Source organism: Strongylocentrotus purpuratus, unplaced genomic scaffold (assembly GCF_000002235.5).
Source record: "Strongylocentrotus purpuratus isolate Spur 01 unplaced genomic scaffold, Spur_5.0 spur5_scaffold_15, whole genome shotgun sequence".
Lineage (NCBI taxonomy): Eukaryota > Metazoa > Echinodermata > Echinoidea > Camarodonta > Strongylocentrotidae > Strongylocentrotus > Strongylocentrotus purpuratus.
In genome coordinates, this window is record NW_022145600.1 from 21,595,099 (window position 1) to 21,667,187 (window position 72,089).

The following is a 72,089-nucleotide window of genomic DNA, read 5'->3' on the forward strand; positions in this document are numbered from 1 at the left end:
CACTTATTATACCAACTGAGAATATGAGTATTCACAGAGATTTGTCGATCAAGATGTTGATTTACTTCTTTTCATGTGTATAACGAAACTTTAGAAAAAAAAAGTGGCACGAACTTGTGGTTGTGTTGTTCATGTGCATATATAAAATTTACTTTCGTATGATTAATGATCAATATCTGTTTAACCAGACAAATACTTTCACAATCGCTAACACATTAAAATAGTTGTTTAGTCATGTTTAGAGGACTGTATGTAAATAATCTGTATTTGATTGTGTGAATTCTATATCCATTACATTGTTAGAAGTCAAATGATTTAAAACACGCCTTTTGGGGGTCAAACTATTGCCATTATTTAATGGAACGTTTTAAAAGAAAAATGCACTTCAACATTTATAAGTGTAGCAATGAAGGGAAATTAACGCCAAAAAGGTTTGACTCGACTTATTAATTATTTGGTTTCTGAATCATCTTTTGAGCAAAGGCCTACTTTTCATCAATTTCAACATAACGGTATTAATCTGATGAGGTTTAAACAAACACGTCACGCACACCCACACAACCACTCATCCCATATACAAAAAAAAAGAAGAAAATACTGAAGGTTGAATGTTGATGTTCTCAATTTAATTTAATTCAATTCATTTTATTCATTTCCATTTTCAAAAAAATCAATACAAAGGTATATACAATTATAAGCATTTGCAATATATAAGAAAATGAAAATAGGGAACTAAAAAATTAGGCCAAATGGCCTTGTGGAGGCATCATTCCCCGAACAATAGTTAAGAGGATTACATATACAAAAAAACCTAAAAAAAGAAACATACATGACCAAACATGACAGGGACATCGTTCATGGCAGGTAATACAAATGGAAAAAAATCATAGGTTCGAAAACAGTTATAATTATGTAATGATGTATAATATGAATATATGGGTACTAGAATTAAAGATATTTCGATATAAGATGTTGCTTTAATTTTCTTTTAAATAATGTTAAAGACTTGCAGGAGGGTATTTCGGGAGGAATAGAGTTCTAAATAACAGGAAAATTGTTTCTTACAGATTTCAAATATATATTTGTCTTAACTGGCCAAAAATTAAAAGAGTCTCGCCCACGAGTATTATAATTATGAACATCATTATTTAAAGTGAACATTTTAGACATATTTTGAAAATAAAAGAATCCAAACAGGGCAATTGAGTAAAAAATATAAGTCAAATATATTCAGTTTTTTTTTTCTTCAATTTCATAATTAATGGGGCAGAGTGAGTACGATAGTGACAGCCTAAGCATATCAATTTGGCAAAAAGAATTTCCGTTTCGGTTTAATAAAATTTGGAGTGGACTATTAGGCTATTATTATTTTTATTATTTTTCATTATTATAAATCTTCACGCCTTTACTGTTGGGGCACAATAAATAGGTTTTAATTTTCAAGATAAAATCTGAACTATGGGTAAACCTAAATAATAAATGCTGAAAATAGGGCCTATGTTTTATCTGAACTGAATCAGATTCCGTAGGACCTGGTCTTTGCTATACAAGGATACATCGTTGTTCTAAGATATCGGCTTCGTACTTAGTATTTCCCCGGTCGTAAAACTTAGACGCAATAAGAATTGTACGTTTGATAATGTTTTAAATGACTAATCTTTTGGCTAACAGGCTTATTTATCTCATGTGATCGGGAAGGCACAGCGACTTGATATAAGACCGGTATTGGCGCGACTTCAATCACTTCATAAGATTTGTGTGTTCACCAGAATTAATTTTGTGTTCAATATCTTGTAGTAGATTTTCGTACTTTTGCAGTGTTGTGCTACAATATGATATATTTTGTTGTAAATTCAATTCCGTTTTGATGGCTCATCAGATCTGTGCACATAATTCAGTTGAAAGGCCCATCACTGTCAGGGATGAACACACAATCAAAGCCCATAATTGAGTTTTTTTCATTCTAGATATATCCTGCTTTTTTAATTATAAATAATGCGTGAGATTGAAATTGGCATTTTTCGATACTTTTGTAATCAGGGGCTACAGGAGTGATAAAATATCCCCAAAAGGGGCGGAGCAATTTAAATACGTTTAGACTTAATGGTGACGCTGCAGCTTATATGCAAATGATGCAATCCGTGCATGCTACCTAGTCATCTATAATACTTCATTTGTCTGATTTTTTTAAAAAACGTCCATAGGCTAACATGTTAGGCTGCTGACGCTGACCATGCTCTGACAACAGGGGGCGTCGTGAAATGAGACTAAACGGAGCCATATGTGGGTAAAAAAAAAAATTAATTTTTTTTAATCATCATGTTTTTATAATTTGTTATGTAATACGGTTAAAATCATGATACAATACATTCCCTGAAAGGAAAGAAACAGGGCTTACAAATAGTCTATGCTTTTAACAAAAAATTAGGAAAAAAGTAATGTTGCAAATGCATAAGATTGAAATTGTAATAATTTCAAGTAGCAGATGAGGTTCTTTAAGCTGAATACCTGACCTTTAATTTTATAATCTGTGAACATGGTGAATTACATGTTTTGTTGTTTTCAGAAAACAAATAAATTGAACATAATTTCTATTATCATATATACAATATTTTATTCATATCTTTATATTTTTTTTATATGCCTACGGTTGGATGAACTTAATCATACATGGGGAAAACTCTGGAAACTGAACGTGAGAGAACAGAGAGAGAGAGAGAGAGAAAGCAAAAGAGAAAAGGAAAGATATAAGAAAGAACTATTTGATGTTGAGACAATTTGATATCATGAAAATGAGAAATTAATAACGATGTGAGATAGTAAGAGAAATAGAGAGAAAGTAAGATGGAGATAGGGAGAAAGAGTGAAAACAGATGCCAATAGCATGTTCAAATATGTAGTATTAAAAACAGTTGGGGCATGTGGGGAGTGGGGTGGGGAGGAAGGAATTACCACCATCATATTCCCTGTCCCGTTTCATGTGAATTGCCCCCTAGCTATTTCCAAATGACAGGGTTTGAAAGAGCTGATAAAACTGCACTTGTTGTGGTTCTCAAAAGAGAGAGGGGAGAGGGTGTCTACCTTCAATCTAAAATTAGCTGAACACCCCCCCCCCCCCCGACACACACACACACACACAAACTCTAACACACGCGCGCGCACACGCACAAACACACACATACCAACCACCCTCCACACTTCCGCACACATACCACACAATGTCCTCAAAATACCCAACATTGGACTATATACTCCCATAAAAGCACACACTCGCCTCACCCTCACACGCTTTATACATAGGCCTAGTAAAAAATCATAATGTTAATAATAATTTGTTTACTAGGGAAGCCTCGACGGTATCATTCCTCTTCCTCCCGAGGACCCTGCGCTTATTATTACCGGAGAAATGGTCAAGTACCAATTTACACCTTGGTGGAGAGTGGCAAATATGGATGAAAGTCTTGCCAAACGACGTTAGTGCCGGGCTGGGATTCGAACCCTCAAACCTTGAATTAAGAGTCAAGTGAATGAACCACTATACCCTGACCCCTTCTCATACCAACATTGAACAGCGTTCTAGGTCAAATTAATATTCTTCCAATTGTGTTCCAGTAAGCTTACAATGACATAATAATATGCTCTTTTTCTGTAACAAAAAAAAAAATCGATCTCAATATTGAGTTAAATCCAAATTCACAGCATTTGATACAAATAACGTAATTTTCAAACCCCGCGAAAAGCTTTTAGTTAACAAATGTTTTAAATAGACACGGGATAAAATTAATACAATTAGCACTTTAATGTGAAAGCCATTTTACAGTTACCGCTCATAAAAAGTGCATGTTGTTCTTATCAAAGGTCATTTTTTTTCCTATTAGTATTATGTAGAATGATCGCCGATTGCCGCTTTCGAATGTAGGATTAGACCGAGGTTGAAACTACGCATTATCACACGTTCGTTAAATGGATATTTAATTACAAACGGATTTATTAAAGAATCATGTGAAATACAACAAACATTTTCAAAAGTGATAGAATATTGGGAAATCCCAAGCACGCCTCTCTCTCTCTCTCTCTCCCTCTAGGTCAATGTGACACATTGTATAGACGATACAAATAAATTTAATCTTACAGACTCTAAATCAAAGGTACTGCATTACATCTTTATGCGGTAAAAGCTTCATTGTTCAGTAATATTCTAAAAGGCACGTTGGATTTGCTGTCATTTAGCAAATAGATCGCAGACGCTCTTTTTTATTAAGCATTTATCTTTCTTACTGGTAATCCAAACCGGTCAATGTCATGTAGTCTCGTAGTCTTTTTAAAGAGAAGTTGAATAACAATCTTTGAGCTTTTCATTCTTTTTAATTTAGTGTGGAAGAGTATAATAGAAAGATTATCCCCTGAAAAGTATGGCACTTAAAATGCCTTCAAAATTCGAAATACATGTATGACAATTAGCAGGAGACGTGATGGGCTCAGTGGTAGAACAGTGACCTCGTAACCGGGAGGTCCCGGGTTCGAAACCAAATCGATGCGCTAGTGCCCTTTGGTAAGGCATTAATCCTCATTACCAAGTTCTTCGGAGAGGACTTAAAACCGTCAGTCCCCTAGTTGTCTTACCTACAAGCATACACATGCTTTCTCAGCAGTCAGGTAAAACAAACAAACCAACTAAAGCTAAAGGTTGTGTACCACGACCACATGCCTGCCTCATGCTTGTGCTGTCCCATATAGACATTTATGTAAAAAGTGCATGTGACTTTGAATAAAACTGGGCCAAGTTCATATCATTTTGACGATTCCAAAACCTCACAGCTTAGCATAATAATTATACCAATACTTATATTAATGATCGGCCTTTTGAGGTTTTCCCATCATGTCCAAATGGTTTCTTTCACAATGCAATTACATGACTTGATCTTTTGAAGAAAAAAAGACAATTTGACATTTAAATGAACAAAAGAAAAAATAAATATGCTTTGAAAACGCAGAAAAAAGAAGACTGGAACAAAGGCTAATATTACGTCACGCAGAAAATAATTTTAATCCTATTGCTTTAATTGAATTTCATTGTGACAAATATTTTTTGTTAATAAAAAGGTTTCACGTTCATGAAAATGTTCATTATTCGCGTTCGACACGAAACAACATACTCCTCTGACAGGACAATCACGTTTTTATCTGTTCTAGGTGTAAGTCGGGTCTCCCATCACTTACACAGACTAACAGCTCCTTCATTTTTGACGTCAAACTTCGAATAATCTTTAACTTTTCGTCACAGTCAAGATTATAAACTCAGGAAGAGCAATGAATTGTTCCAGAGTTGTTTTCATCTTCGCGTCGGTTATCTTGATCTTTCTTTTTATTGGTGTTTCGAGCTCGACTGAGATGGAAGGTAAGTGACATTGTATTAAAAGATGAAGATGTCGTGGCCGAGTGGATACGTCACCGGGCTGTGGATCACATGGTTCGGGGCTCGAGTCCCGTCACGACACCAATATCATTTGGCAAGACAGTAATCTACATTTAGCACACTAGGCCCAGGTGAGGTAAATGGGTGCCTGGCAGGAATGAATTTCTTGAAATGTAGCCATGCTAAATAAAGCCAGGATTATAACATTACTGCGGAATGCCAGGAATGTCAAGTTCGAGAGACATTGGAGCTACCAAAGAGCCTAGAATTGTCATTAATTGTCATTATTTTGATTAGTATTATTATAATAATTATTATTACTATCAATATTAAAGAATTATGCCCTAAACTACCCTAAATCTCCTTTGACCTTTGGTAAAAAGTCATCATTTTCATTAAAGCGGTCATCGTGAAATGTCTTTGAGGCTGTTCACACCGGCAGAGATAGCGCACGCTAGACCGCGCTATCTCTGTGGTTTGGAAGGTACAACGTCGTTTCGGTCCGCCCAACAGCGAGCCACGGCGAGCCAAAACGGCGTGCCACTGGAGCACCTCTTGGGGGTGGTCCACGAGAGATAGCGCGGTCTAGCGCGCTAGGGGGTGCTACGATAGACCGCGCTATCTCATTGCAGTATGAACAGCCTCTTTGACATTTAAATCATATTGCTCCGATTGTCTCATTTTCGCTCGCTCGATCACTGCAGCACAAACATAGCTCGTTCGACGTTACTACCAAACTAGCCAATCAGCTGTCAATGACGTCATATTGAATGCGGCGGCAAATATATTTTGTGAAATTATCGAGATATTGGCTATTTCTAATTGCAAACTAGTTTTATTTTTGGATGGAAAAGCAGCCATTGTTATCTTGACATTCATTGAATTAATCAGAATAGGGTAAGTTACTTCTCAGATGATTCAAGAGGTCCATTTTGTAGATAATTTTTTAATTTCTTAGAATGTTCCACTGTGTTGCAGGGTACTGGGTGTATGCCATTGGGTGTGATGTGTTCGCGCGCTATAAGTACATGCCACCGCCCCGTCGGGTGTATTCTCGTACTTATGTAGGTGCAAAGCTAGAATGGCTACCACGCCCACTTCCCTCTCTATGCCTTTCTGAACATTCCTTTCCTTCTCAATACAATAACTTTCACCTGCCTAAGTTATTCAAACCATACCGCCTCGCCACTTCCATTACGTAATCATTAAAAGGATCCGCATATACAACATTTTCCTGCTATACGTTGTACTGCAGGAAAATACACTGAATCTCCCTGGTATACCTCACAGTCCAAACGATACATATGTGCCTTTAACGAAGCAGGCGACAATCGGCGTAGCAAACGACACTTGATAGTAATTTTGTATGTGAGATTGCTTTGCTAAATATAAATTACTTTGTTAATAAATATCAACTAAAATTTCTTTTACATTTCTTTAAACCATCATTGATATTTAATAATTCATGAGTAAAAGAAACATACCAAACTATATAATTATATGAAATACTTGGTAGCAATTAGGGGAGTTTGACGTGATGACCGATTGCACCCCTCTGTTAATAACCGAATAGTCCATGGTGTGTCATGAATATTCATGTTTTTGCTTACCTCGGCTAAATGTTTGCTTTTACTAAATTGAAAAATTACGGTAGGGGGGGTGGATGAAATGGACATAATGAAATAGGCAGAAGTGATCTATGATAATTCATGCTTTTTATGTTTCGTGTGCTCGACCTATAATCTTCAAATCGCTTGGCAAATTGAGTCCAAAGCTAGACTTGTTTCACATGTGTATTATAGGCAATGACGAGCTTGCAACCTATTTTGAAAAATTACGGTGGGTGAACTTTCAAAAGTCAACGAGACATGAGGGCTCCAATGAAAGAGCTAGTGATAACGTACGTCGGGGTGGATGTGCTTTTCGTTTAAACAAAAAATGAATTTTTAACGATTTTTAAAAAAAAAGTCCATAGGCTAACATGTTAGGCTGCTGCCTCTGACCATGCTCTGACGATAGGGGGCGTTGTGAAATGAGACTAAACGGAGCAATATGTAACTTGAAAGTTAGGCCGGATCACTTCCTTAGTGGCTGGATCCATGTCAAAATACCGTGAGAGGTACTCTAGTCTTTGAATTAATGATAATATAATAACGATATAAATATTGAATACAACGCAAGGCGCTCAAGTCGCTCCAACATTATTTTTGAAACGTGCTTTCCACTATTTTCTTTCTGTTTTGAGGATTGATTCCACTCTACTCGAAGCGAAGTGAGCCTTATATGATTCCCCCCCCCCCCCATAAAAATGGACTTCCACTCTTGTATATTTCGAGAGTAGCTGCTATCTTAATCAATATCTTAAAATTGTTCTATCTCTCTTATATTCGTTTAGAATCTGATTCATCTTCGTCTTCTGGTGATTGTGACAATCCCACTTTAACATCCATGTTTAAAGGACACAATAGACAGGTAAATAACGAATCCTCCATCCATCTATACGTAACCATAAAACATATCAATGGAAAGCATTTGCCAAACGTGAAAAATGGTGAACGTGACAACCCTACTTCACATTCATGTTTAGTGGGAAAAAGATAATTAATTACCAATTGTATACTTAACATGTTTTCTTATGATATTAGCCATTCCCTCCATTTTTTAAGAGGTCGGGGGTCCGCCTGGAACATGGGAGCGGCTTTTACACCTTCTCACTGTAAAATTACCTGACAAGTCAATAAAAAAAAACCTATGTTTTGGGGATTAATAAAGCTTAAAGAACTCCAGAAAACTTCTTTTTCTTTAATTGCGGTGGTGTGGGAGTGTTTAATCTCCAGAACCCCATAGGTTGTTTTCACGGGTTTTAAGATTTACACCAAATGTAGGATAATATGGTGTTATACTGATTAGCTCTTTTAGGATTACAACAAGTGTAGTGTGGTTTTGCAAAACCACTGCTCAGATGTCTGGTACGGGTAATAATGACCTATATGTATGCAGACCAAGAAGACATGACTATTTTATTTTTTTTATAAATTTGTCATATTTCACGTCCCCATGGCAATACACAGAGTAGGCAAAAAATTAGTAACTATAATTTTTTTTTCCTCAATTTTCTTTATATATTAAAAAAAAAAGTGATACAGTAACTTTCTGGTCGGTCAATAAACAACAGTAAAGTGGCTCCAACATAGTAACACTGTTCGTTCCTAAATCTCTCTCATGCACAAATATGTTGATGCTTTTAGACTACTGTTCCTGTATCTTTTTAGCTAAAAGGTTTTCAGAATGATATACGTGATTTTATTTCATTTCTTTTGTAGAAAAGAAGTGCGCCACTCCGAGGTAAGTAAGATCTAGGGTTGTTTTTTTAAACAAAATATCGATATAAGACATTTCTAAAATCCTGTGAAATAGGGGTTGAACATATTATAACTACTAAAGTGCTTTAAAGCCACCTCGATTTCTTTGCTGTCCAATATAATAGTGGAATCACACGATTTAGGCCTGTAATATAAATTAAAAAAAGCTAAGGCCAAATATAATTCAAACCGGATTTTCGTCCCCTTTTCCTTCCTTTTTACAAAACTCGCCTCAGTCAGTTTGTTATTTTATATTTTCGTTTTGAAATGAAAATATGTACACAAAATGGGAACAATTACATAACAAAAATCGTTAAAATAACGACGTTTTTACATGGTCTTGAGCCCATATCAATTTCTTTCATAGCAAAAGCGCTCCTCACAATTTCTGTAAATTTGGCAGTTTAACACTACGCGTACCGCCTTGACCGGACTGTGCGGTATCTGTGCAGTTCTGTGTGTAGAGAGGTTGGGTCGTATTCATTATTTATTGGGGGTGCATAAATTGCTCTAATTATACGTACGCGTGTAATGCGCAAGTTTATTGTGACGGCACTAAACCCTTCCCACTCATTGTTCCCCTATTTTCATAATGGTACTGACCCAATGAAATGGCCGATGCTGCTTCATATTTAATTTTTTAGATTTCTCAATCTCAGATATAGTCTATACATTTTTTTTTGTACAGTAAATGATCCCAAATCTCAATGGTATATGAAGTGATAATGTCATGAAGAGCATCACATATTTACATACTTTACTAAAATTAGCTTAATTTCATTGCTAGAATCAAACTCTTCGAAGAAAAGATCTAAAAACAAAGACAAAGTCAAGAACACCAATTCGCTCTTTCTCCGTCCACATCTACAGTAGATTAGATATACATACTACGTTGTGTTGCTGCGCTGGTCGGGATTAGTCTGAACTTTTTAAGAAGTTAGTACTACTCCATTTATCTTATTTTCCAATACTTTCAGGCAAAACAAATGATAGGTCCAAAAAAAATTCAAGTAAGGGCATGGTTTTACATGGAATGTAAAGGAAATTTTTCCTTCTTCTCATATCTCGATTGAGGATATTATACTCAATTTCGATTTTTAATGGTAAAGAAAAGTGTAAAAAGATGTCGAGAATTTTACAATATGTCTTGTAATATAAAATGCGCGCGGGTCGGTTGATCTCCCAAAAGGAGCGCGAAGGAATTGCTATGGTTGAAAAGTGCAAATCTTAATGACATATGACCGAGAAATAATTTTTAGAAAAAGTCATAGAAGCAATTTGTGTGCAGGAAAAATATCAAAAATTTAAATATCTAAATTTAAACCTTCCTCGTCAATTCAAGACTTCTGGACGAGAAACTAAGAATCAATTATACTTTGCCTAAGGCCATGCAGCGCATAACACGATCCGACTGCGATCCGATTCCCGAAGAAATGGTACTTGTAATAGATATGGGAATCTAAACCAGCATCATCTTCCTGATTTATGTACTTATATGATGATAAGAATACTAACAACCTGAATTTTAGTTCATTTAAACCTTCTTCAATATAATAGCCGAATCAGCTTCAAATCGTTGATAATCGCACTACGAGTCTGATGGCATTACGTTTCTGTGCGGATTAACTTTTTCTTCCTTCAACGGAGATTGAAATCCCTCGAAATTTAAAATACTTCAGTTTTTGTAATAAATATATTTCCGGTTTCCGATTTATTCGCCACATTATGCCAACACGTGATATATATATATATATATATATATATATATATATATATATATATATATATTACTTTACCGCGTAAAACTTAGGCTCACTCCATCAGTTGGCTATTTTGGGGGGAAACATCAGAATTTGAAACTCAACATTTGTGAAAAGTTTACACTTCTTCATTTTTTTCTACGGGATGGGGTGACCAACAAACAGTTTCAAATAAGCTTGTCTTTTTCTATATTAACCTAAATGATTTAAACAATGTAATATAATCGTAATCTTTTATTGTCACTCATTTTCTTAAATTTCACTTCTTTTCTTACAGAAAAAAAAATCAATAATAATGTTTTGTATTAATCTTAATGAAAACGAATTAATCTGAAAGAAAATATATGTATGTTTAATATACAATGTACAATTATATACATTATATACAATTGAAGATGGAAATGTATTCATAATTACGCTTTGTATCACATTGTGCATACAGTTACAAATTGTCAAGGAGGTGGATCTCCATCGATCACGATCGAGTGTGACCCAGGTTCAACGATCAGAATCACCAAAGGAATTTGTGTGTTGGTTCCTTCTTGCGATGATTATGACCCCTCCCTGGAGAGCCAGTGTGATAACAGTGACAGGACAGCAAAGTGGGCTCCGTATTGCGCGACGGTCGATCCATGTAAAATCATTAGCTCATGCCAGTCGGGATCAACGTGCCCGGGGGAGTACAACTACATCTACGCTGATTATGAATGTAAGCAGTAGTAGTTCTAGAAATGCCAGAATTCAGCCCCCATCTTTATAACCCCCCTCCCCCTCGAAAAAAAAATACTCCACCTCAATTTAAAATTTAAAAAAATATTAATCTAAGAGAGGCAATTGCAGTATAAATGCACAAATCCCCAAGCCCCAGCGCCCCTCCCAAAACAAAAGTTGTAGTTTATAGGTAATTGCATGAAAGCGAAAGGATGAACATTATATGTCTCGAGGAGCTTGTATATAAAATACATCGAATAAATCAAGTAATGACATCGTTTTCAAGGGAAAAAAATCATAAACGTTATTCCCACTGCAAAAAGTAATTGCATAACAATCACCTGAAACTGGGAAACAAAAATCAAAATATATTCACGTTGTTCTTATTGGGGGAGTGGCAGAGAAGTGAGGGTTTATGTTATATATTCATAGTTGTGTATTGGCACTATTCTCTAACTTCTATACATGTTCAATCGTGAGAAGAGTTGCAATTAATACGGCATCTTTTCCACTTCATACAAAGCGCTTTAAGATGCTATCCAAGAGTCAGTGTTCCGAAGCAGTGACAGTGTGAGTTCAATGAATTCATAAGGTTTTAAAACAGATAGGTCTTCAAACTCTGTTTAAATTTGTCTACTCTTTTAGCAGGTTGGTGATGATTTTTATTTGAGGAGGGAGCTGTTCCTGAGTGTGCGACCAGGGGTGGTATTCTGAACATTGTTGTAAGTTTTGTGTTATCTTTTGTTGTATCTTCCAGAGATAACACAGCGCTAATATTGTTGTAAGTTGGTATTCTGAACATTGTTTTATCCCTGTGTTATCTCTTGAAGGACCGCCTCTATCTTATCTTTGACCATTGATGACACGCCCATTTGTATGGACCCTACCAATCAAAATCTATTTTATATAAGCATGATAAGTAGATCAACCAATAGGAATACTTTATGCCATATCTGAAGATGCGCCTAGCGCATACTAATCTTGGGCGTAATTAGTTATTTGAGCACTTATTACGCGCGTCATCATTATGCGCTGTTGAATGTGGATCATGAAGACAAATCACGCTTTCACTATAATGGTTAAGATGAGAGCATTAAAATAGTCCTATCCTAGCATGTAATATCTTAGAAAGTTCTCATCTGTGATGTTTCCGGTCAACACACAATCTTCTTCTAACTCGTCTATTGGCACGAAGTTGGTTCTGGGCAAAAAATATTGCCGCCATTATATCACCACGAAAGATACAACAACCCCCTACCTGTTGTAAATATTGTTGTAAATACCATGCAAGATAAGATAAGATAAAAGATACAACAACTTTCAGAATACCAATTATCTCGACATATTATCTCCCGTGCGCATATGCAAATGAGAATTAAATGCCACTTTATTAATAATACGCACAATTACAAGCGCACCAAAGTATGAGCGCAGGCGCGGCCAATAAGATGAGAGAAAAGATACAACAAAAGATAACACAAAAGTTACAACAATGTTCCGAATACCAACTTTATCTTATCTTCAAAGATACAACAATATTAGAGATAACACAGGGTTCAGAATACCGCCCCAGGAGAGGAAAAAGCTGAATCGCCAGCTTATCTGTCGATGAGGGGTTCAAAAAAGATCACTGACGATCTTTTTTCCTCTATAAATCAAATTGTTAAAATCATCGATCATATTTTTCAAGCTATTCTTATTCCATACACAGGTGTTACAGATGAAACAACCGTGCCGACAAGGTCAACAAGTGTAAGTTGTCAGTAACGGGGTCAGACATACAATGATACAAATATTAGCTTGGAAGAATATAATATGGTGTAATTTAAAGAATTGGCTATTGTTTTTTCTTGATAATTTTTGCATGACATTATAAATTAACTTATCGTTCATCCTGCGATTTATTCATTCAATTTACTCACCCTCTTAAACACTTATTCATTCATTCATTCATTCGTCTAATTTCATTTTATTTATTTAGTCAACGTACTTTTGACATTGGCGTTTCTTTTACCCGCTTGCAAATACAAGTGTCAGACATGGTTTATGAGTTAGAACAGACATAGTAGGTTTCATAACATTTAGTTGAATGATTAAACGATACACTTAATATTGATCTTTGCTTGATTACTGGGTTGTTTCTTATTCTGCTATTAAGTTATGTATGTAATTCTAAATTACCCCTTTTTAATGAAATTGACGTATCACAATGAAATAATTAAAATTATTTCATGAAATATTGTATTATTATTAATTTTAAATATATATATATATATATTATTATTAATATTATATATTATTACCCGTATCAGACATCTGAGCTGGTCATTTACAAAACCGTATTGCCCTAGTTTTCACTAGCAGTGGGAACGGAGGGGTATATTCTTTTTATTTTCCTTGGTCTCCCTGCGCGTATTGACTTTGCGTGTAGAGACGAGTGAAAATATACCTTGGTATTTTCCACGGTCTCGCATTTTCATTGCGCATTTATTAATATTATGCGTACGAGAACCTGCGCACTTTGCGCACACTCTATTGTGACGTAATAATCACACCAAATACACACTGTTTGTAGTGTATCGAAAATTTTGTCAAGCACTGGATGCACAGTGTTGGTTTGACAAAGTTTGTTCAGTTCTTGAGATTGTCATGGTGGATGTCTGTATTTGCTCTAGATGTCTGATTTGGATAACAATAAAAATATTGACTGGCTTTACTTTCGGGGGATATCAGAAATATTGACCGCGCTAAGACCATATTGCCCTCGTCTTTCGACTCGGGGCAATATGATCTGAGCTTGGTCAATATTTCTGATATACCCCTCAAGGCCAGTCAATATTATATAATTATTACCCGTATCAGACATCTGAGCTGGTCATTTACAAAACCATATTGCCCTAGTTTTCACTAGCAGTGGGAACGAAGGGGTATATTCTTTGTATTTTCCTTGGTCTCCCTGCGCGTATCGACTTTGCGTGTAGAGAAGAGTGAAAATATACCTTGGTATTTTCCACGGTCTCGCATTTTCATTGCGCATCTATTAATATTATGCGTACGAGAACCTGTGCACTTTGCGCGCACTCTATTGTGACGTAATAATCACACCAAATGCTCACTGTTTGCAGTGTAACGAAAATTGTGTCAAGCCGCGGGATGCACAGTGCTGGTTTGACAAAGTTTGTTCAGTTCTTGAGATTGTCATGGTGGATTTCTGTATTTGCTCTAGATGTCTGATTTGGATAACAATACAAATATTGACTGGCTTTACTTTCGGGGGATATCAGAAATATTGACCGCGCTAAGACCATATTGCCCTCGTCTTTCGACTCGGGGCAATATGATCTGAGCTTGGTCAATATTTCTGATATACCCCTCAAGGCCAGTCAATATTATATAATTATCACTATTATGATTATACTGACGGGGAAAATAATATATTTCTGTTTGATAACAGGGCACTTCTGAAACGCCAAACGAAGAGCGGACTCCAACACCCGGTATGTATACACAAAATTATGCGGATGTATCATTGTATAGCGGTTCATTCACTGGACTCTCAATCCGAATGTTTAGGGTTCATATCTCAGTCCGGCTCCAATGTCCTTTGGCAAGACATAAATCCACATTCGCCATTTCCAACCCAGTTGTAAATGGGTACCAAGCAATTGGTAGGGTAATAATAACTGCAGGACCATCTGGCAAAATAGCACTGAATCTGATGAGGCTTCTGTTGGTAAACCAAATCATGATTATTATCATTATCATTCATTAGCATTTATTACTTAAAATAAGACTAATCCGGATAAAACACCATTGGCTTTGATAGTAATAAGTTATCAATTAGAAACATTAAAAGCTAAATAAATGTAACTATTATCATTTTATTAGTAGTAGTATTATTATTATTATTATCATTGTTGTTGTTGTTGTTATTGTTATTTTGTGGGGATTGCCAGGCCTCACGCTCGCGGCACTGGCAATCCAGAGTAGGAAATATACAATAACCATACAAGTATTTGTGGCAGTGGGCCAGTAAGCCGGGGTAGCGTTTCTACTTCAAAAATTTTCGTCATTTTGTATTGTATCCTCGCTAAATATTGAGTTAAGATTTTGATATAATTTTTTTGTAATAATTGAATGTTTTCTCATTATCGAAATGGGGCAAATACGTGGGCGGGGTTGGGGCCGTAAATTATACCTTTAGGGGCGCAGCATCCAAACCTCCCCGCATCCCCCTAAAAAAGAGCCTGTCGTTGTGTAGATATTGACGGTATCCGTTGCCTCGTAAGTCATAATGTAATTAGAAATAAATATGAAACTATCCAACAGGCTACATGAAATTTCAACTTAGCCTTTAATAAATCGGTCAGGTATAGGGATATGCTATATGTATTTCCATGTCAAGTGTAGGTCTACGTAACCTTGTAGTGGGTTGGAAGGGGTTATCCTTTACCTAGCATCGCATCTTTTAATGCTCGTCTTTTTACTGCTATTCTTATTCCAAACATAGGTGTCAGAGGTGAAACAACCGTGCCGACAAGGTCAACAAGTGTGAGTTGTCCATAACGGGGTCATATGACATACTTGATACACACATTTGCTGGGAAGAATATAATTCGGTGTTATTTAAATAATTTACTAACTTATTTGTTTTATAGATAATTGTTTTCATGACAAGTTGAACTGATTTAACGTTCAAATAACAATTCATTCATTTTATTTTAGTCATTCGCTTAATCACTTATTCATTCATGCATTCATTTATTCCATTTTATATATTTGTGCAATGTAGGCTACTTTTGACATAGATTTTCTTTTTATCACTTACAAATAAAAGTATCAAACATCGATTAAAGGTGAGAACAGAAATAGGTTTCATAACAGCAAGTTGAATGTTAAAACGATACGCTTAAAATCGATCATGACTTTAAATGGTAACTGGGTTGTTTCATATTTTCCTACTAAGTTACGTATGTAATTCTATATAACCCCGTTTTTTATGAAATAAAGTAATCACAACAAAATAATAAACGTTATTTCATGAAATAATATGTTATGATTATACTGACGGAAAAGAATGGTACATTTCTGTTTGATAACAGGGCACTCCTGAAACGCCTACAGAATATCGGACTTCTACGCCAGGTAAATATTCACAAAATTATGTAGAGGTGTCATGGTAAAGTGGTTCATTCACTTGACTCTCACTCCTTATGTTTAGGGTTCGAATTCCAGACCGGGACCAATGTTCTTTGGCAAGACATGAACCCGAATTTGCCACTTCCAACCCAGCTGTGAATTGATTGATTGATTGATTGATTTTATTCGTCAAGTATAGTACAATGAATGCATACATAAAGCAAAATGAAACGAGAAGATACATTGACAGGATAACCCATGAAAGCCGGAAAAGGCTTATTTCCAACGGGGTCCTATAAAGTACGTGTACAATACGGCATGAGAATAAAATATCACAACTAATAACTACTACGAATATTACGAATAAATGATATAACATAAACAACAACAAAAATTTCTAGAACTTATAGCAAACAATGATCTACGATATATTATGCAAGATTAAACTTAAAAACATGCGCCACACATAATGAACTGTGATTTAAGATAACTGATATTACTGTTCTTGAAGGGATTCATGCTTTAGGTATTGTTTTAATACACTTTTAAAGTGTGAAAAATTCTTAACTATTTTGACATGTTTTGGGAGAGAATTCCAAAATTGGATACCATTAAAATAAAAAGAGTTTCCAATTTGTCCTTTTCGCTTGGGTAAAACAAAATTAAAATGACTATTTCTTGTATCGTATCCATGGATATTTGAGACACGAGTAAAATTATTAGTAATATAATGATCTCCATCTGAGTAGTATATTTTATGGACATGGTGTAACACGAGTTGTTTAGACCTTTGACCTACATAGAGTATACCTGCTTCTTCAAGTTCATTTTTCCCGACGTGTGTTCTTGGGCCTAAGCAATTAATAAATCTTACCATCTTATTCTGAATTATTCTTAACTTTTTCTTATCCATCTTGCCCAGACTACTGTACCAAGCAGCATTAGCATAATCAAATAAACATTGTATCAAAGCAAAACACAAAATACGTCTCGACTTCATGTTCATACAAGTTTGGTATCTATACAAAAATTTTAAGCGAGAATTAGCCTTTTTGGCAATTGAATCTACCAAACCTGTCCATGACAGATCACTAGTTAAATTTATTCCTAAATATTTTACTGAATCTTTACTCTCAATCACTTGATTATTATAGGTAACCTTGAAGTCACGTGTATATTTAAACTTTCCCTTCGAACAAAATAAAATACTTTCTGTTTTTCCAACATGTGTACCTGACAATTCGTAGTGTAATAATAATTGCAGGACCCTTTGGCAGAACAGCACTGAAGCTGATGAGGCTTTTCCTGTAAACAAAATTATTATCATCATCATTACTTTATTATCAAAGATAAGAAAAATCCAGATAAGACACTATAAGCTGCGAAAGTACAATTATTAGTAACATGAGTATGTAATTATTATTATCATTTTATTATTGTTAATTACGATTATTATTAATTTTAGTAGAAGTATTATTCTTCTCATTATTATTACCGTAATTGTTACTATTATTATCATTATATTAGTAGTAGTATTAACAGTAGAATTGGTAGTAATAGTAGTAGTAGTTGTAGTATTACATGTATTCCTTTCAACATCATTGTTATTTATCATCATCATCGTTGTTATTAATATCATTAATATTTCATGGTTGAGCTAATGCTAGAAGTAGCATTCCTATACAGATAGCAACCAGCAAAGTATGGTTTAATATCAGGGAGAGCCGTTTTATTTCTGTACACTAAATGGGGTGGGGGTGGGGGGGGGGGGGGGGTGAAGAGGGGCATGTATTGCAAGAAAACGGAGCAAAAATATACAATGTACATACACATATGTATTTGGGGCAGTGGGAAAGTTAGCGCAAATTTTGCCATTTTGTTTTGTATCCTCGTTTACAGATGTTGAGTTAGAAGTTTGTATAGTTTTGTTCAAAAATAAATATTTGTCTAATTATTAATATGGACGACGGTGGGAAGGGGGGCGTCGCGGGGGAGGCTTGAATAATATTTGTTTCGCCTTCAGCATCCACAGCCCCTCACCCCCCCCCCCCCCCCGACACAAATAAACAAAAAATGAATCTATTGTGTGAAAAAATTAAAGGCATCCGTTGCCTTATAATGTAATCCGATATAGGTATTGTATTATAGGTCTATATCATGGACAAGAGGTTTTTCATCATTTTAACGTAATTTCATCTCTCCGTATACCTACTATAAAAGTAAGCTAATCTAGATGGCCAGATAGTCATATGCCTTCTTCTCCAACGGCCAATGGACTTGGGTAAACATTCTTTCAAAAACAAAATAATACAATGAACATAAAGAGAGAGAGGGGGAAAAAAAGTCATACCGTTGCTTTAGAAAATGTGTGGTGTTAACGATCTTTCAGGAAAAATTCGAGATATTCGACAGGCTACATGAAATTTCAACTTGGCCTTTAAAAAATCAGTCAGGTGTAGTCTTTTTTATGTATTTTTTTATGTCAGGTGTATGCCTACATGATCTTTAAGTGGGTTGGAAGGGTACAATCTTTGCCTAGCATCGCATCTTTAAACTGTATATTAATTCATAACACGTTCACAAAGACTTCCTAAAAATAAAATCAAAGGCAATTCAAATACACTATTGTATATATCCCAAAGAAATCATGTTTGGATTAGTAAATACGTCGCTGTAATGCTCGCCATATTTTAAAAGGTGATGGCCAAGGCTATTGAACTTGATGAAGGTTCGTTCTTTGAAAGCCTTTGCGATCGTATTTTAATTTAGGCCTACATTTTAATAGGTAATGTCAAACATCACATCAAAAGTTTATTTCGGTTATTTTCCACAGATTTTACTACAATTTACCAGGCATTGCCCACAATACCATCACAAGCAGACATAGTCCACCAGAAGACCTCCCTCTTCAAACGGATCGAGGGACGGCGCCTTCAAAATCACGTGATCAAAGCCAAACATGGCTTGTCATTGGTCAAATGCGGTGCCGAGTGTAACAAGCGAGATGACTGTGTGTCATTTAACATCGGGAACGGTATGTGTGAGCTCAACAACCAGGTGGTAGGCGGCACAGGGGTCCGCAGAGACGACTTTGTTGAAGAAGTCGGATTTAAATATTATGAGAAACAATAAACTTTGAGTTGAAGGATTTCTTGAACGTATTAATCGTCATGACAATGGTTTGCGAAACAGGTGATTGGCGTTTAGGATGTCATATATATTGATTCTTCTTCTTCGTATAATTATCGTTGTCTTATTATACCAATTGAGATCCTGAGTAATCACAGAGATTTGTCGATCAATATGTTGATTTACTTCGTTTAATGTGTGTAACGATTAGAGGTAGAAAATGACACCAACTTAAAGTTGTATCGTAGCGATTATAAGATTTACTTTTGCAAATGATAAATATCTGTTTAACCAGAATTGTTTGTTACAATCGCTAACACATGAAAAAATTGTTTTGTCATGATTTAGAGTACATGACTGCATGTAAATAATATTTTATTTGATTGTGTGAATTCTATATCCATTACATCGTTAACATTAAATTATTTAAAACGCGCCTTTTTATATCTGTCTACTGTCATTATGTAATGGAACGTTATTAAGAAAAAATACACTTCAATATTTATAAGTAATTAAGAGACAATTAACACGAAAATGTTTGCCTTGACTTATTAATTATTTGGTTTCTGAATCATCTTTTGAACAAATTAGGCCTACATTTTCATGAATTTCACCATAGCGGTATTAATCTGATAAGGTTTAAACAAACACGTTCACGTACACCCACACCCACACAACCACTCATCCCACATACAAACACAAAGAAAATACTGAAGGTTGGATGTTGGTGTTCTCAATCTTCACGCCTTTACTGTTGGGGCACAATAAATAGGTTTTGATTTTCATGATAAAATCTGAACTATGGGTAAACCTAAATAATAAATGCTGAAAATAGGGCGTATGTCTTTTCTGACCCGATTCAGATTCCGTAGGACTTGGTCTTTGCTATACAAGGATACATCGTTGTTCTAAGATATCGGCTTCGTACATAATATTTCCCCGGTCGTAAAACTTGGACGCAATAAGAATTGTACGTTTGATAATGTTTTAAATTACTAATCTATTGGCCAACAGGCTTATTTATCACATGTGATCGGGAAGGCACAGCGACTTGATATAGGACCGGTGTTGGCGCGACTTAAATCACTTCATAAGATTTGTGTGTTCACCAGAATTATTTGTGTGTACAATATCTTGTAAGTAGATTTTCCTACGTTTGCAGTGTTGTGCTACAATAGCATTATTTTGTTGTAAATTCAAATCCTTTTTGTTGGTTCATCAGATCTGTGTGCATAATTCAATTGAAAGAATTGCTTAAACCTAGGCCCATAACTGTCAGTGATGAACACATATTCAAAGCCCATAATTGATTTTTAAGTTATTTTCTATCTTTTATAACGGTTTTCAATACTATCCCCTCTTATTTCATTTTTTCTCCTATCTTTCCTTGTGTTATTCTTTGTTCCAAACTTTTATTTTTCTTTCATTATGCTGTTCCATTTTTTAATACTGCGTTAATCTCTTCTTTTGTGTATATCTTCGTTTTTTTTAATATCTAAAAAGAAATCATTCCTTATTTTATTCTTCATTCTATCATTCTACCATTCACCCCTTTGCCCCTTATTTGATCCCCTTTATCCTTTAAACCCAATCTTTCCTCCTTTCCTTCCCTTTGAATTTCCGTCCCATAGACAACTAAAGTATTAATTCCATATAAGCTGCATATAGGCATTACTACAAAATAAAAGGCACCAATATGTCCTTCGTGTTAGTATGGACCAAAAAGCAACCATCATTCTTACAGATTATTTGTACATCAGATGTGCATTGTTTGACTGGAGATAAAAAAATGATTGTGAGTCATGGGTAAATTAAAAACACAAAAAGTATCTTATTTCTATAATTTGTTTTGTAATACGGTGCCAATCATGATATAATACATTCCCTGGAAAGAAAGAAACAGGGCTCAGAAGCCTATGCTTTGCTTTAAAATATTGGGAAAAAATGTATGTGGCAAAATGCATAAGATTGAAGTTGTAATAATTTCAAGGAGCAAATGAAATTATTTGAGCCTAATATCCGACTTTAAATTGTATAATCTGTAAACTTGGTGAAATCAATATTTTGATGTTTTAAGGAAAATAAATAAAATGAACCTAATTTGTATTATCTTATATCAACATTCTCTTCATATCTTTTAACATATTGAATTGTAATGTGCATACGGTTGGGTTAAGTAAATCATACGTGGAAGAAGTCTGAAAACAGAACGTGAGAGAAAAGAGAGAAAGAGAAAGAAAGAGAGAGAGAGAGAGAGAGGAAAAAAAAGGATAAGAGGAGAGAGAAGATTTTAATGATAAGAGATGTTGATGTTATGAAAATGAGACATACATAATGCTGTGACTAAGTGTGTGAGAGAGAGAGAGAGAAAGAGAAAAAGCAAATGAGAAAAGGAAAGATAATAACAGAGAATTATTTGATGGTGAGAAATGAGAAATATGTAATGCTGTGATATAGTGAGAGAGAGAGAGAGAGAGAGAAAGAGAAAAAGCAAATGAGAAAAGGAAAGATAATAACAGAGAATTATTTGATGGTGAGAAATGAGAAATATGTAATGATGTAATATAGTGAGAGAGAGGGTGAAAGAGAGAAAGCAGTTGCCAATATCATGTTCAAATATGTATTTAAAACAGTTGAAGCATGTGGGAGTGGGGTGATACCACCATCATATTCCCTGTCCCACCCCTGCTCTCTCCAACTGACAGGGTTTGAACCAGCTGATAAATATACACATGATTGGGTTCTCAAAAGAGAAAGGGGATGGGGGTGTCAAGTTACATCTAAAATTAGCTGAGCACCCTCCTCCCCCACACACAAAAAATGTGAGGAAGAAAAAAAAGAATTCAATGTTAAATGTTCTCATTTGTTTTCAGCAATTAAAAAAAGCGTTCTAATTAGCCAGAAAATGTAATGTCATTTCTCTCTCCCCCCCCCCCATCTTAACAATTCCACCCCTTATATCCCCCATCCCCTTTCTACATTTTCCTTTTACTTTTACTTTTTTTTTCCTTTTAAGCTTGGGCCATCATGGACTGATTATACACATATAATTTAATTACATCAATCTTTTTAAAGATTACTTATTGCCAATGAACAAGATCCATTTGCGATTATTATGGTAGGAAAGATAATTAAAAATACATTAAACACAAAAGACGCCAATACTCATATGACACCGACCATTCCAACTCTCTAAATAAGCAGCAATCGTGACAACTGTAATCATGTTTTATTTGAGAAGGCAATAACGCCTGGTCACTTTCGTGGACCTATTCATGCAATTTAAAAGCTTGAATAATTATGTTTGACTCGGTTTTTTTCTTCTCTCCAGCAGTACGAAGCTGTATTCAATAATCAGTGAAAATCATATCGGGTCCTCATTATAATAAAATACTTAGAAGACACTGATTCACCAATACTGGTGCGTCGTCATTGGCCAAGAGATGAGTACATTAACACTCATGAATAAATTAAGCGGAGATGGCCTTTCCCAATGTGCATGTTCGATGCTGATCCGCGTTGTATTTTGTTGGTTACTGTTGCATGAAGAGCATATACGAATGTAGGAAGCATCGAACATAAAATGAATAATTCATGAGGCTTCGGGCGCTTTCAAATCGTGTTATAATAAGGGCTTTTAGATTTGCGTGGACTGATACGTGTGACGTCCATTCAAGGCAGTGCATTAAAAGGACGTCGACCGTAGCAATCCACGTTGTCGTTGTGCAAATCTAAAAGTTCCTAATCACTGAAATCTAACACTACCTAGTGTAAGAGTTCAGTTGTTCAAACTTCAAACATGGCGGAGCTTGGGAGACTGGTTTCGCGAAGCTACGCACGCGACAAGATGGGCAACCCACAAGGGCAACCACACACTGACTGCATTTGGTATTAACCTCCCCTACTCTACCCATTAACCCCCCCCCCCCCCCCCCATATTTTAATATTTGGCGTCTCGCTTAACCATAAACGTATTTAATGGATCAAATTTTGCATTGGCAATTAAGGTTACCGTTTGTTTGTTGGTGTGTGTTGCCCTCTTGTGCTGAAAAGGAAACATGTCGGTATTTTGTTTTTATATGAGATATTAGAGCAGTATAGTGCAACGAGTCTGGAAACAAAACGTGCGAGAACAGTAACAGAGAGATAGAGAGAGAGAGAGAGAGAGAGAGAGAGAGAGAGATGGAGTTAGGAAGAAAGGGTGAAAACAGTTGCCAATATCATGCTCAAATATGTAGTATTATAAACAGTTTGAGCATGTGGGGAGGGGGGGGGGAGGAAATACCACAACCATACTGCTTGTCACCAATTAATGTGAATTGCCCCCGCTCAATCCCGACAGAGTTTGGAAGAGCTGATCAAACTACACTTGTTTGGTTTCTCAAAAGAGAGAGGGGAGAGTTTGTCCAACTTTAAATCTAAAACTGAACACCCCCTCCCCCACCAAAAAGAAATGTGAGAATGATAAATTTCACATTTCAAACGTCAAATGTTTCCATTTGTTTTCAACAAGAAGACAAAAAGCGTTCCAAATTGACAACAGATAGTATAACTATGTCAGGGTGCTACAAGAATTTTTTTCACCACTTGCCCTGTCGGGCAAGTGGGTTTTCAATTTACTTGCCCAAACAATATTTCCACTTGCCCAAAACTTTAAAGCGAAAAAGGACTCGAGGTTAAAGCATTTATTATCTCGTAATGATAAGTTAGTGTTTTAGATAGCAAATTAATGCACATACATGTACAGTGTAACTGTACTGAATAATAACCTAATATGTCAAAGAAAATGGTCAACAAAGGATGGTTGAAGGTTTAAAAAACGCATTTTATTGATTCTCCATAAATAATCAGATTCACATGAATCTCGGCAAGGTAGAATGGTTCAAGCAGGTTTAAGTTTTTAATATTCAGTCATGTAAAAAAGCATAATGACCCTGTTGTAAAAAATATGATACAAACATGTCATTAATGGTAGCCACATGTACCATGGTGCAACATCACATGTGTGTCTGTGCAAGCCGCTGTCATTTGGAAACGTAGGCTAATTTTCAGCTGTTAATAATTTGGGTCAACTCTTCCATCAAGAAACGTCATGTAAATAATGGGTAATCAACTATTTTAAATAAAGTACGGACATTTTTATTTCATCATTCACTGCTATAAATATCATGCCAAAATTTGTAAATTCTTACTAAATAATAATATTGAAGATATTTTACGATAAATCTCGGATAAGTATGCGAAAACTAGACTAAACAACGTCGCTAAAACCATGAAAACAAAACAACAACGGCTTATATTCTGGGGGTCTCGATACTATTATCAAAATGACTCGCTCGGTCGGATCTTGAGACCGCAGTAAATTGAAAACGAGACAGAAACATTCATCTGATTTATATGAGCAGCGAGTTTTAAATAATATGTTCACAATCATTAACAGTCATTATGAATAAATATCAAACATTTGACTTTTTGTACTTACTAGAAAATCCCTGTTGTTTATTCCATTCCGATTCGCACGTGTTCATTTCCCTAGAATAATGACGTCATATTTGGCGTGATTCAACCAATCGGCAATCCAGAGAATAGCAAAGGCCTGTCGGTGCGGCCTGCAGAGCTAGAGAGAGAGAGCGCGAATAAGCTCGCAGCTGGTACGATCGCGCTAGCTGTCTCTAGCTAGCTCACGGCCGGCCGTGCGTGGAGGCGGAGCGGCATTCATGGCTTGAAGTGTCACTGTTGCATGCGCGCTGAGCTAGCTGAGCTGGCTAGCTGTCTGTGAAGTTTTTTCGAAATCGGAACGATCGCTTTTTTGCTTCTGGATTTTGACGACGGGTAAGAAGTTGACGGGTGAATGGTAGAGTTCTTGGACACTAGGAAATTACTGTAAAAGTATCACTTGCCCGAATCGGGCAAGTGATAATTTGATTTACTTGCCCGACGGCTCAATTTGGTTGCCCCGGGACGTCGGGCAAGCGGGTTTGTCGCGCCCTGTATGTCCCCCTTATTTACGATTCTGCCCCTAAAATCCCCAACCCCTTTCTTTTTTTTCCTTTTCTTTAAAGTTTTACTGTTAAGCTTATGGCCATCATACAGATAAAATTATATTATATCAATCATTTTAACAATTACTTACTGTAAATGAAAAGTCCCCTTTGTGATATTTATTATAACATTAATAAAAATGTATTAAACATGACAGACACCGATATCCGTATGACACCAACCATTCCAACTATCTAAATAATCAGCAGTCATGACAATTGCAATATTTTTTTTTATTGGAGAAGGCAATATTGCCATGACACTTTTGTGGACTCAGCTAGTTGACAAGATTATTAAAAAGCTTACCAAATGATAACCCATTTTCATTTTTGTGAAAGTCGAATCGAACTAAATGGACTAAATATTCATAAACCTTGCTCCATTTATAATAGCCACCAATGTGGCGGAGAGATGAATAATATATTGAAATTATATGTAGAGAGAGAGAAAGAGAGAGAGAGAGAGAGATAGAGAGAGAGATCGTGTTATAATAGGGACTTTTCGATTTGCGTGGACTGATACGTGTAACGTCCATTCAGGGCAGTGTATTAAAAGGACGTCGATCATAGCAATCCACGTTGTCGTTGTGCAAATCTAAAAGTCCGTAATCACTGAAATCTAACACTACCTAGTGTAAGAGTCCCGGTAAGAGTTCAGTTGTTCAAACTTCAAACATGGCGGAGCTTGGGAGACTGGTTTCGTGAAGCTACGCGCGCGACTAGACTGGCACAAACAGGGGCAACCACACACTGACTGCAATTGGTAACCTCCCCTAACCACCCATTAACCCCTCCCTCCCCCCCCCCCCTATTTTAATATTTGGCGTCTCGCTTAACCAGAAACGTATTTAATGGATCAAATTTTCACTGGCAATTAAGGTTACCGTTTGTTTGTTAGTATGTTGTGCCCTTTTGTGCTGTAAAGGAAACATGTCGGTATTTTGTTTTTATATGAGATATTACAGCAACAAGTCTGGAAACAGAACGTGCGAGAACAGTAACAGAGATAGATAGAGAAAGAGAGAGATAGAGAGAGAGAGAGAGAGAGAGAGAGCAAAAGATAAAGTGAAAGAACTAAGGGAGAACTATTTGATAGTGAAAAATGTTGATATAATGCTGTGAGATGAAAGAGAGAGATGGAGTTAGGAAAAAAGGGTGAAAACAGATGCCAATATCATGCTCAAATATGTAGTATTATAAACAGTTTGAGCATGTGGGGAGAGGGGGGAGAAGGAAATACCACAACCATACTGCTTTATTTCGATTCATGTGAATTGCCCTCGCTCAATCCCGACACAGGTTGGAAGAGCTGATAAAACTACACTTGTTTGGTTTCTCAAAAGAGAGAGGGGGGAGGGTGTCAAACTTAAAATCTAAAACTGAACACACTCTCCCCCTCCAAAAAAAAAAATGTGAGAATGATAAATTTCACATTTCAAACGTCAAATTTTTCCATTTGTTTTCAACAAGAAGACAAAAAGCGTTCCAATTTGACAACAGATAGTATAACTGTGTCCCCCATTATTTACGATTCTGCCCCTAAAATCCCCAACCCTTTTCTATTTTTTCCTTTTCTTTAAAGTTTTACTTTTAAGCTTATGGCCATCCTTCAGATAAAATTATATTATATCAATCATTTTAACGATTACTTACTGTAAATGAAAAGTCCCCTTTGTGATATATATTATAACATTAATAAAAATGTATTAAACATGAAAGACACCGATATCCGTATGAATACCATTTCAACTATCTAAATAATCAGCAGTCATGACAATTGCAATATTTTTTTTTATTCGAGAAGGCAATATTGCCATGACACTTTTGTGGACTCAGCTTGTATATTTATAAAACTATTGATATGTGTTTATCCCCCTGTTGACAAGATTATTAAAAAGCTTACCAAATGATAACCCATTCTCATTTTTGTGAAAGTCGAATCGAACTAAATGGACTAAATATTCATAAACCTTGCTCCATTTATATTAGCCACCAAAGTGGCGGAGAGATGAATAATATATTGAAATTATATATAGAGAGAGAGATAGAGAGAGAGAGAGGGGGGAAGAAAGATGGAAACAACTAGAGAATAAAAGGTACCTTTTGTCAACATGATAGAAAGTACAGCGAAGATATCAGGGAGTATGGGCGTCGATGCATAGGGGAATGTGGGTGCCTGGACACGTCCGCCATATACCCAGAAAGTTCCCCAAAGGAAAACAGTTCACCCCACCCTCTCTGAATGAATCTGGGAAGACAGGCAAGTAAAGTAATAGACCCGGTCAATAGCCTAGAAATAGAGAAAGATGTTACGGAAACTGAAATATGATACTTTTTCAATCTTTTAAAGAGTTGCGATTGATCCAAATTAATCGCTGGTCTTCTAATCAATCGCAAGTCTTATGTACAAAGTTGCCATTGATATCCATATTGATAAGTCCTTTCACACAACGAAACGTGGACAAAATCTTAATTCATACTTCAAATTTAAAGTTCAAGATAAAATTAAGTTCTGGTCAGGTGATTACTTTGTGACAGAAATTGTCTAGAGGCAATTTGGAAAAGGTTCCTAATGAATTGAATGAGAACAAAAGTATACAATATTTTGAAGTTTGGGTTGATAAAAATGTTAATAAATTTACTTAGCCCTTCTGCAAATCACATGTACTCCACCAACGGTAAAAGGAACTATACATACATGTGTCAAGACATGAAAACTTGATTAAAACTCTTCAGCTCTTTCTCGTCCTAATTCGAATTTTAGGGCATTAAAGGACAATCCCATCGATAGGAGACTTTCTACTATGACATGAGAATGACAATGACCACAAAGTATTGTTCACCTTCACCAGAACGCATTCTCTTATCAAAACACATGAAAGCAACTTTATGGGCAACAACGTTCATGTACTGACTCCTCACTGTCATTCGATATTTCGCTCCTAATTGCATGCTCCTAGAAGCACATTGTTACCAAAAGGTGATGGTCTGATAAACATGGTTCGCCTGTAACTTAATTTTATAAATATTTATTTGGGTTTTGGGGTTGAGACATCAGAAAATTACTATAACATAATTATGTGCGTTCAATTATTTGGATATCATTTTTCACAAATATGCATTTGTCACAACTAGAGAGAAATTAATCTAGTCGGAGTGCGGTGTTCTCATTTTTTGAACAAGTGTATTGAAAGTGAAAGTCAATATAAGTTTTTAGACCTTGACATGAATTGGTATAGAGTGCAGAAATTAAAAAAAAGGACGGAGAGAGAGGGGGAGGGGGAAGGGGAGAGAGAAAGAGAGAGAGAGGAAAAAAAGAGAGAGGAGGGAAGAGATCAAACTAGCAAAGAGATATGTTAAAGAGAATAAGACCAAAATGGATAGAAAGAGAGATTGAGAGAGAAAAAGAGAGAGAGAGAGAGAGAGAGAGAGAGAGGAGCTGAGAAAAAGAGCATATTATGAAACATCGATTATGAATGATAATGATAGAGAATGACTTTAGTTCGGCCAATGGAAACAGCAGAAGATTGCATATAGCCGCGTTAAAATTTGGATGTTTATCATATCGTAGAATATATTTCGTTTGGTAGAGACATAGGACTGCCTTCTACTGAAACTTAAACCCGATGTTACGTTTATGCTTTGCTTCAAAATCTGGTTTCACAAATAAAATTAGTCTGAGGTCTATTAATTTTTCCTTTCTGTTAAACATGATTTTAGACCCAGAGTAGGCCTACGGTTTAACTGAAGTAGTAGTTTACGGATAGTAAATAGAGAAAACTACTGCATCACAGGATTGGTTTTTAAACTGTTGTTACATTCACAAGAAAGAGGATTGCAATGGATTCAAAGTGGAAGACAATCATGACCATCTTTATCATTCACGGCTTCTTAGAAGCCCAAGCTGGATCTGCTCCTCCAAGAGGTAAGAAATATTGAATTTATAGGTGGTATGAAGATCTGATGACCATTGCTCCGCCGTCACACCTAACCTCATCCTAATACTAATCATAACCATGAACCTAACCTCAAACCGGATAATAACCCTAAGCCTAACCCAATACCTTTGTTGAATAAAGCCGAGGGAAATTGTCACAGGAGCAAAATTGTGGGTTATCGATCTGGCGACAATATATTGCTCCATGGTGAATATTCTACACTCGCTTAATGCCTATCTTCAACAGTTGACCAAGCACTTATTAGCCTCATCGTAATCCTAACCCTTACCCTAAACCGAACCTAAAATCTTAGATGACAAGATTAAGCCTATATTTTGTAAACAAAATAAAGCCCGGGTAGGTTATTTGTCGTAGGAGGAAATGTCGGGTAACCGCGACCTGGCTATATTGCTCAACAGCCAATATTCTAATATTCGGAACTTCAACAGTTGACTAATCACATAACTATTCTCATTTTTAATTTTAACCCTGACCATAAAATCCAATCCAACCCATCCTCATCCTAACTCTTACCGTAAACCTAGCCTAAAATCGAAGATGACAACACAAAACCTATATATTTGACAAATGAAGACTGGAGCAATTGTCGCGAGAGCAAATATCGGAGCTCTGAATTAAGTATCTCTAAATCGTATGCGGGGAAGGAGGCTGGTCGTGCAGTTGTGTCTTGCCTCATTTTCGTCAACGTTCAGGCGAGCGAGTTCTCTCATATACTGACAATCACTGGTGAACAAAATTCTTGTTTTTCAGTATTTCAGTTTTTATTATTGATAAATTACCAAAGAGATTTGGTGAATGATACTCAAATGTTGTGAGATTTATTCTTATCCTTTAAAAAGCAACTTCCCACATTGGATACCTGAAGTGCTATCAGCGCATAATGTATTTTTCTTTATTAAGTATTCTAAGTCACCTGTACCTGGAAGGGGAAAGGCGAACCAAATCACTGTAACCATTCGGCCTCTCCTCTTGGTATCCCGCCCCCCCCCCCCCCCACTCCGGGGTCGGAATGACCGCATGCGTGTTACCAAAATGTCCGGTAAAGGGGTACTTTTCGTTCGACAAAGTCCGGCCCGAGAATTGTAAAAAAAAAAGGGGGGGGGTGTATTTGACTTTTCACCCGGAGATTTATTTAAAAAGGGGTGTTTTTTCGTTTTTTTCTCTCATCTCTTTGGACTCCTGAGAAATTATTCTGAATTAAGGGGGGTACATTGAGCATTTTTCCGAATTTAGGGGGGTCTCCAAGGCAGAAAAAGCCCGCGAAAGGGGGGTTCGGAAAAGTTGGCAGTCCTCAGATAGGGGGTGCTTTCACAAAGAGGGAACGATCATACGCGTACCCTAAATAACACTGAGTGGGGGGGGGGCGGGCTTGGTATAAATAATAGGGGTGTACAAGTGGCCCACTTCTCCGGAGTCCCCGCCCTACTCTTATACGAATAGTTCATTGAATTATAAACGTGTAAAGGTGGTGAGTCTCCTCTTCTTGGGCATCCATTTAACGTCCTATCCGATTGACGCAATGTTTGCACTGTAAACACAGCATGCATCTAGAATACAGAGGAGAGACGCGTTAACACACAACGCAGTATTCTGTCATCCGCCTGGGTTGGATTCAAACCAACTATCTTCCTTTCAACAGGCAGACGCTTTACCGACTGAGCCAACTCGCCTCCTTCTTTTTTTTTGCTGTGAAAAAGAAAAGATATGGAGCACGATCAAAATGAATGTCTAAAACTCAACTCAAGACCGATTTCCACAGCCAATTTCATATCATTATTAAAATGTTCTGATATTAAACATAATACTTTTTTGTAAATTGTATTTATTGGCAAAAAAGATATGATGGACAAGGCTATTGAAATTGCCTGAGGTTGCCTTTTGAAAGTCTTTGTGATCGTGTTATAAAGTTTATACAGGTAGAAATGAAGTTTTTTTTTAATGCACAGAAGATATGTGATCTCCTAACGTAGGTTAAGTTGGACACAAAATAGAAAGATGCTTTTATTCTAAAGAAAAGACATTGTAGACTGAATCTTTATTCTGTCACTAATTTTCTCAAATTACATTCATTTTCTTTCAGAATACATTGAATAATAATTTCATGTATTGATCTCAAAGAAACACATGTATTTTACCGTACCTTTCGAGAGTAGCTGCTTTATCGATCAATATCTAAAAACTGTTCTATCTCTCTTTTTCGTTTAGAATCTGATTCATCTTCGTCCTCTAGAGATTGTGATAATCCCACTTTAACTTCCCTGTTTAAAGGACAAAATAGACAGGTAAATGACGAAGTTATTCATGCATACATATCCATATGGATCCTTCATTCATCTACACGTAACCATAGAACATATCGAAGACAAGCGTTTGTCAAATATCAAAAAATGGTGATCGTGACAATCCCACTTTAATATTATTAATGGTATTCTTAAAATTTTAGCCATCCCCTTCATTTTTTTAAGGAGGGGATCCGCTGGGAGCCTAGAAGCTACTTTCACACATATTCACGGCAAAATTGTCGATTAAAGGTCCTCATATTTTGGGGTTTAGTACAAATCAAAGAAATATATAAAAACAATCGCTTTCCTAAGCGGTGGTGTGGGTTTCCTCGAACTAAAAAAATCCCAGGGTTTGTTTCACGGGTGTTAAGTTTCGCATTACTTGGGCAACTTCTCTCACAGCATAATAACCTGTGGAACACGGACACGGCAGTCCAAGAAAAACACGATTATTTTCTTTTTTTTACAGGGATTTGTCATATTTTACGTCCCTATGGTAATACACAAAGTACAAATCAGTATTGATAATTTACTTTTTGTTCAATTTTTTTTATATACTATTATTAAAAGTGATAAGGTATCTTTCTGATCGGTTGTCAATGAACAACAATAAAGTGGTCCATAAATAGTAACGTTGTTCGTTCCTATAACTCATTCGTGCACAGCTAAGATGCAAAACTATAACATTTGGGTACTTTTAGACTTCTAATTTATACATTACCTAATATTCAAATGATAGCCTTCTTACATGATTTTATTTCATTTCTTTTGTAGAAGCGAGCTGCGCAACCCCGAGGTAAGTAAGCTCTATTCAATACATTTTATGAACCCTGAAAAATAGGGGTCGAAAAGAAAACTGCTAGAGTGCTTCAAAGACACCTCGAATCCTTTGCTGTTCACAATCCCATGAGTTATGATTATAGTTAAGTATACCTAAGGCCAAATAAATTAATACCTGGTTTTCGTTCCATTCTCTTTCCGTTTAACGACCTGCCTAAATTTTGTTATTTGATACTTTTTGTTCTGAAATGAAAATACACCCCAAAATTTGGAACTTATAAACAGTTAAATAACATATATCGTTAATATATAATGCAAACCTAAATTTAACATTAATAAGGCAAAAAAGGTATGTAGAAAAGGTTTCAATAGCATTTTCGTGTGCAGGAAATATATCAAATGTTAAATATCAAAATTAAAACCCCTCCTCCTTGTTTCGTGATTTCTTGAGGAGAAATTCAGAATCAATAAGTACACTTTGCCCAAGACCATGCAGCGCACACTACACGGTCCGAATGCGCTCCGATTTCCGAATTAATAGCATTTGTAATAGATTAGGAAATCTGAACATGCATCATCATCCCGATTTAGGTTCTAAACTTATGATAAGAATACTAAATCGTAATTTTAGTTCGTTAAAGACTTCTAGTCAGACTAATAGCCGAATCGGCTTCAATCGTAGACAATCGCACTACGCGTCTGATGACACTACGCTTCTGTGCCGAATTAGCTTTTCCTCCTTCAACGAAACTTGAAATCACTTGAAATGTTAAGTAAAAAAGTTGGAATAAATATATTTCCAGTTTAAATTTACTTCCTAACCTTATGCCAACACGTGGACCTAATATCCGATATAGGCCGATAAATAAATAAAACTCCATCTCGATAATTTTAGGCTCGGTTGGAATTTTCCGTGAAAAACATTCGATTTATATAAATCCATATTTATGAACAGTTTACTCTTCTTTCAAAGGGGTGAACACCAAAACAGTTATAAATAATAATTATATTCTATAACATAATTGAATTAATGTAATATAGTCTTTTGTTGTCACAAATTTTCTCAAATTATGTTTAATTTCTCTCACAACAAATTTTATAATAATTTAATGTATGGATCTGAAATTTTAAAAAATAATCTGAAAGAATATAAATGTATGTTATATCCTTTGTATTGTAAGTGGAGATGGAAATGTGTTTACTGTCATAATAACAACTTTGTATCACACTGTGCATAGTTACAGGATGTCGAACAGGTGGATCTCCAACGATCACGCTGGAGTGCGACCCAGGATCAACTATCAAGATCAGCAAAGGAGTTTGTGTGATGGTTCTTTCTTGCAATGATTATGACCCCTCCCTGGAGAGCCAGTGTGGTAACAGTGACAAGACGGCACAGTGGGCTCCATACTGCGAGACGGTCAATCCATGTTCCTTCACTGCCTCATGCTCGGCGGGTTCAATGTGCCAAGGGGGGTACACCTACGGCTACGCTGATTATGAATGTAAGCAGTAGTGGTAGAAATGGCGGGAAATCGACTCCTTCCCCCCTCAAAAAAACTTTCACCTCATTTAAAAATTCGAAAAAATATTAAATGAATCTAAGAGGCAAATGCAGAATAAATGCATGAATTCCCAAGCCCCGGCACCCCTCAAAAAATATATTCTCCTAGAACCGGGCTTGAATGTAAGTTTTAGTTTACATAGTTTACATGTGATTGCATGATATGGAAAGGAAAAACATGTAATTATATCAATAGCTTTGATTTAAAAATGCATCCAATAAATCAAGTAATGTAATTATTTTCAAGAGAAGTAAATCGTAAACGTTGTTCCCACTGCAAGAGAAATTGCGTAATAATCACCCAAGACTAGGACACACAAATCGAAATTATTCAAGATGTTCTTATTTTGGAATGCGTAGAGAAGTGAATGTTTTTGTTATGTATTCATAAATATGTATTGGCACTGTTTTCCAAGTGCTCTACATGTTTCATATTGATATAGTTACAATTCATACAACACCTTTTCCACTAAAATGCCTTTCACGAGTTAGTGTTACCAAGCAGTGATAGTGTAATTTTCAACGAATGGGTAAGGTTTTAGAACAGAAAGGTCTCCAAACTCTGTTGGAATTGTTCTACTGTTGGCATGTTGGTGATGATTTTGATTTGAGGGCGTAGCTTGTTCCAGAGTGTGCGAGCAGGAGAGGTAAAAGCTGCATCACCAGCTGATTTGTCGATGAGTGGTTGAATGAAGATCACTGGCGATATTTCCCCACATATATCTGATTGTTTAAATCATCGATGGTCTTTTAACAGCTATTCTTATTCCATCCGCAGGTGTTACAGATGAAACAACTGTGCCGACAACGTTAACAAGTGTGAGTTATCCTCCATAAGGGTTATCTGACATACAAACATTCACTAGGAAGACTGTAATTTGGTGTAATTTAAAGAATTCGCTAACTATTGTTTTTTCAGATGAAATTTTGTACAACATCATATATTGAATTAACGATCATCTTACAATTGTTTTTCTTCTATTTTTACTCACTCGCTTTATCTCCCATATTGATTCATGCATTCATTTAATTTCATTTAATTTGTAATAGTTAGAACAGTAATCAGTTTCATAACACTAAGTTGAATGATAACACGATTCACTTAATATTGATTGCTTGGTTACTGGATTATTATTCTTCTACTTAGTTATGCATGTAATTCTGAATTGCCCTGTTTTCGTGAAATCTACTAAGAATTTTTGTTATTTCATGAATTAATTTATTATGATTATACTGACGGGAAAGAATGGTACGTTTTTGTTTGATAACAGGGCACTCCTGAAACGCCTACAGAATATCGAAATCCTACGCCAGGTAAGTATTTTTACAATTTTGTGGAGGTGTCATGGTAAAGTGGATCATTCACTGGACTCTCAATCCGAAATCCGAATGTTTAGGGTTCGAATCCGAGTCCGGCACCAATTTCCTTTGGCAAGACATTAATCAGCATCCGCAACTTCCTACCCAGTTTAATTGGGTACCTGGCAATCGCTAAAGTAATACTAATTGCAGGACCCTCTGGCAAAATAGCACTGAATCTGACGAGGCTTCTCTTGGTAGACAAAATCATGATTATTATCATTTAATATTCAAGATAAAGCAAATCTAGATGAAGCACTATTGGTTGTAATAGCAGGTATACATCAATTAGAAACATTAGAATTAAGCGCTAAATGCATGTAACTATTATCATTTTTTATTATTATTATTATTATTATTATTATTATTATTATTATTATTATTATTATTATTATTATTATTATCATCATTGTTGTTGTTGATGTTGTTATGTTGTGTGGATTGTCTGGCCTCATGCCCACGACACTGCCAATCCAGAGTAGAAAATGTAAAATAAACATACAAGCATTTGATGCAGTGGGCCAGTAAGCCGAGGTAGCATTTCTACTTCATTTTGTATTGTATCATCGCTAGATATTGAGTTAAGATTTTGATATAATTTTGTGTAATAATTGAATGTTTTCTCATTATCAAAATGGGGCAAATACGTGGGCGGGGTTTGGGCCGTAAATGATACCGTTGGGGGGCGAAGCATCCAAAGCTCCCCGCCACCTAAAAAAAAAGAGTCTGCCGTTGTGTAGATATTGAAGGTATCCGTTACCTTGTAATGTAATTAGAAATAAATATGAAAATATCCAACAGGCTACATGAAATATCAACGTAGCCTTTAATAAATCTGTCAGGTATAGGGGAATATGCTATATGTATTTCAATGTCAAGTGTAGGTCTACGTAACCTTGTAGTGGGTTTGAAGGGGTTAGTCTTTACCTAGCATTGCATCTTTTAATGCTCGTCTTTTTAATGCTATTCTTATTCCAAACATAGGTGTCAGAGGTGCAACAACCGTGCCGACAAGGTCAACAAGTGTGAGTTATCCATAACGGGGTAATGGGACGTACACACATTCGCTGGGAAGAATATAATTCCGTGTTATTTAAATAATTTACTAACTCAATTGTTTTATAGATAATTTTTTTCATAACATGATGAACTGATTTAACGTTCAAATTACAATTTATTCATTCTTTTTTACTCACTCGCTTGATCACTTATAATATATAATGACAATTTAATGCTTCCGAAACCAAGAACCAATCAGTGTAAACGTACATTCTTATATCGGGGATCCGTGTTATACAATGAACTACCTATTAAGCTCCGTCAGTTAGGCACACTAAATTTGTTTAATAAACATGTTCAAAAATACTTCAATTATTTTGATATTTAAATTTCGCAATCCCATTGGCTTTTGCCATAAACATAACCAATTTAATAACAGACTAAATTAGATAATGTGTAGAATATTTTAAAACTAATCAAGTTAATTGTTAGCAGGGTGGGTGATAAGGGTGGGGTCGTATTTTGTTAAATTAGGGATGGTAGGGGATATTTGAATAGATTTTAATGCTTTTTGTTAGTGTTTTTTGTTTAATTTAATTTAATTTGATTTAGTTAAGTTAAGTACAAGTACAATGTTGTTGTTTTTTTTAAAAATATTTTTAATTACGACTTACTATTTTGTTATTTCATTGCTTATTATAGTATCATTATATATATATTGGACTCCATGGAAGAACAGAGCCATTAGGTTAATGGCTCTGAAATGGACTATCCAACCGTTTTATCATTCTATCATTGTTATATAAGTCTTTGATTTTGTTATATTGTGTTATTGTTTTTTATGATGATTTTCGGAAATAAAACAAACAAACTTATTCATTCATTCATTCATTCATTCATTTATTTCATTTTATACATTTGTGCAACGTATTTTGGACATAGATTTTCTTTTTCTCACTTACAAATAAAAGTATTAAACATCGATTATGAGTGAGAATTATAATAGGTTTCATAACACGATACACATCGATCATTGCTAGGTAACCGGGTCGTTTCATATTTTCCTACTAAGTTACGTATGTAATTATATATTACCCCGTTTTCATGAAATAAAGTATTCACAATAAAATAATTAAAGTTATTTCGTGAAATAATCTGTTATGATTATACTGAACGGAGAGAATTGAACATTTCTGTTTGATAACAGGGCACTCCTGAAACGCCTACAGAAGATCGGACTCCTACGCCAGGTAAATATTCACAAAATTATAGAGGTGTCATGGTAAAGTGGTTCATTCACTTGACTCTCACTCCTTATGTTTAGGGTTCGAATCCCAGACTGGTACCAATGTCCTTTGGCAAGACACAAGCCCACATTCGCCACTTCCAACCCAGCTGTAAATGGGTACCTGGCAATTCGCAGTGTAATAATAATTGCAGGGCCCTTTGGCAGAATTGCACTGAAGCTGATGAGGTTTTTCCTGTAAACAAATTATGATTATTATCATCATCATTATTATTATTATCAAAGATTAGTAAAAATTCAGATTAGACACTATAGGGTGGTATTCTCGAAAGCGGCCTAAGTTAAATCAGTGGCCTAAACCTGGTTTAAACCATGGACTATCTTTTTTGCTATTCTCGAAGGTGGCCTAAAGATAAGCCAGGCTTAAATACGTCATAGTTCGGCCTAACTTTAGGCCGCTCAGAGGGCAGGTTTAAATACGTCATAGTTCGGCCTAACTTCGCGTGACGTCACGTTTTAGTTAAATCGAGTGTCCGCGGAGAGTGAACGGTAAGTTTTGCATTTGAATTTCTATATTTGATAACAATTTACACTCTTTTGCATGGATAAGCGCTCATGAAAGTTACACCAGCTAATAAAATATTTTTGTTACTTTCATTTTGCTGTACTGGTGATAATCTAAAATGCTTTTAACTGAATAAATTTGGGAGAAACTTGGTTAATGTTCATGGTGATTGCAGACCAGTCCCATACGTGCAAATAATTGTCGGTTAACATTTTCGTTTCCTGAGATTGAGCAATTTCTTACCGGGTAATTTTTTTCTGGCCACTATTGTACTTTCGTACGCATATACCACCTTAACACCACCTTAAAAATATCATTGCTAGACGTAGAAACTACTTTTATAGTGGATTTTCGAGACGCTGTTGCCTAAAAGTGGACTAGCACTAGGCCTAGGCCTAAATCTAGATCTGGCTGTCTCTTTCGTTCGTTAGCCTCTGATTTGGGTAGGATCTTTTTCAGGAGCCGACCCTACCCAAATCAGAGGCTAATGAACGAAAAAGACGGAAATTTCGGTCTGGTAACACCTCTGCCTGAGCTGCAGTGCTAGTTGTGGCTGTTGTTGGGATAATTTTCTACAGGATGATGATGATTTTCATAACCACCCACCCCCCCCCCCCCCCCTCCCCAAGAAATCTAAATTTCATCAATAAGAGTCTAGTCTTGACAGGTCTTACAGGAATTGAAAGGAAATGGACAGAAGCTTCCTTTTTTGACATATACATTTGCTGATAATGGTACAGTAGACCTTGCTTACTATTAGTAAACTACAGAGAAAGAGAAATTGTAATTTCTTATCAAATATCAACATATTTTTCATCTTGATTTTCTGCTATTTCAGGTTCTTTTCAATTGATGCATGGGGATGAAAAAAGAAGGCCTCTCCCAAGCTACTGTGACCCGCCTTGTGAAGTCCATCTCAATAGCCATTGCCAGGAGATCGGAGCAATACATCTCAATTCTTGAACAAGAGAGGCAGTCCTGCAGAGTGAAGACCCAACATGAATTTTATAATTACTGCCATTTCCCTGGCGTAAATATGGTTGGTGCTATTGATTGCACCCACATAGGCGTCTCCACGCCAGTTGGCCCAACACCAGTTATTTCCTGAACAGGAAAAATAGATACTCCATTTTTCTTGGAAAGTCTGCTGGTGAGTAATGCTGTAATAACGTCTTACTTTTGTAAACTAAATAATGTTTATACAATTTTTATTTAAAAGATCTGCTGATTTTATGAATCTGCAGATGTGTCTAAAGGTACATTATGTAGTGATTTAAAATTGTTTTGTCTGATGAATGTAGGTGCAATCTACGCTCAAACTTTTATCATTTTACGTCGGCACGAGCTAATATCTTCAGCTTGATTGCCATGGCTACCAGTCACTCCTGAGAGTGACAGCTTGGCCTAGACTTTTGGGCGGAACTATCTCTGAAAATAAGACACAAATAATCAACAGTTGATTACCTACTTTCAAATTTGGGTCAGAAGAAAACTCAAACCTACCACTATCAATTCTAGATCATATAAGACTTAGAGACCTACAGACTGCAGTACAGTACAGTGCAGTAAATTTTCATTTTACTTTTTTCCCCTTCACGAAGCTCATTTTGGGAGATAACGTAAACAAAGACAATCTTTGGTCTAATGTTAGATTGAACTAAAATGGAAAAGTTGGGCTCTAACGATTAGGGCCTTGTAAAATCTACATTCCAGGCTGCGTTTACATCTAGGTTAGGCCAACTGTCGGCTAGTTATCTAAGTAAGATGTAGACCTCTAGACTTGATTTTAGGAAAGAGACTAACTTGGCTTTCTTAGGCCATGACATGGCAAGTACAACTTGGTGCAAGCACATGAGATAGTACTGCAAGAATGTGTATGTTTGTTCTTGACTTTAAAAGAGATACCGGTAGTCATTCTGTAAATCAATGATTACTAGTAACTGAGTGGGGAGGGGGTGCCTAGTCACTGCCTACATGAAAGTTAGTTGTTTTTTTTAAGTTAGAATATGATTGACACTATAACTAAGACCAATTATCAATGGAGTAGATCTTTGGTATTTTAATGAGGTCTAAACCTTTTTATTTTTGTTTCAGGATGATGTTCTTCTTCAGTAAAATAAATGAAGGCAAATAACCTGATGATTAAGACAAATTCAGAGAGAGGAAGGAGAACTACTTAGCTGCTGAATTTCTGAGAGGTAGGCTGTAGGAATAAGTTGTTGTTTGTATGCCCAGGTACATTTGTTCATTCACATTTTTCCATCAATACTTTCATGTAACTGATTATGCACTCCACTTTTACCACAATGTGCATGTAAGTCCACTTTGGTCACAATGTACATGCAAGACCAATTTAATGTTTAATAGAAATAGGTTTCAATGTGCTTCCTTTTATTCTTTTCTCTTTTCATACAACAGACATACTTGCGGGGACTATGAAGTTCTACTTAGCCTATTCAATGAACCAAACTCCAGCTGCTGTAACTGTGACTGCATGGGGATCAAAACCTTTGTAGTATAATCCTCATAACATGAAGCTATGGTAACAAACAAGCAACCATTGATAATAAGCCTGATATGTCCTTGTTGTGTGTGTGAACCACAAAGCAACCATTACTCATAAGGATGTTTTTATGTACATCAGATGTTTACTGTTTCACTGGAAAATTGTGATTTTAAGTCATTTAAGAAATTATGTTTTGTAATGTGTTTTATAATATAGTGCAAGTCATGATATAACAGATTCCCTGCAAAAGAAACACGGCTCAAAAGTAGACTATGCTTTGTTTTAAAAAAATGGGAGAAGGTAATGTAACAAATACATAACATTTAATTCTAATAGTTTCAAGTAGCAGATTATGAGGCTATTGGAGCTTAATATTTGATTTTGACCTTCAATTTTATAATCGTATTCATCATGAATTACAATCTTTTCTGTTTTAAGAAAAATAAATAAATTGAACATAATTGTTGATATGTTATATACAATATTTCTTTCATATCTTTTGATTTTAAGTGTGCATATCGTTGGGTTCATTGAATTATACATGAAAAAAGTCTTGAAATAGAACAGTGGGAGAACAGAGAGCGAACAAGAGAGAGAGAGAGAGATAGCGTAAAAGAGAAAGGGAACCAAATGAGAAAGAACAATTTAATGGTGAGAGAAATAAACAATGATGTGAGATAGTGTGTGTGTGAGAGAGAGAGATGGAGATAGAGAGAAAGAGTTGGGGGGGGGGGGTGACAGTGCCCCTTTTTTCAAATGCCCCTTTTTATATAGGAAAGTTCCCTTTTAACTTTGTAAGAAGTGCCCCTTTTTCCATAGGAAAAGTGCCCCTTCCCCTTTTCACCTCTGATAAGTGCCCCTTTAATTTTGACACGCGCCCCTTTTCATTTGACAATTTTTCATTTTCCTTTGCAATAAGTGCCCCTTTTCACTTTTCAGAAGTGCCCCTTCACCTCTGATTATTGCCCTATTTAAATCTGAGAGGTGCCCCTATTAACAAAATTATCGGTGCCCCTTTTATTTCAACAAATGCACATTTCCTTTATTATAAGTGCCTCTTTTTCATTCTCATAAGTGCCCCTTTTAAAATATGTTCAATGCCCCTTTTCAAGTGCGATATGTGACCCTTTTCATCTCTGATAATTTCCCTTTTAACAATGATACAATTCCAGCAAGTGCCCTTTTTGTTGGTGCTGCCCCCCGCTTTGGAAGTCGCTCCGCCGTCCCTGGACGTCATATTGCTCAAGTTGTCGAGGTGATGCATCCTCTCCACACTCAGCGCGCATCCATTGTCTTAGCCCATTGTCTTAGTGCATTGTGACGTCATATTGCTCAAGTTGTCGAGGTGATGCATCCTCTCCACACTGCGCGCATCCATTGTCTTAGTGCATTGTGACGTCGCAGCTTCGGTACTGAGCATGTGCAGAAACTGTAACCATGGTGAATAATCCATGGACTAAGTTAGGCCAGGTTTAAACCATGGATCAGTTAGGCCACCTTTCGAGAAATGAAAATGACTTAGGTCAGCGGCCTAAGTTAAGCCTGGCCTAACTAAACCACGGTTTAACTTAGGCCAGGTTTAACTTAGGCCGCTTTCGAGAATACCACCCTTCATGTTGCGATAGTACAGTTATTAGAAAAATTAGTATGTAACTATTATTATCATTTTATTATTGTTAATTACGATTATTATTAATTTGAGTAGAAGTATTATTATTATTATTATTATTATTACCGTAGTTGTTACTATTAATATCATTATACAGTCAAACCTGCTTTAGTGACCACCTGTCTACAAAGACCACCTGTCTACAAAGGCCACATTTGTTGTTTCCCTTGAAAATGGTTTTCATTGAATCATGTACTAAAGGAACCTGTCTACAAAGACCACCTGTCTCCAAAGGCCACTTTTTGTGTTTCTCTTGGGTGGTCGTTATAGACAGGTTTGACTGTATTAGTAGTAGTTGTATTAGTTGTAGTATTATATGTATTACTTTCATCATCATTGTTATTTATCATCATCATCGTTGTTATTAATATCATTAATATTTCATGGTTGAGCTAATGCTAGAAGTAGCATTCCCCTATACAGATAGCAACCAGCAAAGTATGTTTATTTCTGTACACTAAATGGGGGGGGGGGGGTGAAGAGGGGCATCTATTGCAAGAAGACGGAGCAAAAATATACAATATACATACATATATGTTTTGGGGGCAGTGCGAAAGTTAGCCGACGGAGCGTTTTTTGCTTCGCAAATTCTCGCCATTTTTTTTTTGTATCCTCGTTTACAAATATCGAGTTAGAAGTTTGTATAGTTTTGTTCAAAAATAAATATTTCTCTAATTATTAATATGAACGACGGTGGGAAGGGGGAATATTTCTTTCGCCTGCAGCATCCACAGCCCTTCACCCCCCCCCCCCCCCCGACACAAATAAACAAATAATTAATCTATTGTGAGGAAAAATTAAAAGCATCCGTTGCCTTATAATGTAATTCGATATAGGTATTGTATTTTCGGTCTATATTATGGACAAAAGATTTTTCATCATTTTAACGTAATTTCATCTCTCTGTATACCTACTATGAAAGTGAGCTAATATAGATGGCCAGATAGTCCTCTGCCTTCTTCTCCAACGACCAATGGACTTGGGTAAACATTATTTCAAAAACAAAATAATACAATGAACATAAAGAGAGAGAGTGAAAAAAGTCAAACCGTTGCTTTAGACAGTGTGTGATGTTAACGATCTTTCAGGAAAAATTCGAGATATTCGACAGGCCGCATGAAATTTCAACTTGGCCTTTAAAAAATCAGTCAGGTGTAGTCTCATGCTAAATGTATTTTTTATGTCAAGTGTATGCCTACGTAATCTTTAAGTGGGTTGAAAGGGTTTAATTTTTACCTAGCATCGCATCTTTAAACTTGGTATAATTCATAACACGTTCACAAAGACTTCCTAGAAATAAAATCGAAGGCAATTAAAATACACTCTTGCATATATCCCAAAGAAATCATGTTTGGATTATATAATACGTCGCTGCAATGCTCGCATATTTTAAAAGGTGATGACCAAGGCTTTTGAACTTGATTAAGGTTCGTTCTTTGAAAGCCTTTGCGATCGTCTTTGATATAGGCCTACGTTAATAGGTATGGTCAAACATCACATCAAATGTTTATTTCGGTTATTTTCCACAGATTTTACCACAATTCACCAGGCATTGCCTACAATACCATCAGAAGCAGACATAGTCCACCAGAAGACCTCCCTCTTCAACCTGATCCACCAAAGATGGCGCCTTCAAAATCACGTGATCAAAACCAAACAAGGATTGTCATTGGTCGAATGCGGTGCCGAGTGTAACAGGCGAGATGACTGCGTGTCATTTAACATCGGCAATGGTGTGTGTGAGCTCAACAACCAGGTGGTAGGCGGCACCGATGTCGGCATGAACGACTTTGTTAGAGAAGAGGGATATAAATATTATGAGAAACAATAGACTTCGATTCGAAGTTTGTCTTGAACGCATTAATAATTCAATTCAGTTTAATTCAAATAAAACTTTCACCGAATTACACAACTTTACAAACAAAATTAATAACACATAATGTAATATATAACAAAACATAACATGATATATCTAATCTCAAAAATAAATAAGTATACATCATGATAATGTTTAGCAAAAAAGGTGATTAACAGTAAGGATGTACATACAATCATACATATTGTATCTACTTTTACTCATATCATTGTCTTATTATACCAATTAAGATAATGAGTAATCACAGAGATTTGTCGATCAAGATGTTGATTTACTTCTTTTCATGTGTATAACGAAGCTTTAGGAGTAGAAAAGTGGCACCAACTTGCAGTTGATTGTTCATGTGTATACAAAGTTTACTGTGTAAGATAAATTATCAATATCAGTTTAACCAGACAAATAACGTTACGATCGCTAATACATTCAATTATTTGTTTTGAGATCAAGAGTGCAAGACTGTATGTAAATAATTCTTTATTTGATTGTGTGAGTTATATATCCGTAACAAGGTTTAAAGTCAAATGACTAAAAACATGCATTTTTATGCTTCTGCCGTTATGTAATGGAACGTTCTAAAATACGAAGTAAATGGACCATTATTTCGTCTTAAAGGAAATACACTTCATCATTTATAAGTGCAGCAATAAATAGATAATTAATGCGAAAAGGATAGACTTTACTTATTTAATACACAAAAACGTCAACACACACCCACACACGCACTCGCGTCACACTCAAACACAAATAAATACTAACGGTTGGACGTTTATGTTCTCTATCTTCAAGCCTTTACTGTTGGGGCACTAAAAATAGGTTTTTATATTGTAGATGAAATTGGAACAATGATAAATGTTGGAAATAGGGCCTATGGTTTATCTGAACCGAATCAGATTTCGTAGAACTTGGTCTTAGCCATACGAGGATACATCTTTGTTCTAATGTATCGGTTTCCTAGCATTTCCCTGGTCGTAAAAGTAGGACACAATAATAATTTGATGTTTTATAATGTTTTATTTGACTAAATCATTGGCTCACATGTTTTGTTTAATCGGGAAGGCGCAGTGAATTGACATAGGACTGGTTTTGGCGCTACTAAATCCCAATATAATATATCAGACTTGTGTGTTAATCTTTTTTTTCTCGAAATATCTTGTAAGCGGATTTTTCTTACTCTAACTTGTACAGTTCCATATATTTGTTGGACCTTCATTACTGTGCAGATAATATTTAGTTAAATAACTAGCTTACACCTAGACCCATCACTGTCTGTGATGGAAACACATACAAAGCCCATAATTGAGTTTTCATTCTTTTCCTATCTTCTATAATAGTTTTCAGTACAACTCTTTCCCCTGTCATTGCATATTTATCCTATCTTTCCTTGCGTTATTCTTTTTTTTCAAAGCTATTTGAGCTTAATATCTTACCAACAATGTTATAATTTGTAAAAATTGTGAATAACACTATTTTTATGTTTTAAGAACAATAAATGAATTTAACACAATTTGTATTAACTTATGTACAATATACTCTTCATATCTTGTAACCGTTAATTTGCATTACGGTTGAATGAATTGAATCATACGTGGAAAAGGTCTGGAAACAGAAGGAAAAAGAGAAAGGGAAAGATATAAGAGAGCACTATTTAATAGTAAGAGATGTTGATGTCATGAAAATGAGAAATATATAATGCTGTGAGATAGTGATAGAGAGTGTGAGAGAGAGAGAGAAAGAGAAAGAGAGAGAGATTGAGATATGGAGAAAGAGTTAAAACAGTTGCCAATAGCATGTTCAAATAATGTAGATTTATAAACAGTTGGAGCATGTGGGGGGATACCACAATCAAAATATTCCCTGTCCCGTTTCATGTGAATTACCCCCCCCCCCCACCCCCCCCCCCCCCCCCCCCGCTCCCTCCAAATGACATGGTTTGGAAGAGCTGATGAAACTACACTTGTTTGGGTTCTCAAAAGAGAGAGAAAAGGGAGGTATCAAACTTTAAATCTAAAATAAGCGAACATCCCCGCATAAACACACACACACACACACACACTTTTCTTAAATTATTTCATGTTTAATTTCTCCAAATAAACGGAGAAAAACACATCAATAACAATGTCGTGAACATAACTATGCATCATATACATGGATGTTCCATTACAGAAAGGAAATTACATTTACCAAACAACTTACATCACATAATTATGAACGAATAATGATAAGTAAGGGTTTAAGATTAAAAAAAGAAAACAAACAAACACCTTCTACCTCACCAACCACCCTAACTACTAAATTTTAAATCCTTTTAAAGATTACTAACTGTAAATGAACAACTCCCCTTTGTGATTCTTATAATGCTAGGAAGAATCATACAAATTCGTATAAACACAAAAGACAACAATATCCGTATGACACCAACCATTCTAACTCTCCAAATAATCAGCAATCATGACAATTGTAAAAAAAAAAAAAAATTGGAAAAGGCCATATTGTAATGTCATGTTAGTGGAACTAGCTAGTATTTTGATATAACTATCAATATGTAGGGACTAGGGAGGGGGGTTCCCCTTTGATAAAAATTAATAAGCCTGACCAAGTTTGGCTTGATTATTTTTCTCTCCAACAGTACGAAGCTGTATTCGGTAATCAGTGAAAATCATATTGGGCCCTCATTATAATAACAGATTTAGAGGACACTTATTCATTAGCCAAGTGATGAATACAATAACATACATGAATAAGTAAAGCAAACATGGCGGAGCTTGATGGGCCTGGTGTCTCGTAGCTACGCACGAGAGTAGATGGGCAACCCAGAGGAGCAACCACACACTGACTGCATTGCGTAACCCCCCCCCCTCCCCACACTACACAATACCCCCCTCCCGCCTTATATGGCGACTCGTTACACCATAAACCCAATTAAGGTTAAAAATCAAATTTTGCATTGGCAATTTGTATTTTAATGCTAATTCATGAGGTTACCAATTTTGTTTGTTGGGTATACGCTGCCCTATTGTGCTGAAAAAGGAAACATGTAGTTGTTTATTTTTGTATATGCGATATCAGAGCAGTTGAGGGCAGTAAATTATCTATTTTCACCGTGAGCATAATTATACCTGTGTACATTGGATGAGGGTTGTTAGGGCTCTTTTCCTTGTTCACATCAGAATCCACAGGATGACCAATCTCAGATCTATTACATTATTAATGCTAAACATACTTAGAAAGATTCAGTAACTTTCATGAATATCTTAAAAGGTCATTTATTACGGAATTAAACAAATTTAAATATAAGTTTCAAAATCATGTCAAAATGTTGAAAGGTAGACATTAAGATAAATTGTGAATAAAATGCTCTTCATATCCTTTGTGCAGTAAAAAAAAAAAAAAAAAAAAGGATATAGAATGTCGTCTAGTTAACTTCCACTATTGATCCATTGTAACATTTACCGGGAAAACAAATTCTAAAAAAATAACACGACTGAATCAATTTTTTGTTGAACTGTTATTATATTTATAAACAGATATCGTCCCGGGGACTCAAAACCAAATCGTTGCTGCCCTTTGGTAAGGCAATAATCACCATTACCAAGTTCCTCTTAAAACCGTCGGTCCCCTGATTTCTTACCTACAAGCATACACATGCTTTCTTAGCAGTCGGGTCAACCAAACAGACCAACCAAAGCTGAAGGTTGTCGACCCCAACCTCATTCCTGCTACATGCTTGTGTAGTCCCATATATTTTATGTGAAAAGTGCATGTGACTTTGAACAAAACTGGGCCAGTCTGTCATCATTTTGATGTTTCCAAAACCTCAATATATATGCCAATACTTATATTGGTGATTAACCTTCCCCCCATCGCTTCCAAACAGTATCTTTCACAATGCAAACTCCGCTTAATATTTTTAAAAAAGAAATTTGACATTTAAATGAAAAAAGAAGAATAATATATATGCCAATAAAATGAAATCCCGATATGAATCATCAATCACTCCAATTTTATACTTCTCTCTTCATCAGTAATTGATTCGAAACACATAAATCTGCTATTGTGTTATTTAGGGTAATACATTATTCAATATGAGGATGTAAATCTCTTGCTCTCTACATTTGCCTTCTATCAAGTAGTATGAAGAGGAATTCATGTACTACTTACATGTTCAACGGCATTTTTATACTTATTTTCTTATTTATAGAGGTAAGCAATTATATAACATTCTTCATGACGTTACCATGAGGCATACCATTTTGAAACAGTCAGGAAGAAGGATCATTTATTCGTTTATTTTGTGATATGATCTTAAAACGCTGAAAAGGGAGACTGGAACGAAGGCTAATATTGCGTCACGCTGGGAAATTACATTAATTAAACTTCATTGTAAAATATAATTTGTTGTTCATAACAGATTTCACATTTATGACAATTTCATTCTTTTCGTTCGACACTAGCCAACATACTCATCTGACAGGACAGTCACGTTTTCATATGTTCCAGGTTTATCTCGGATCTCCTATCACTTCCACAAATAAAAAGCTGCTTCATTTTCTACGTCAAACTTCAAATATCCTTTAATTTCTTCAAAGTCAAGATCATAAACTCAGGAGAGCAATGAATTGTTCCAGAGTCGTTTTCATCTTCGCATCGGTTATCTTGATCTTTCTATTTATTGGTCTTTCCAGCTCGACTGAGATGGGAGGTAAGTGACATTGTTTGGGGAGATGGAGTTGTCGTGGCCGAGTGGATGCGTCACCGGGCTGTGGATCACATGGTTTGGGGCTCGAGTCCCGTCACAACACCAATATCCTTTGGCAAGACAGTAATCTACATTTAGCACACTGGGACAAAAATTCCTTGAAATGCTAGAGCGCCATTAAAGAATAATGCCCTCAACTACCCTAGATCTCATCTGCCATTTTGGTAAAAAGTCATCATTTCCATTAAAGCGGTCATCGTGTCATCCAGTCTTTAAATTATTGATAATATAATAACGATATAAATATTGGATACAACACAAAGTGTTCAAGTCGCTCCAACTTTAATTTTGAAACGTGCTTTCCACTTTTTTTCTTTCTGTTTTGAGGATTGATTCCACTCTACTCGAGCCCCCCAATGATTAGTTTAAAGTCATACACTATATAAATAATATCATGAACTAACTCATATAAACTAATAAAGCCAACAAGTGTTTTGCTTATGCAGTTGTTTTTCTCCTAATAAATAAATAAACCCTCTAAACATACAGGTACACGACGCCCCCTTGTCTATGGGTGACCTAGGTTGAGTTTATCAACCGAGAAGCGTACGGCGTAACGTAACTCGCTGGGCTGGTAAGAAGGAATCATAGAAAGGACAGGGCCAGCGTGAGTTGGAACTGTGTGCGGATCGTGGTTTAATTTTTTTTTTTTTTTTTTTTTTTTTTTTGTAGACTATGAATAATATTATATTAAAATGAAATTGGAAAAAGAAAGATTGACTAATAGCCATTATAATACCAAACGAACAACAACAACAACAACAACTTATCCCTAATAATTTCTGATTGTTCGGGAACGCGTATGGATGGCGCCCCGCCGCTCGCTGACTTTTTTCTTTCAAGTCTTGCGCATCTTTAAGAAGAATTCTTTTGAAAATCGGACATACAGTTACAAGGTCACGTGACCTTTTGTCTTTGCATGTCAGCCCCAAAATCGCTCATTTTTGTGATTTGTGTATTTGTGTACTAAAAATAGATCAAACATCGGTTAATGGGTCTTGTTTAAAGTTTAGGTGGTTGTTTTGGGAGTCAAAATAGTCGAATTATAGTAAGAAATGAAATAAACCAACAAAAACAATAAAATACATAAGTTAAAAAACAATGAAATACATAAGAAATTATCAAAACAAGAGATAACATAAGGAATAAGCTGGCTCTCCCAATTTTTGTTATCGTATTATTATTCCAAATGGACTAATGAATATGTTTACTGAAAAAGAATGCTTAAGTATGAATAATATATGATTTATGGGTAAAAATGTGATTTTATGACCTTATTTGCATAAATTACCATAAATATCGAAATGAGTGAATTTTTCAAAAAATTGAAATTATCATATTATTCTATACACTTCACTTGACATGCGTGTACATTTTCGCGGAGTTCGGCCATTTCACGGCCGAGATCTTAAGGGGGACCATAATGCCCCCCCCCCCGGCCGTACTAAGACCTTAAATAGCCCGGCCTTTTTAGGGTTAAATGACTCCCCCTCCTCCCATAAAAATGTACTTCCAGTCTTGTATATTTCGAGAGTAGCTGTTATCTTAATCAATATCTTAATTTTTTTTAATCTCTCTTATATTCGTTTAGAATCTGATTCATCTTCGTCCTCTGGTGATTGTGACAATCCCACTTTAACATCCATGTTTAAAGGACAGAATAGACAGGTAAATAACGAATCCTCCATCCATCTATACGTAACCATAACAAATGTCATTGGAAAGCATTTGCCAAACGTGAAAATGGTGAACGTGACAACCCTACTTCACATTCATGTTTAATGGGGAAAAAAGATAATTAATAACCAATTGTATACTTAACATGTTGTCTTATGATATTATTATTAGCCATTCCCTTCATTTTTCATGAGGTCGGTGTCCACCAGGAACCTGGGAGCGACTTTCACACCTTCTCACTGTAAAATTACTTGACAAGTCAATAAAAGATCCCCAGTTTCGGGGATTAATAATGATAAAAGAAGTACAGAAAACTTTTTTATATAACGTGGGCGTGGAGGTTTTTATTCTCCGGAACCCCTAGGTTGTTTTCACGGGTTTTAAGGTTTACGTCAAATGAGCAACGCCTCTCATTAAATAATGGCCTATATGTAACACTTATACGGCAGTTCAATAAAACATGAACATTTTATTTTTCAGAAATTTGTCATATTTCACGTCCCTGTGGCAATACGCGGAATAGGCACAACATTTTTTTTTTCTTTCAATTTTCTTTATATATTTAAAAAAAGTGATATAGTAACTTTCTGATCGGTCAATAAACAACAGTAAAGTGGCTCCAACATAGTAAAACTGTTCGTTCTTAAATCTCTCTCGTGCACAAATAAGACTCAAACATATAACATGTTGATGTTTAGCTAAAAGGTTTTCAGAATGATATAGCCTTCTTACCTGATTTTACTTCATTTCTTTTGTAGAAACGAAGTGCGCCACTCCGAGGTAAGTATATAAGATCGAGGGTTGTTTCTTTGGGCCAGAAGGGATTAGACCACACAGCGAGGTCACTGACAGGTGGCTATCTCATTAACTCAGCTATCAACTAACATAAGAAAAAGAGGATCGTGGGGAACCAACAGGCACAGATTGGGGAAGTTTTCCATATAGAGGGAGCAAGTAGCTACAAGTATAGGACAGTGGGGCTTAAACGAAATATCGATTTAAGACATTTCTATAAATCCTGTAAAATAGGGGTTGAACATGTTATAACTATAGAGTGCTTTAAAGCCAACTCGATTTCTTTGCTGTCCAATATGCAAAGAAATCGGGTTGGCTTTAAAGCACTTTATAGTTATAATATGATTCCACTATAATAGTGGAATCACATGATTTAGGCCTGTACTTAAAAAAAACAACCTAAGGCCAAATATAATTCAAATTTGGTTTTCGTCCCCTTTTCCTTCCTTTTAACGACTCGCCTAAATTAGTTTTTTTATTTTATATTTCGTTTGGAAATGAAAATACGTACACAAAATGAGAACAAGTAGATAACAAAAATCGTTAAAATAATGACATTTCACATCTTTTTGAGCCTTTGAAGTACAAATCTAAATGAAATATGATCAAGAAATGATGTTTAGAAAAAGGCATAGAAGCAATTTTGTGTGCAGGAAATATATTAAAAATTAAATATCTAAATTTGAACCCTTCCTCGTCATTTGGAGATTTCTGGACGAGAAACTAAGAATCAATTATACTTTGCCCAAGGCCATGCAGCGCACAATGTGACCCGAATGCGATCCGATTCCCGAAGAAATGGTACTTGTAATAGGGAACCTAAACCAGCATCATCTTCCCGATTTAGGTGCTTATATGATGATAAGAATACTAACAACCGGAATTTTAGTTCCATTTAAACCTTCTACTCAATATAATAGCCGAATCAGCTTCAAACCGTAGACAATCGCACTACGAGTCTGGTGGCTTATATTAACGTTTTTGTGCGGATTAATTTTTTCTTCCATCAACGGAGTTTAAAATCGCTTGAAATTTAAAATACATCAGTTGGAATAAATATATTTCCGGTTTCAATTTATTTCGCCTCATTATGCCAACACGTGATATATATATATATATATATATATATATATATATATATATATATATATATATATATATCACTTCACCCCGTTAAACTTAGGCTGGCTTCATCGGTTAGCTATTTTCGGGGAAAACATTGGAATTAACAAAATCCACATTTATGAAAAGTTTACACTTCTTCATTTCTTTCTACGGGGTGGGCACCAAACAGCTTCAAATAACCATGTTTTTCTTCTTTATCCTAAATGATTTCATGTAATATAGTCTGTATCTTTTATCGTCACTAATTTGTATCAATTGCTTCTTTTTTCACAATAATAATAATAATAATAATAGTGGGTTCTAATAATAATGTAATGTTATTAATATAAATGAAAATGAATAAAATCTGAAAGAAAATGTACATGTATTTTATTTCCATGTATTGAAAGTGAAGATGAAAATGTGTTTACCATCATAATTACAACTTTGTATCACATTGTGCATAGAAAAAATATGTCAAGCACGTGGAGCTCTAACGATGACGATCGAGTGTGACCCAGGAACAACGATTATAATCACCAAAGGAGTTTGTGTGGGGGTTCGTTCTTGCGATGATTATGACCCCTCCCTGGAGAGTCAGTGTGATAACACTGACAAGACGGCACAGTGGGCTCCGTATTGCGAGACTGTCAATCCATGTACCATCACTGCCTCATGCTCGGCGGGTTCAACGTGCCCAGGGGAGTACACCTACGTCTACGCTGAATATGAATGTAAGCAGTAGTGGTTCTAGAAATGGCGGGAAATCGACCCCTTCCCCCCTCAAAAAAAAAAGCTTCCATCTCACTTAAAAATTCGAAAAATATTAAATGAATCTAAGAGGCAAATGCAGAATAAATGCATGAATTCCCAAGCCCCGGCACCCCTCAAAAAATATATTCTACTAGAACCGGGCCTGAATGTAAGTTTTAGTTTACATAGTTTACATGTAATTGCATGATATGGAAAGGATGAACATGTAATTATATCAATAGCTTTGATTTGTAAATGCATCCAATAAATCAAGTAATGGAATTATTTTCAAGAGAAGTAAATCGTAAACGTTGTTCCCACTACAAGAGCAATTGCGTAATAATCACCCAAGACTAGGACACACAAATCGAAATTATTCAAGATGTTCTTATTTTGGGGTGCGTAGAGAAGTGAATGTTTATGTTATGTATTCATAACTATGTATTGGCACTGTTTTCCAAGTGCTCTACATGTTTCATAATGATATAGTTACAATTCATACAACACCTTTTCCACTAAAATGCCTTTCACGAGTTAGTGTTACCAAGCAGTGATAGTGTAATTTTCAACGAATGGGTAAGGTTTTAGAACAGAAAGGTCTTCAAACTCTGTTGAAATTGTTCTACTGTTGGCATGTTGGTGATGATTTTAATTTAAGGGCGTAGCTTGTTCCAGCAGAGTGTGCGAGCAGGAAAGGTAAAAGCTGCATCGCCAGCTGATTCGTCGATGAATGGTTGAATAAAGATCGCTGAGAATCTGTTTTCCTCTATAAATCAAATTGTTTAAATCATCGATCATATTTGTAAAGCTATTCTTATTCCATACACAGGCGTACCAGATGGAACAACCGTGCCGACAATTTTAACAAGTGTAAGTTGTCAAGAACGGGGTCGTATGACATAGAAATATAAGCTTGGAAGAATATAATTTGGTGTAATTTAAAGAATTGGCTAATGTATATTCTTGATAAATTGTGTTTAACATCGTATAATAACTTATCGTTCATCTTGCGATTTATTCATTCAATTTACTTAATCGCTTAATCACCTATTCCTTCCTTCATTCATGTAATTTCATTTTATTTATTTGTTCAACGTATTTTTGACATCTTACAAATAAAATTATCAGATATCGTTTATGAGTTAAAACAGGTTTCATAACATCAAGTTGAATGATAAAACGATACACTTAGTATTGATCTTTGCTTGGTTACTAGGTTGTTTCTTATTCTGATACTAACTTATGTATGTAATTTTAAATTACCCCGTTTTCATGAAATCTACGTATCACATTAAATTAATTTAACTTATTTCATGAAATAATCTATTACGATTATACTGACGGAAAATAAAAACAAATATTTCTGTTTGATAACAGGCCAGCCATGAAACGCCTACAGAAGATCGAACTCCAACGCCAGGTAAATATTCACGAATTTATTTATAGGTGACATGATAAAGTGGTTCATTCACTTGACTCTCAATCCGAATATTTAGGGTTCATATCTCAGCCCGGCACCAATATCCTTTGGCAAGACATAAATCCACATTCGCCACTTCCAACCCAGCTGTAAATGGGTACCTGGCAATTCTTAGTGTAATAATAATTGCAGGGCCCTTTGGCAGAACAGCACTGACTCTGATGAGGCTTCTCTTGGTAGACAAAATCATGATTATTATCATTATTATCATTTATTATTCAAGATAATGCAAATCCACATAAAACACTATTGGTTATAATAGCAAGTATACAGCAATTAGAAACATTATAATTAAGAGCTAAATAAATGTAACTACATGTATTATTATTTTATTAGTAGTATTATCATTATAATTATTGTTGTAGTTGTTGATGTTGTTATTTTGTGAAGATTGCCTGGCCTCATGCTCACGACACTGGCAATCTAGAGTAGAAAATGTACAATCAACATACAAGTATTTGGGGGCAGTGGGCCAGTAAGCCGAGGTAGAGTTTCTTCTTCGAAAATTTTCTTAATTTTGTATTGTATCCTCGTTTACAGATATCGAGTTAAGATTTTGTATATTTTTGTGTAATAATTGAATGTTTTATCATTATCGAAATGGGGCGAACCACTAGGACGGGATTGAGGCCGTAAATGATACCTTTTGGGGCGCATCATCCAAACCTCCTTGCCCCCTAAAGATACACGAGTCTGCCGTTGTGTAAATATTGAAGGAATCCGTTGCCTTGTAAAGTAATTAGAAAATAAATATGAAACTATCCAACAGGCTACATGAAATTTCAAATTAGCCTTCAACACTCACTCCATCAGTCAGGTATAGGGATATGCTATATGTATTTCCATGTCAAGTGTAGGTCTACGTAACCTTGTAGTGGGTTGGAAGGGGTTAGTCTTTACCTAGCATTGCATCTTTTAATGCTCGTCTTTTTTACTGCTATTCTTATTCCAAACATAGGTGTCAGAGGTGAAACAACCGTGCCGACAAGGTCAACAAGTGTGAGTTATCCATAACGGGGTCATGGGACATTGCTGGGAAGAATATGATTCGGTGTTATCTCAATAATTTACTAACTTATTTGTTTTATAGATAATTGTTTTCATAACATAATGAACTGAATTGACGTTCAGATTACAATTCATTCATTCTATTTTACTCATTCGCTTAATCACTTATTCATTCATTTATTTCATTATATACATTTGTGCAATGTACTTTTGACATAGATTTTTCTTTTTCTCACTTACAAATATAAAATATCAAACATAGATTATGGTTGAGAACAGAAATAGGTTTCATAACAGTAAGTTGAATGTTAAAACGATACACTTAATATCGATCATTTCTTTAGATGGTAACTGGGTTTGTTTCATATTTTCCTACTAAGTTACGAATGTAATTCTATATTTTCCCGTTTTCATAAAATCTACGTATCACAATAAAATGATTAAAGTTATTTCATGAATTAATATATTATGATTATATTGACGGGAGAGAATGGTACATTTCTTTTTGATAACAGGGCACTCCTGAAACGCCTACAGAATATCGGACTCCTACGCCAGGTAAATATTCACAAAATTATGTAGAGGTGTCATGGTAAAGTGGTTCATTCACTTGACTCTCACTCCTTATGTTTAGGGTTCGAATCCCAGACCGGCACCAATGTCCTTTGGCAAGACATAAGCCCACATTCGCCACTTCCAACCCAGCTGTAAATGTGTACCTGGTAATTCGTAGTGTAATAATAATTGCAGGGCCCTTTGGCAGAACAGCACTGAAGCTGATGAGGCTTTTCCTGTAAACAAAATCATGATTATTATCATCATCATTGTTATTATTATCAAAGATTAGAATAATCCAGATAAGACACTATAAGTTGCGATAGTACAGTTATTAGAAACATTAGTATGTAACTATTATTATCATTTTATTATTGTTAACTACGATTATTATTAATTTTAGTAGAATTATTATTATTATTATTATTACCGTAGTTGTTACTAATATTATCATTATAGTATTAGTAGTAGTAGTAGTAGTAGTAGTAGTTGTTGTTGTAGTAGTACTTTTAGTATTACATGTATTACTTTCATCATCACTGTTATTTATCATTATCATCGTTGTTATTAATATCATTGATATTTCATGGTTGAGCTAACGCTAGAAGTAGCGTTCCTGTACAGACAGCAACCAGCAAAGTATGGTTCAATATCAGGGAGAGCCGTTATATTTCTAAATGGGGGGGGGGGGGGTGGGCGAAGAGGGGCATCTATTGCAAGAAAACGGAGCAAAAATATACAATATACATACATATATGTATTTGGGACAGTGGGAAAGTTAGCCGAGGGAGCGTTTCTGCCTCGCAAATTTTCGCCATTTTGTTGTGTATCCTCGTTTACAGATGTTGAGTTAGAAGTTTGTATAGTTTTGTTCAAAAATAAATATTTGTCTAATTATTAATATAAACGACGGTGGGAAGGGGGGGGGGGCATCGCGGGGGAGGCTTGAATAATATTTTTTCACCTGCAGCATTCACAGCCCCTCACCCCCCCCCCCGACACAAATATACAAAAAAATGAATCTATTGTGTGAAAAAATTAAAAGCATCCGTTGCCTTATAATGTCATTCGATATAGGTATTGTATTATAGGTCTATATTATGGACAATAGGTTTTTCATCATTTTAACGTAATTTCATCTCTCCTTATGCCTTCTATGAAAGTAAGCAAATATAGATGGCCAAATAGTCATATGCCTTCTTATCCAACGCCCAATGGACTTGTCAAACATTCTTTCAAAAACAAAATAATACAATGAACATAAAGAGAGAGAAGGTGAAAAAAGTCAAACCGTTGCTTTAGACAATGTGTGGTTTTAACGATCTTTCAGGAGAAATTCGTATATCCGACAGGCTAGATGAAATTTCAACTAAGCCTTTAAAAAAATCAGTCAGGTGTAGTCTTATGCTACATGTATTTTTTATGTCAAGTGTATGCCTACGTAATCTTTAAGTGGGTGGAAAGGGGTTAATCTTTGCCTAGCATTGCATCTTTATTATGCGCTATATAAAAATTACTTTATTATTATTATTATCTTTAAACTTGATATTAATTCATTACACGTTCACAAAGACTTCCTAGAAATAAATTCAAAGGCAATTAAAATACACTATTGCATATATCCCAAAGAAATCATGTTTGGATTAGGAAATACGTCGCTGCAATGCTCGCATATTTTAAAAGGTGATGACCAAGGCTATTGAACTTGATCAAGGTTCACTTTCTGAAAGCCTTTGCGATCGTCTTTGATATAGGCCTACGTTAATAGGTATAGTCAAACGTCACATCAAATGTTTATTTCGGTTATTTTCCACAGATTTTACCACAATCCACCAGGCAATACCCGCAATACCATCACAAGCAGACATAGTACACCAGAAGACCTCCCTCTTCAAACGGATCGAGGGACGGCGCCTTCAAAATCACGTGATCAAAACCAAACATGGATTGTCATTGGTCAAATGCGGTGCCGAGTGTAACAAGCGAGATGACTGCGTGTCATTTAACATCAGCAACGGTGTGTGTGAGCTCAACAACCAGGTGGTAGACGGCACTGGTGTCCACAGAGACGACTTTGTTGAAGAAGAGGGATTTAAATATTATGAGAAACAATAGACTTTGAGCCGAAGTTTTTCTTGAATGTATTAACCATCATGGTAATGGTTTGCGAAAACACATAATTGACGTACATAGAGATTCACTCTCATTCTTCTTCTTATATCATTCACTTATTATACCAACTTAGAATATGAGTGTTTAAAGAGATTTGTCGATCATGATGTTGATTTACTTCTTTTAATGTGGATAACGAAACTTTAGAAGAAAAGTGGTAACAACTTGTAGTTGTGTTGTTCATGTGCATCTATATAAAATTTACTTGTGTATGATAAATGATCAATATCTGTTTAACCAGACAAATACTGTGACAATCGCGAACACATTAAAGTAATTGTTTAGTCATGTTTAGAGCACATGACTGTATGTAAATAATTCTGTATTTGATTGTGTGAATTCTATATCCATTACATTGTTAAAAGTCAAATGATTTAAAACACGCCTTTTTCGGTCAGACTATTGCCATTATGTAATGGAGCGTTATGACAGAAGAATACACTTTTATATTTATAAATAATGAAGAGACAATTAACACGAAAATGTTTGCCTTGATTTTTTAATTATTTGGTTTCTGAATCATCTTTTGAACAACGGCCTACATTTTCATGAATTTCAACATAACGGTATTAATCTGATAAGGTCTACACAACATGTCCACGCACACCCATATACACACACAAATAAAATACTGATTGGATGTTGATGTTCTCAATATTCATGCCTTTACAGTTGGGGTACTATAAATAGGTTTTGATTTTCAGGATAAAATCAGAACTATGGGTACCTTATATATCAAATGCTGAAAATAGGACCTATGGTTTATCTGAACCGAATCAGATTCCATAGGACTAGGTCACAGCTATACAAGGACACATCTTTGTTCTCAGATATCGGCTTCGTGCATAGTATTTCCCCGGTCGTAAAAATTGAACGCAATAAGAATTTGACGTTTTATACAGTTTTAAATGACCAACCTATGGGCTTACAGGTTTATTTATCTCATGTGATTGGGAAGGCACAGCGACTTGATATAAGACCGGTGTTGGCGCGACTTAAATCACTTCATTAGAATTGTGTGTTCATCAGAATTGTGTTTGTTTGCATTATCTTGTTAGTAGATTTTCCTACTTTTGCAGTGTTGCGCTAGAATTTGATTAATTTTGTTGTAAATTCAAATCCTTTTTGATGGCTCATCAGATCTGTGTACATAATTAAGTTGAAAGAATTGCTAAAACCTAGGCCCATAACTGTCAGTGATAAACACATATTCAAAGCCCATAATTGAGTTTTAAGTTATTTTCTATCTTTTGGTTTTCAGTACAAGTCCTATCCCCTCTTATTTCATTTTTTCTCCTCTCCTATTCCTTGGGTATTCTTTGTTCCAAACTCTTTTTTTTCATTGTGCTGTTACCTGTTTTAGCACTGCGTTGATCTCTTCTTTTGTGTATATCTTCGTTTTTTATATTTAAAAAGAAATCATTCCTTATTTTATTCTTCATTCTATCATTCTACCATTCACCCCTTTGCCCCTTATTTGATCCCCTTTTCTCTTTTAAACCCAATCTTCCCTCCTATCCTTCCCTTTAAATTTCCGTCCCATAGACAACTAAAGTATTAATTCCATATAAGCTGCATATAGGCATTACTAAAAATAAAAGGCACCAATATGTCCTTCGTGTTAGTGTGGACCAAAAAGCAACCATCATTCTTACGGATTATTTGTACATCAGAGGTTCATTGTTTGACTGGAGAAAAAAAAAATGATTTTGAGTCATGGGTAAATTAAAAACACAAAAAGTATCTTATTTTTATAATTTGTTTGTAATACGGTGCCAATCATGATATAATACATTCCCTGGAAAGAAAGAAACAGGGCTCAGAAGTAGCCTATGCTTTGTTTTAAAATATTGGGAAAAAATGTATGTGGCAAAATGCATAAGATTGAAGTTGTAATAATTTCAAGGAGCAAATGAAACTATTTGAGCCTAATAATATACATCCGACTTTAAATTGTATAATCTGTAAACTTGGTGAAATACAATATTTTGATGTTTTAAGGAAAATAAATAAAATGAACCTAATTTGTATTATCTTATATCAATATATCTCTTCATATCTTTTAACATATTGAATTGTAATGTGCATACGGTTGGGTTAAGTAAATCATACGTGGAAGAAGTCTGAAAACAGAACGTGAGAAAGAGAGAGAGAGAGAGAGAGAGAGAGAGAGAAAAGGATAAGAGAATAAGAAGTATTTAATGGTTATAGATGTTATGAAATGAGAAATACATAATGCTGTGACTTATTGTGCGAGAGAGAGAGAGAGAGTGAGAGAGAAAGAGAAAAAGCAAATGAGAAAAGGAAAGATAATAACAGAGAATTATTTGATTGTGAGAAATGAGAAATATGTAATGCTGTAATATAGTGAGAGGGTGAAAGAGAGAAAGCAGTTGCCAATATCATGTTCAAATATGTATTTAAAACAGTTGAAGCATGTGGGGGGGGGGGTAATAGCACCAGCATATACACTGTCCCACCCCTGCTCTCTCCAACTGACAGGATTTGGGACAGTTGATAAATATACACTTGGTTGGGTTCTCAAAAGAGAAATGGGAGGGGTGTCAAATTACATTTAAAATTTGCTGAGCACCCTCCTCCCCACACAAAAAAAAAATGTGAGAATGAAGAAGAAGAAAAATCAAATTTAAATGTCAAAAGTTCCCATTTCTTTTCAATTTAAAAAAAGCAAATGAGAAAAGGAAAGATAACAAAAGATTATGAGAAATATGTAATGCTGTGATATAGTGAGAGGGTGAAAGAGAGAAAGCAGTTGCCAATATCATGTTCAAATATGTATCAAAAATAGTTGAAGCATGTGGGGGGAGATCCACCATCATACTCCCTGTCCCGTTTCATGTGAATATTCCCTGCTCTCTCAAACTGACAGGGTTTGGAACAGCTGATAAATATACCCTTGATTGGGTTCTCAAAAGAAAAAGGGGAGGGGGTGTCAAGTTACATTTAACATTTGCTGAGCACCCTCCTCCCCCTCACAAAATATGTGAGTAAGAACAAAAGCATTAAATGTCAAATGTTCCCATTTGTTTTTGACAATAAAAAAGGCGTTCTAATTTGCCAGCAGAAATTTAATTGTGTCCCCCTCTTTGTCTAACCCTCTTCACAATGCTTCCCCTAATATTCTCACCCACTTTCTTCATTTTCTTTCTTTCTTTTTTGTTAACTTTTAAGCTTGTGATCATGGACTGATTATACACATACAATTTAATTACATCAATCCTTTTAAACATTACTTATTGCTAATGAACAAGATCCATTCATGATTCTTATGACATAAAAAATAATTAAAATCTATCAAACACACAAGACGCCAATATTCATATGACACCGACCATTCCAACTCTCTAAATAATCAGCAATCGTGACAACTGTAATCATTTTTATATGAGAAGGCCATATTGTGTGGAACTATTCATGAAATTAAAATGGTTCAATATTTTTGACTCGATTTTCCCCTCCAACAGTATGAAGCTGTATTCAATAATCAGTGAAAATCATATTGGGTCCTTATAATAAAGGACGTAGAGGACAATGATTCGTCAATACTGGTGCGCAGTGATAGGCCAAGTGATGAATACATTAACATATTATGAATAAGTAAAGCGATGGCGGAGCATGAGGGACCTGGGGGTGTTTCCTAAAGAGTTCGTAAAGTTACGCATGACTTTTATATGACTTGTATATGAAGTGCCGGAGAGGATGTCCAAAGTTTTTTTCCTGATATTTCCAATAACCTCAATTAAATTATGGCAAAAAATATACTTTGCATTGAAAATGTTTGTTATAATAAGAATGTTAATCTACATCTGCACAGCTCAACTTAATAAATAATAATCAAGAATGATTGAGTATCCCATTTGGATTTTCATATACAAGTCGTTCGTAAAGTCATGCGTAACTTTACGAACAGCTTTGTGAAACACCCCCTGGTGTCGTGTAGCTACGCACGAGAGTAGATGGGTGACCCATAGGGGCAGCCACACACTTACTGCATTGCGTAACCTCCCCCCCCCCCCCCCCCCCCCCCACACTACCCAATAAGCCCCCCCCCCTCTTATATGGCGACTCGTTACACCATAAACCTATTTAAAGAATTTAAAGAAATTTTGCAATGGCAATTTTTTGTTCACTTCTACTTCATGAGGTAACCATTTTTTGTTGGGTATATTCTGCCCTCTTGTGCTGCAAAAGGAAACATGTAGTTGTTTATTTTTGTATATGCGATATCAGAGCAGTTGAGAGCAGTAAATTATCTGTTTACACCGTGACCATAATTATAACTGTGTACATTGGATGAGAGGTGTTAGGGCTCTTTTCTGTTCACATCGCAATCTACAGAATGGCCAATCTCAGATATATTACATTATTGATGCTAAACTTACCTAGAAAGATTCAGTAACTTTCATGGATATCTTAAAAGGTCATTTATTACGGAATTAAACAAATTTAAATATAAGTTTCAATATCATGTAAAATTTTTGAAAGGTAGACATTAAGGTAAATTGTGAATAAAATGCTCTTCAAATCCATTGTGCAGTAAAAAAAAATTAGAAACAATTATATAGAATGTCGTATAGTTAACTTCCACAAATGATCCATTGTAACATCTACCGGGAAAACAAATTCTAAAAAAATAACACGACTGATTCAATTTTTTGTTGAACTGTTATTATATTTATAAACAGATATCATCCCGGGGACTCAAAACCAAATCGTTGCTGCCCTTTGATAAGGCAATAATCACCACTACCAAGTTCCCCTTAAAGCCGTCGGTCCCCTGATTGCTTACCTACAAGCATACACATGCTTTCTTAGCAGTCGGGTAAACTAAACAGACCAATCAAAGCTAAAGGTTGTCGACCCAACCTCATTCCAGCCACATGCTTGTGTAGTCCCATATATTTTATGTGAAAAGTGCATGTGACTTTGAACAAAACTGGGCCAGTCTCTCATCATTTTGACGTTTCCAAAACCTCAATATATATATACCAATACTTATATTGGCGATTAACCTTCCCCCATCGCTTCCAAATAGTATCTTTCACAATGCAATCTCATGACCAAAAGCTCCGCCTAATATCTTTTAAAAAGAAATTTGACATTTAAATGAAAAAAGAAGAAGAATATATATGCTAATAAAACGAAATCCCGATACGAATCATCAATCACTCCAATTGTATAATCTTCTCTTTATCAGTAATTGGTTCGAAAGACACAAATCTGCTATTGTGTTATTTAGGGTAATACATTATTCAATATGAGGGTGTAAATCTCTTGCTCTCTATATTTGCCTTATATCAAGGAGTATATAGAGTATTTCATGTACTATTTATATGTCCAACGGCATCTTGATACTTATTTTCTTATTTATAGAGGTGAGCAATTACATAACATTCTTCATGACGTTACCATGAGGCATAACATTTGGGAACAGTCAGGAAGAAGGATCATTCATTCGTTTATTTTGTTATATGATTTTAAAACGCTGAAAAAGGAAACTGGAACGAAGGCCAATATTGCGTCACGCTGGAATTTAAAAAAAAAATTCTATTGGTTTAATTAAATTTCATTGTAAAATATCATTTTTTGTTCATAACAGATTTCACACGTATGCCAATTTCTTCGCGCTCGACACTAGCCAACATACTCCTCTGACAGGACAGTCACGTTTTCATCTGTTCCAGGTGTATTTTGAAACTCCTATCACTTCCACAGATTAACAGCTGCTTCATTTTCTACGTCAAACTTCAACTAACCTTTAATTTCTTAAAAGTCAGGATCATACACTCAGAAAGTGCAATGAATTGTTCCAGAGTTGTTTACATTTTCGCGTCGGTTATCTTGATCTTTCTTTTTATTGGTCTTTCCAGCTCGACTGAGATGGAAGGTAAGTGACATTCATGGGAAGATGGATGTGTCGTGGTCAAGTGGATATGTCACCGGACTATGAATCACATGGTTCGGGGTTCGAGTCCCGCCACGACACCAATGTCCTTTGACAAGACCTTAATCTACATTTGCCATACTCGACCCGGTTGACGTAAATGGCTTCCTGTCAGGAATAAGTTCCTTGAAATGCTTGAGCGCCATAGAGGCAGCCATCCTAAAGCCCGGGTAATAATAATTGTGGAGTGCCAGGAGTGTCAAGTTAGACTGATATGAGCGCTATACAAGAACCTCCTATTATTGTTATTATTACTGTATCATTAGTGTTATCATTAATATTATGGAATTATGCTCTCGCCTATCCTGAATCTCCTTAGCTATTTGGGGGGAAAGTCATCATTTTCATTAAAGTGGTCATCGGGAAATGTGTTTGATATGATGCAAATCAGTTTATGATGTGCATGAACAGAAATATAGTCACATATATTTTGTTCCTTTTAATTAATGATTATGCGAAATTTGTTATTATGATTATGCGACAGTTGTATTTACGAATGTTCCAGGATATGCCTTAAAAAGTGTTCGTGAAGTTTGGAAATTTGTCTCCAAGTCAGGTTTTAATAATTGTATTGCTAAATGTAATTTTTTAATTTATAATTTCATTGAAAAACGTACCAAATCAAATCTTTAAAAAGATAATTTGAAATATCATTTCTACGCTGTTAATCCCACAAGAGAGGAAGGAATGCGTAATATATCGGCTATAAAGAAATCAAAAGAGAAGTGCGTCAAGGTTGCGTAATGTCCCTGAACCTGTGCGCAGAGTTGATAATCAGGGAAATTGCAGTGTCAGTGTTGAAGGTGAAAATACTCTGCTGCTGACACTGTTTTGTGTGCGGTGAGAGTGAAGAACAGAGTGAGGAACAAAGTGATAAACACAGCGAAGAAAATGGACATTAACGAAGACCATGGAAAGGAAAAAAACAAATATAATATGTTTTTCGTGAGGAAATTACATCATTTTAATATTTAGTGTACATAAGAATAATGAGAATAATGTGGAAAGATATAAAAACTAACCGAGAAATACTGCAAATAGCAGGACTTAAACAAAATATCCTGATATGAATTGTTACAGCTAGAGTTAAGCGAAATACTTATACCTCATCAAAATACATCAGAGTATCTTGAAAGATTTGTTGAAAGGAAAAGTAGAAGGTACCAAAACAAGAGGGAACCCAAGAACCAACTGGGAGGTAAACATCAAGACAAACAGTGGAATGACAATCAGCCTCCGAGCTGATAGAAGATACCTTGATAGATATGGATCACTTCCTTCGTGGCTGGATCTTCACCAAAGTATCGTAAAAGATACTCCAAAGTAGTCGTTGGGTCAATAATAATATAGTAATGATAGTAATATTGGATACAACGCAAGGTGCTCAAGGCGCTCTAACAATATTCTTGAAAAGCGCTTTTCACTATTTTTCTTTCAGTTTTGAGGATTGATTCCACTCTACTCGAAGCGAAGTGATCCCTGAAAATTATATATCCCCCACTCGCCCCTTAAAAAAGGGAGCCTCCATTCCTGTACATTACGAGAGTAGCTGTACTTATCTTAATCAATATCTAAAAATTGTTCTATCTCTTTCATTCGTGTAGAATCTGACTCATCTTCGTCCTCTGGTGATTGTGACAATCCCACTTTAACATCCATGTTTAAAAGACAGGATAGACAGGTAAATAATGAATTTATTCGTGCATACCTACATATACTACATATACCTATATAAATCTTGCATCCATCTATACGTTACTATGTATTAAACACATCAAGTGTGAGAAATGGTGATCGTGACATTCTTACTTTACAGTCATGTTTAAAGGAAGAAAAGGACAGGTAATAACGAATTGTATACATAATAATAGTGGGATATTAATAATCCCCTTCATTTTCTTAAGGGGAGGGGGGGGGGGGAGATCCGCCAGGGATTCTGGACGAAAAATGCCACTCCTCGCACTCCAAAATTGCCTGACAAGCCAAAAACAGATCCTCACGTATTTGGGATTAGAACATATCAAAATATGATTTTGGGTTTTTTTTTTTTTTTTTTTTTTTTTTGTTTTGTAAAGCGGGTGAGAGTGTGCTATTTCTTAAGAACCCCTAGATCTATAGACAAAGGCCTATGTAACACTTTGTTCAAGAGAACACGATTCTCTAATTTTTCAGGAATTTCTCATACTTATACTCTCATACGTATTTATGGAGTAGGCTACAAATCAGTATTGATTATTATTATTGTTGTTTCAAATTTCCTTTTGTGTTCTTAAAAAGTGAAACCGTGACTAGAACGCTTTCGAGCATAACTAAGACACAAAAAATGTATATATTAACGGTGCTTTTAGACTACCTATTTCATTAACTAAAGGGTTTTCAGAAAAATAGCCTTTTTATGTTTTTTTTTTCTTTCTTCTCAATTCTTTTGTAGAAAAGAAGTGCGCCACACAAAGGTAAGTAAGAACGAGTGGTTTTCAAAACTACGATTTGATACATGTCTGTAAATCCTGAAAATAGAGGTAGAACAGATAACTGCTAGAGTGCTTTAAAGCCACCTTAATGCCTTTGCTATTCAATAGAGTATACATACATACGAGTTAGGCCTGTTGTAAATTACCTTAGCCCAAATAAAATGTATATCTATTTTTCCTTCCCCTTCTTTTTTTAACGATCTCCCTCAATTTGTGATATTTTTGTTCTGAAATGAAAATACACACACAAACTGGGAACCTATAAATAGTTGAATAACACAATCGTTAATCTAATGTAATTTCTCATTGTTTTGAGCCTCTGAAGTGCACATCTAAATGAAACATGTAAAAAAAAGTCTCAGTAGCATTATTGTGTGCAGAAAAGAAATCAAATAATAAATATCAAAACTGAAACCCCTCCTCCTCATTTTAAAATTTCTGGACGAGAAACTAAGATTCCATTTTACTTTGCCTACTGTGCACACTGCACGAACCGACTGCGATTCGATTTTCGAAGAAATGGCAATTGTAATAGATATGGAAATCTAAACAAGCATCATCTTCCCGATTTCTAAACTGATGATAAGAATACTAACAATTGGAATGTTAGAGCATTTAAACCTTCTAGTCAGAATAATAGCCGAATCGGCTTTCAATCGTAGATATTCGCACTCCTCGTCTGATTGCATTACGCTTCTATGCCGATTTACCAATTCTTCCTTCAACGAAGTTTGAAATCCCTTGAAATTTAGAATAAATCAGTTAGAATAAATATATTCCCGGTTTAAATGTATTTTGTCACATTATGCCAAAACGTAGACTTAATATCCGATATAGTTCTACACATATTACTTTACCTTGTTTAGGTAAGATAACTTAGGCTCGCTTCGCCGGTTGGCTATTTTTGGTGTAAACATTGGATTATTTTGTGAATAGATTGCACTTCTTGATTTTTTTTCTACGGGGTGAACACCAAACAGTTCCAAATGTTCGTATCTTTCTTTTATAACCTAAATGATTTAATCTTATATTGTCGCTAATTTTATCAAATTACATTTCTTTCAATGTAATGCATTTTATCTAAATGAAAATAAATTAATCTTAAAAAAAATAAATTTAAGTTAAATCCTATGTATTGTTAGTGAAGATGGAACTGTGTTTACCATCATAATTACAACTTTGTATCACACTGTGCATATAGTTACAGAGTGTACAGAAGTAGGATCTACATCGATCACGATCGAGTGTGACCCAGGATCAACGATCAGAATCACTAAAGGAGTTTGTGTGATGGTCCCTTCTTGCTCTGCTTATGACTCCTCCGTGGAGAGCCTGTGTGAAGACAGTGACACGACGGCACTGTGGGCTCCGTATTGCGAGACTGTCAATTCATGTAAAATCACTGGCTCATGCAGGGCGGGTGCAACGTGCCCAGGGGAGTACACTTACATCTACGCTGATTATGAATGTAAGTAGTAGCGGTTCTAGAAATGGCGAGAAATCAACCACACCCCTTCTCCCCCTCAAAATAAACTCTTCCACCTCAATTTAAAATTCAAAAAGATGTTAAAATTAAATGAATCTAAGTGATAAGGGGCAAATGCAGAATAATATTCTCGAATCCCCAAGCCCCAGCGCCCTCAACAACAACAAAGTTAGAAATGCGACTGAATGTTAGTTTTAGTAATTGCATGATAGCAAACGGAAGAAAATTTAATGTCTCCAGGAGCTATGATATAAAATGCATCCAATAAATCAGTTATTATTGTCAAAAAAATAAATCAAAAACATTGTTCCTACTGCAAAAAATAATTGCAAAACAGTCACTTGAAACTGGAAAAAAAAAATCGAAATAAATTCAAGTTGTTGTTATTTTGGGATGCCGGTAGAGTGTGCCAGCAGGGGAGGAAAAAGCTGCATCGCCAGCTAATGTGGAGATGAGTGGTTAAATAAAGATCACTGTCGATCTTTTTTCCTCCTATAAATTAAATTGTTTAAATCCTCGATCATCTTTTTAATGCTATTCTTATTCCATACACAGGTGTTACGGATGAAACAACCGTGCCGACAACGTTAACAAGTGTGAGTTATCCTCCATAAGGGTTATCTGACATATAAACATTCACTAGGAAGACTGTAATTCGGTGTAATTTAAAGAATTGATTAATTTTTTTAATTAAAATTGGTATAACATCATATATTGAATTAACGTTCATCTTACAGTTTATTTGTTATATTCAATCACTCGCTCTATCGACTATTCATTCATGCATTCATTTAATTTCATTTAATTTTTAAAAGTTCGAACAGTAATAAGTTTCATTACAACAAGTTGAATGATAAAACGATACACTTGATATCGATTGCTTGGTTACTGGATTGTTTCTTATTCTTCTTCTTAGTTATTTATGTTATTCTGAATTGCCCTGTTTTCGTGAAATCTACATATCACATTCTAAGAATTTAAGTTACTTCATGAATTATCTATTATGATTATACTGATGGCAAAGAATTGTATATTTCTGTTTGATAACAGGCCAGACGTGAAACGCCTACAGAAAAACGGACTCCATCACCAGGTAAGTATTTACACAATTATGTGAAGGTGTCATGGTAAAGTGGTTCATTCACTTGACTCTCACTCCTAATGTTCAGGGTTCGAATCCCAGTCCGGCACCGATTCCCTTTGGCAAGACATAAACCCACATTCGCAACTTCCTATCCAGTTTAATGGGGTACCTGACAATAGCTAAATCAGTTGCAGACCCTCTGAAAGAACAGCACTAAAGCTGATGAGGTTTCTGTTGGTAAACAAAATCATGATTATTATCATTATCAGTATTATCATTTATTATTTAAGATAAGACTTATCCGGATAAAACACTATTGGCTATGATAGTAGGCATACAGCAATTAGAAACATTAAGCGCTAAATAAATTTAACTATTATCATTTTATTCGTACTAGTATTATTAATATTGTTGTAGTTGTTGCTCTTGTTGTTTTGTGAGGATTGCCTGGCCTCATGCTCGCGACACTGGCGATCCAGAGTAGGAAATGTACAATAAACATCCAAGTATGTGGGGGCAGTTGGCCAGTAAGCCGAGGTAGGGGCCATAAATGATACCTTTGGGGGCGCAGCATCCAAACCTTCTTGCCCCCTAAAGATACACGAGTCTGCCGTTGTGTAAATATTGAAGGAATCCGTTGCCGTTATCCAAAAGGCTACATGAAATTTCAACTTGGCCTTTAATAAATCGGTTGGGTATAGGGATGTGCTATATGTATTTCCATGTCAAGTGTAGGTCTACGTAACCTTGTAGTGGGTTAGAAGGGGTATTCTTTACCTATCATTGCATCTTTCAATGCTCGTCTTTTTAATGCTATTCTTATTCCAAACATAGGTGTCAGAGGTGAAACAACCGTGCCAACAACGTCAACAAGTGTGAGTTATCCATAACGGGGTCATGGGACTTACACACATTTACTGGGAAGAATATGATTCCGTGTTATTTAAATAATGTACTAACTCATTTGCTTTAAAGATAATTTTTGTGATAATATGATGAACTGATTTAACGTTCAAATTACAATTTATTCATTCTATTTCACTCATACGCTTAATCACGTATTCATTCAAGCATTCATTTATTTCATTTTATATATTTATGCAATGTACTTTTGACATAGATATTTCTTTTTCTCACTTACAAATAAAAGTATCAAACATCGATTATGAGTGAGAATAGAAATAGGTTACATAACACGATACACATCGATCATTGCTAGGTAACCGGGTCGTTTCATATTTTCATATACGTATGTAATTCTATAATACCCGGTTTTCATGAAATAAAATATTCACAATAAAATAATCAAAGTTATTTCATGAAATAATCTGTTATGATTATACTGACGGGAGAGAGTGGTATATTTCTGTTTGATAACAGGGCACTCCTGAAACGCCTACAGAATATCGGACTCCTACGCCAGGTAAGTATTCACAAAATTATGTGGAGATGTCATGGTAAAGTGGTTCATTCACTTGACTCTCACTCCTAATGTTTAGGGTTCACCCCCCCCCCGACACAAATAAAAAAAAAATGAATATATTGTGTGGAAAACTTAAAAGCATCCGTTGCCTTATAATGTAATTCGATATAGGTATTGTATTATAGGTGTATATTATGGACAAAAGATTTTTCATCATTTTAACGTAATTTCATTTCTCTGTATACCTACTATGAAAGTAAGCTAATATAGATGGCCAGATATTCATCTGCCTTCTTCTCCAACGGCCACTGGAATTGTTTAAACATTCTTTCAAAAACAAAATAATACAATGAACATAAAGAGAGAGAGAGAGAGAGAGAGAGAGAGAGTGTGTGAAACAAGTCAAACCGTTGCTTTAGACAGTGTGTGATGTTAACGATCTTTCAGGAGAAATTCGAGATTATCCGACAGGCTACATGAAATCGTTTTTTAATATAGGGCCACGTTAATAGGTATCGTCAAACGTCACATCAAATGTTTATTTCGGTTATTTTCCACAGATTTTACCACAATTCACCAGGCATTGCCCACAATACCATCACAAGCAGACATAGTCCACCAGAAGACTTCCCTCTTCAAACGGATCGAGGGACGGCGCCTTCAAAACCACGTGATCAAAACCAAACGTGGATTGTCATTGGTCAAATGCGGTGCCGAGTGTAACAAGCGAGATGACTGCGTGTCATTTAACATCAGCAACGGTGTGTGTGAGCTCAACAACCAGGTGGTAGGCGGCACCGGTGTCGACAAAGCTGACTTTGTTGACGACGAGGAATTTAAATATTATGAGAAACAGTAGGCTTTGTGTCGAAGTTTGTCTTGAAGGTATAAACCATCACGGTAATGGTTTGCAAAAACACTTAATTGACGTACATAGAGATTCACTCTTCTTCTTTATATATCATTCACTTATTATACCAACTGAGAATATGAGTAT

At 35.5% G+C, this 72,089-nt stretch overlaps 1 long non-coding RNA gene across 1 annotated transcript; it reads left to right on the forward strand.

Annotated features, from left to right (window-relative positions):
• Nucleotides 1-38,063: 38,063 nt before the first annotated feature.
• On the forward strand, nucleotides 38,064-40,504 carry LOC115924084. Its single transcript, XR_004064174.1, has 3 exons — nucleotides 38,064-38,296; nucleotides 39,151-39,462; nucleotides 40,407-40,504. It is a non-coding gene; the product is annotated as an uncharacterized LOC115924084 (long non-coding RNA).
• The last annotated feature ends 31,585 nt before the right edge of the window (nucleotides 40,505-72,089 follow it).